General features: G+C 43.1%; 1 protein-coding gene across 1 annotated transcript; it reads right to left on the bottom strand.

The window, feature by feature from the left end:
- Positions 1-30,744: 30,744 nt before the first annotated feature.
- LOC139585960 (homer protein homolog 1-like) lies at positions 30,745-56,157 on the bottom strand. The gene is made up of 3 exons (XM_071419055.1): positions 56,030-56,157; positions 41,774-41,866; positions 30,745-30,955 (listed from the first exon to the last, which is right to left on the bottom strand). The coding sequence occupies exons 1-3, from the start codon at positions 56,129-56,131 to the stop codon at positions 30,779-30,781; spliced, it is 372 nt and encodes a 123-aa protein (XP_071275156.1). The 5' UTR covers positions 56,132-56,157; the 3' UTR covers positions 30,745-30,778.
- Between the last annotated feature and the right edge of the window lie 15,932 nt (positions 56,158-72,089).

Genomic DNA, 72,089 nt, shown 5'->3' with positions numbered 1-72,089 from the left:
TCAGACTAAATAGCATTCAAAACCAAGAATTAAAAAACCCCCAAGTAATTTACCGCCATTTGGTTTGAAAGACAGGTGTCTGCCAAAGAAGGCGGGAACCTCCCTTAGAATGGAAAATATGATCCCTTTCCCTCCAAACTATTATAACTTTGAAATTACAGGGCTTTCAGGTAAAGATATGGGAAAAGGAATAACAGTTCTTTATTAGGAGATATACATATATGTATAACAAAGCAAACAAACAACAATTGCAGCAACAACAAACAAAACCAGAAGCCCAATAACAGCTTTCTCTTGGCTATCAATCACTTTCCCCCTTGGTGTTGTTAATTGTCACAGTCGGCAGGGGTGCTGTTGGCTCCCAGCCGGGCAGGGCAGGTGTGATGATTCCCCATGTCTGCAGGGGGCACTGTGGTGCAAGCTCAACCACCTTTTCTATGCGGTAATGGTGGGTGAGCTGGCGGGAGAGGTAGAAAAGGGGCTTCCTTTACAAACCTTCGGGGCATTCAGTCTCTGTGTCCCTCCAGATAGCAAAATGAGCTGTAGCAGGAACCTTGGAGTGGCAGCTGGAATAGCAGAGGCAGGCACACCTGGGGTGACAAGTCAAATGTGGCAAAAACTCCGAAGCCATAGCAGGAGCCACGGGGGGTCCAGGCAGACACGGGGTGTCGAGTTAAAGTGTAGCAAAAAGCCTTAAGCAGCAGCAGAAAACAGTGGGGCTGGGCAGTGGCAGCCGGGCTACTCTGTAGCAGCTGCTGCATGCAGCCAGGGAGATGCACCCTCTGGGAAGGGGAAGGGGTTCAGGATCCCAGGTTTTTCTCCGGAGGTACCCAAGTAGATGGTGAGGGTCCTTTCCAGTCAGATCGGGTGTTAGTTAATAAGGTCCCAGTTCAATGACTGCTCTTAGGAGCAAAGGCTCATTCACAGCAAGGCAGAAAGCAATAATGGGCTGGACTCCACGGTGGCAGCAAATTCTCCTGCTGTAGCAGGAGTTCAACCACTCCCCTCCGATCCCAAGAGCAAGAGACAGAGCCAGGAGTCGAGCCCAGCCCCTTGAACCCCCAGCCATAATCTCATGGTGTCTCTGCACTTTCCAAGAGAAAGCCCCCACCTGCTAGGAGGGTAGTCAGCTGCACCCTTTTGAAGCACAGACAGATGACTCTTTAACTAATTAAGTTGAAAAGATGGTATATTTATTACAGTGCTGGACACATGCAGAATCATTTCCAAAGGCATGTGTAAAAAAGTCACAAATTCCTGCTCTCTATTCAAAATGGTTTTACATATTTAAATAGTTTCCAGGATGGTTTCTACAATGCTTATTACACAAACATTAGCTCTCACCTAGTATTATAATTAGCTGAATATCCATTACGGCTGCGCAATTGGCCTCTTTATTGGGTCGGTGGGCTTCTGAGGAGGAAGTAAGACGTCTTCCTCATGGTAAACTCTTCATCCGTGTCAAGTTGGCAGGGCTCCTTGACTTGCTGGTCACAGTTCAAACCACTTCTCATTCTTAGAAGTCAGTGGTATTTATGGTTCCTGCACTCTTACAATGCTTCATATATCACCTGTCATTCCCAACCTTGTTTCAGTTATTCCCACCTGGTATAAATTAATTTCCTTGTTCTTTGCTAACTACATTTCTAACTTAACCCCTTGACTCACTTTCACCTCCTCCTGCTCCCAGACACTTCTTTTTTCCTCTTAAGTACTGGTCCTCATCATCTCTTAGGCAACAGACGGGAAGAAATTCTCTGAGAGAAAGAAAAAAAAAGGAAAAATGCTAACCTCCAACACCCCCCCAGAACTTCTTGGTAAGGAAACTACACATAACACTACATCCAAATACTAAGATTTGAGTATAAATTTAAATTATAAAATGCTACATAAATTATTAACCCAAAAATGTTTATAGCCAACTTAACAGTTCAGCATGATTCACAAAGTATATTTACTGTAACATAACTAAAATATTTAAGCTTGTAGAATTGAGTAGTTGTAATACACAAAAAGAAAAATCTACTGAAGAGATTTCTGCATATAACTTTTAAGGAAAACTCAGTGTGGTGGGTTCAGTGCTGGCCAATCACCAGTGCACTTACTAGAATGTACTTACTCATTTCCTGCTGTGAGGCAGGATTAGGAGAAAGGCAAAGCAGGCTCAAAACTTTAAAAGGGTATAAAGAAAGTTTATTAACAGTAACTAAAAGAAGGAATAATAGGAATCAGAATAAAACTTTTAGAACACTACTCTTTCTCCCACAACCTTTTCCTTTCTTACTCACAATGCACAGGAACAATTCAGTCAGTTTAGCACTTCTAAAATAGTCTTTCTTCAGTTCACTTAGTAAATTAATGGAGACTTCTCCACAAGAAAACAGTTCTTTCGTGGCTTTTAATTTCCATTAATAGCAGCTGCCTGGCTATCTGCAATCGTGAAGTCCTTCCTATTTTTCCACAGCTTTTCCCACAGCTGTGTTTATGGGCTATGTTAGTTATAGGGCATTTCAGTCTATCCTAATTGATGCCATTTTATTAGATAAGTGAATATAAAGTGTCTGTTCTAGTTTGGGCTTTTGTTTCTTTTTAAATGCTGCAGTACTTAAGATTATTAAATCAGCATTTCTATGAGTATTTGTTTTGCAAAACTCAGTATTGGGTAATTGTTATAAATTAAAACAATAACATTCCTTTGTATAAATTAAGTCATATATTAAAGAAATGAGTAGCCAGGAGTTATGTACAAAAGGATCCAACAAGCATTGTTAAAAATGAAATGCAAATGTTACTGCGAATCTTGCTGTTTGAAATACCTTTGAAATAAATTTAACAAGACCCTTAGAATGTATTTGCAGGTTTACAAGTTAAGTTTTATAAAAAATCAAATCATGTCAAAGGAAATTCTATAAAGCAGTGCAAACAATGAACTTTTTTTTTTAAGTTTTAATATTGAGTTAGAATTAGTCAGTGAAAATAAAAAAATATGTTAATTTACAGTAGTTAATTTACAGTATACATGGGCTAATCAACAATTCTAATTAATTTAAACATGGGTTTTGGGATGATTATGCATCTTCAATTAATATATTTCCTGCAGGACAAATCATTCTTGTTAATTGCAGGTTCCTGTTAATACTTTCTCATGTATAGTTTTTAACCTTTTTGTAATCTCAAATGACTTCAGTTTTGTGATTATTGCATCTGCATACTTAGCTGCAAAAACCCAACCTTAAAAGCCATGGTCATATTTATAGTAGAAGTGGCCTTTGAGTCATGGAAAAATGCATGTATTGTACTTGAATATCTGTATATAGGCTTTGCCCCGGGAGGTCCCGGTTGTCCTTGATGGGCTGCAGCTGCGATGTCCTTAATTGGGCTGCAGCTGTGCCTAATGAAGATAACTGGGATAAAAGGGGGTGGGTTAGCCAGTCAGGGAGAGCATTGAAGGAGCCTTGAGCTGAGAAAGGAGAAGAAGAAGGAGAAGAAGAAGAAGAAGAAGAAGAAGAAGAAGAAGAAGAAGAAGAAGAAGAAGAAGAAGAAGGATCTGTGCAGATCTGCAGCTATAAGAACACACTGAGGAGGTATGGGACTTTAGAAATCTAATAACAACAGTATGGGACTCTAGAAATAGAACAACACCACATATTTTGGTTCAAAAATAAGAAATCATGCAAATTAGTATTTTAGTGAGAGCAGTGATAGGCCTGCTATATTCAGAAACCTGCTATTGACTTCAACAGGAGTTGGCATGAGTGTTTAACTATGAATAAATATGAAAGGTAGTTGTTAGTGATTTTCAACATGAAAATGACTTCATGGACATTGTAAACAGAAATGACAGATGGCAAACCTCTGGTCAGAAAACACTGCAACTGAAATTTGCTGTTGCAGACATATTTTATGAAAAATCTTTTCATTAAGATCTTTTCTCTTGAGAAGCTGAGAAACTTCAGAAACAAAATGTAAACAATGATTATCTGTGGCTGTGGAATGCAACAAGTACATCTTTGATTAGTCTCATGTAGTTGTTTTCAATTAATAGCCAATCACAGTCCGTCTGTCTCGGACTGTCTGGTCAGTCACAAGATTTTATTATCATTCTATTCCTATTCCTTGCTAGCCTTCTGATGAAATCCTTTCTTCTATTCTTTTAGTATAGTTTTAATATATAATTTTCTTTTAATATGATATATATAATGAAATAATAAATCAGCTTTCTGAAACATAAAGTCAAGATTCTCATCTCTTCCCTCGTCCAGAAACCCCTGCGAACATGACCACAATTTGCTAATGAAACACTTCTCTTCTACACCAAATTAGTATCTCTATGTTTGCTTTTATGAACTTAGAATGTTCTTCTCAGGACTTTTAAAACAAGCAGTGTCTTTGAATTCTAAAATGTCACAAATATTAGGAAAGTGTCCTGGTTTAGGGCAGATTTGGGAGAAAACCTCCAAAAGGGGCCCCCCAGAAAGCAAATCCACATCCCCCCCCCCCCCCCAACTGGTTCGGGAAAAATTTCCTCAGAGAGAAGTGGAAAAAACCCTGTTTATTTAAACAGGCAAAGCACTCCCCAGCACACAAAATGAACAATACCAGATGAAAAAACTCATTTGCCACTCTGAAGAGATGACAATTTCAGAAAATCTCTCCTGGGGGTGGTTGCTTTGTTAACAGTCCCTCCAGCACTGGGAAAGGCTGCTGCCCAGAATAGGCCCTGGTAGGCTACAAAGTGTGAGCTCTCTGTGCTCCCCAGGTCCCCAGTCTGGAGCAGGTTTGAACAGTTCCAAGAAAAGGGAAATAAAAAACAGTCCAGGGAAAACTTCTCTGCCTCAGCTAGCTAAACTAACTAAAAAGCAAAGGAAGGCCCTGTTCTGCCCTGTCTGTGCCCAGACACCACAGTTCCACAGAATGTGGAGGAGTGAGTGCAGGCTGATAACAAACTGAGTGCTTCTTCTTCTCCCCACCTTCGCTCTCAGACCCAGTCTTGAAGGTACAGAATATATTATCCAGCATAAACAGAACACCTGACTGGGGATACAAGCATCATAACGTCACCCTAGGATGAAAGTCTATGTCTTAGTGAAGCTGTCTTCTGTCTGATGTAGGAAAGTAACCACATGCACTGTCTTTAGACACTGCAATAAATTTTTTGCTTTGTTCTACCATGCTCTAATATATTTGGGAAAATAATATTTATGCAAGCTTGTGTGTCAGTTATAGTTAATTATAGTGGTATCATGTGGATGGATATATGTACAAAGGTTTGAGATAGAAAATATAAGTTCAGACTTTGTTAATTATTATTAGTGCTTTGGTTGATTTGTTTTTTTTGGGGTTGTGGTATCTCTTATTTTTAAGTCAGTCTATAGGATATAAACTCTCTACCCCACACATAATACCTTAAAACGCAAAACAACTCATACTTGTGAGTGAAATACAGCAGAGCACCTTTGTATATATTTCAGGTTATAATTTTGAGATGATTATTAGAGAAGACTGAATTCTATTTAATTTAAACTTTAAGTATTATATATGCATATAAATTAATATATAGAGCTGTATGTGACTGTTGAGACTTATTTTAAGGACAGCAGGTCTAGTAGAAAAGTTCACACATTTTCAGAATTATCAGGGTGACAGATAAGGAATGTTACTGATGCTATGTTAAACTTCAAATATAATAATAGACAAATATATAAGTGGCACCACCTGTATATACAATGCAGCTGATAATTTTCTTTAAGTAGGAAAAAAGCACTTTAAAAAACCACATCAGTTAATTTCTGCTTGAAAGGATAGCTTACAAATTAGAATTATTACATGAGCATCTGTTCATAAAAAACAATCTTAAATGAAGGTTTGGGATAGTGGTAACACAGACATAACAACAGTACTGACTCCCTAAATCGTGAAGCAATCGCCACTTGAATAGTAAAACCAGAAAAGTTCCACAGACTATCTGTAGAAACTACAGATTTAGCCCGCAGCTGCTTTTGCACAAGGCTGTGCAAATGCTGCAGATCCCGTGAGGACGGAATTTCCCATCCAGCCAGGTTTTATTTCCAGCACAGTATCAGCTCACAAGGGTCTGCAGAAGACGGAACTCTGGCTGTTGCAGGAGTGGCTTGCAGGGCTCTGCCAGCGCACAAGATGCTGGCCGCGCTTCCCCAGGCACATCCTGCCATGTGCAGGGAGTAGGGACACGGTGCAGCCCCTGTCAGCACTGCCTAACTCTCTGGGTTGCTTCCTCAATGCCCACATGTAGAGAGTTGTGGACATCTTGCCAGACCCGCCCAGAAGGTGGCCTGCCGCTTGCTGCCATCTCTCAGTTGTGTCATGTGCTTGGCAGTGGGCGCTCACCATAGAGGCCCCTGTGACTCCCCGTTCCTGCCGCCTGTGCCACCTCCTTGCTCTTGCAGAGGGGAGGCTGAGAGGCAGCACCCTGCTAGGAAGGGTCCACCCAGCCCCAGCCTCTCATCGTGACACGGCTCTAGATGATGTTGCCTTGTGCAGGGAGGTGCAGGTTCTATTGTGATACCGTCAGGGTCCCCTCTAGGATTAAATGGATCAAGGGACCAGGGGCCATCTTCTGGTTCTCCTCCCCCAGTCCTGGCAGACTTACAGCTGTTCGCTGGCAGCACAGAAGGGGTCGACATGGCTGCTTTGGGGAAGCTTTCGGTAGTGGGCAGCCCTGCTCCACTCTGGAGCTCCCCACAGCTGCCCGCGGCCAGCAGGGCTCCCCAGCTCCTCAGGCGGTGGCTGCTGTGGCATCTTTCAGGCTTCTTGAGCCCTGGCTTTGTTATGAAATGGTGTTCCATGGTTCTGGGTTTCAGCAATTTTTCACTGGCACTTTCGGGTTTTGGTGCGCACAGTTCCACACCAGCACTTCCAGCATCACACGCTGCTTCACTTCAGGCTCCCGCCTGCACGCTGAAGCTGTAAGTGGGCATGCCAGGCCTGTCCATGGTGACGAGGGGCGTGTAGCAAAGCAATGGTTTTTGCAGCTGAGGCACGGGTGGTCCCGAGCACTCTGAGGATGCCCCCAGCAGTGGCTCTACACATGGCATGGGCACACGCGGCACCGGGACAGCTCCGGTGGCGGGGCTGCCAGCTTCTCTTCCGGCTTCTGGTGCTGTGTCCTGGGGTGACTTAATGATGCTTGTATCCCCATTCGTCTGTTTAGCCCAGAAATATGTTTTGCACCTTGTCCTGGTTTAGGGCAAATTTGGGAGAGAACCTCCAAAGGGGGCTCCTCCAGAAAGCAAACCCACACAGCCCCTCCCCCCAACCGGTTCGGGAAAGATTCCTCAGAGAGAAGTAGAAAGAATCTGTTTATTTAACAGGCACAGTACCCCCTAGCACACAAAATGAACAATACCGGATGACAACACACTTTCACTGCTCTGAAAAAGATGACAAATTCAGAAAGTCTCTCCTGGGAGTGGTCGCTCTGTTATCAGTCCCTCCAGAGTGGGGGGTAGCTGCTGCAGGCCACAAGGTGCAAACTCTCGGTGTTTCCCAGGTCCCAGTCCAGTGCAGGCTCAAGTGGTTCCAAGAAAAGGAAAGAAAAAACAGTCCAGGAAAATTCAGACTGCCTAGCTAAACTAACTAACGAGCAGAAGCAAAAGCAAGGGCAAAGCAGGAACAAAGCAAGAGCAAAGTGAAAGCAAAGCAAAAAGCAAAAGCCACACTATGTACTGCCCAGTCTCTGTGTCCTGCCAGCTGTGGGGGAGCAGGCTGATAACAGAACAAAACAAACCTTTGCTTTTCAGAGCCAGTCTTGAAGGCACAGACCATAATATCCAGCATAAGCAGAACAGACGACTGGGGATACAAGCATCATAACGTCACCCTAGGACACACCATTAAGACTAGTTCCGAGAGTGAAGGGGAGAAGAAGCACAGAGTTTGTTATCAGAAACTGCACTTGCTCTGCTGCATCCTTCTCCTAGACTGTGTTGTCTACAGATGGACAGGGAGAGACAGCTCTCTTTTGCTTTTTAGTTAGTTTTTAGCTAGTTGAGGCAGAGAAGTTCCCTGGACAGTGGTTTTTCTTTTTCTTGGAACTGTTTAAACCTGCTCTGGACTGAAAACCCAGAAGAGCACCAAAAGCTCACACCTGTGGCCTACTGGGGCCTGGCCTGGGCCACAGCATTTCCCAGCACCGGCGGAACAGATAAGAGACTGAGTGAGACGAGCTACAGCCCACTAAGGGGACTTTCTGAGTTTGTAATCTCTTCAGAGCGGCAAGAGGTTATATTATTTAATATTGTTCTCTTTTTTTGTGCTGGTGAATGCTTTGCCTGTTAAATAAACAGTTTTTTCCCACTTTTTTCCCAGGAAGTATTTGTCCTAAACTGGTTGGGGGAGGGGCCTCTTAAATCTGCTTTCTAGAGGAACCCTTTTGGAAGTTTTCTCCCAAATTTGCCCTAAACTGGGACAAATACTTTTTTTGGTGCCCAACGTGGGCCTCGAGAAAGTGGAAAAACCTTGTACTGATTGCATTTTGGTTGTACTTATTCTGTATTGGGATAAAGCAGTCAGTAGCCATGTTGCTTAAATTCATAATGTCTCTCTGGGTGGAGGCCTTCATGTGTTTCTAGTCCCTAGGCTTTTTTGAGGTTTTCATACCTTTCTGGTGCCTAGGCTTATGTTCTTATCCAGAAATAGCTCCAGCATTGTCCCTAACATGTAGTTTTTACAGTAGAGGGGCACAGATTAGAATTGCTGGGCTCAGTGATAATGATTTATAGGGAGTTTACAAAGGTACTGGAATCTGTTCAAGATATGTATTGTTTATGGCTTCTTCGTCCTACCCTGCGTCCCAGTTCCAGTAGCATATTTTGGGGGTTTATTAGTAATTGCACCCAGTTTGTTAGAGGAGGAACAGGGAATGAGGCTTTTCAGCCTTTCCTTCTTCTCCTTTGAATCTATTAAGTCACTTTTTGAGAATGTTCAGTTTCCCCTGAATGTTAAAGATACAACCTTCCTCGTATTTAATCTGGTAAGCTTCCTCTATATGGTCTGCAACTTGTCTAGAATGAGGGCTGAGATGTCCAGAGGAGCTGATGAGACCCCTGACCCAGAAGTAGACCCAGGCATGGAAAATTTTGAGTAGAGTGGAGAATAGGAGAGAATGGGTCGAACCCTGAAGCAATTTTCTCATCTCCCAGACTGGGAATTTTTGCGTGAACAAATTCAGAACGCAGACAAGGTGGGGAAATATCTGCAAGAGAACTGCCGTTATGACTCTAAGGAGAAAAAGATTATTGCAATAAGGTGGGCCCTGGCCTATGCTTATCGCACACTGCTAGATACTGTAGGGCGGCAGATAGAGGCAGGGGGGCAGGGAGAGAAATCTGCAGCTATCCCAGTCGCTCAGGTTGCAGCCAACACCCCAGCTACTCAGGTTGTAGCTAAACCAGACAGTGAGCCTAAGCCACTGGCAGTCACCACGGGAAAGAAGCACACAAGCAAACCCAGTAATCAACGATGATGATCTGGGGAAAGAACCCTCGATGCCAATTCCTGACACAAAATTCAGAGTTAAAGCAACTGACACAAGATCAGAAGTCACTATTGAGTCCTTTTCCCTGAAGGACCTATTGTTTAATATTGTTCAAATTTTTTTTTGTGCTGTTGAATGCTTTGCCTGTTATATAAACAGGGTTTTTTTCCACTTTTCTCCAAGGAAATCTTTTCCTGAACCGGTTGGGGGAGCGGCCTCTTGAATCTGCTTTCTAGAGGAACCCTGTTGGAGGTTTTCTCCCAAATTTGCCCTAAACCAGGACAGACTGCAATGCTTCCGGGATCTGGTGGGCACCCTGGAGGGAGTCCCAGGTGCCACGGCAGGGGCGATTCCAGCTGCTGCCCCCACATGCCTGGCGTGGCATCTCCTCCCCATGGGCTGCCTCCCCTTCTCTGCCATTTTGGTATGTTTTAGCAGGCTGTGCCTGCCGCATCTCCACTGCTGTCCTTGCGTGCCGCTCGGCTTCCAACTTCCCCAGTAAGTCCAAAACAAGCCTCCATGGCTTTATAACGTCTATAGCATCCCTAGCGTCTTCTAAAGCATGTTCCACAAGCCTCCAGGTTTTGATAACATCCATAGTGGCTTCCAGATCCTGTTGCTCATGCTTTACTCCCCCTTGAAGTAAAAAGAGGGTCCATACCTTCATAACTGGGTGTTCCACTGACATCCATCCTCCCATATTTACAGTGGCTGATTTCTTCTATTTAAAAGGGTATATACAAAGGCAATCCAGACTTTTTGGCAGCTCTCCACACCATAAATGGTTCTTCTCACTGTATTTTTGGCAGCCTTTTCGTTGCAGGCAGGTTCTACTCGCCCTATTTGGCAGCTTTTTTCACCACAGTTAGGCTCTCCACACCTCCATTTTGGCAGCTTTTTTTGCTGCAGGCAGGTTCTACTCATCCACCCTCTGTGTCCCCGCTTTTCCCGCAGATGGCTGTGTCAATCACTTCGGGTTTCATGACTTATTACGTTAGGGTTGTAGTTTTGAAGACAGGCATACAACTGAACACACTGAGATCATGAGACAAACAGCCAAGATTTATTATGGATGCAACCCTCCTAAAGGGGATTTAAAATTCCAGTGCTTGAACAACTGATTGGTCAGGGTCTCAGCACTGCCCAGCTCCCTGGCCAATGACATGTCTGCATTCAGGGTTGAATGGGATTGGCTGGGGTCCCCTGTTGATGTCAAATCCAACCTATCATTGTCTGATCCAAGGACTTGTTTACATCTAGGCTGGTCGAGTTTGGGGGTCTGTTATAGCCAAATTTATTGGTGCAGCTTCAGACTAGCTGCCACTGTGATATGCTGTGGCACCTCGTCCTGCCCACTGTCTTGGTATGAAAAGACAGATGTCTTCTAAGGAAGGCAGGAGCCTCCCTTGAAATGGAAAATGTAAACCACCTCCCTCTGAATTATTATAATTTTGAAATTAAGGGGCTCTCAGGCAAAGATATGGGAATAGGTATAACAGCTCTCTGTAGCAGCCACAGGACCTGCAAGGTCTCCCTGGCGGTCAGTTGCCTAAGATAAGAAATGCCTAGTCATGATGACTGGACCAAAGAAGCCCCTCTTCCACCTTTGGATCCTCGTTATCTCTCTGTAAGACAATAGATCATATTTGCCTTGACCCTTACTATTGGACTGTTTCCCAAAACCCCTATACCCTATATAAACACCCACTTCTGCCCAGTTCTGGAGAAGAGCTGTCACTGTGACCCTTCGCAGAAGCTGCCAATAAAGACACTTCTGGAACCTCATACAGCTCTTCTCTCTCATCTCTGCATCTGCTGAGGCACTTAGCAAGCAAAGAGCTGAAATCATTAAAGAGCTGAATTCACCAAAGAGCTGATGTCACTTAGGAGCTGAGCTGCTTGCTTAGATTGCCTGCGGCTGGGAGCCTGCCTGAGGGACCCAGACAGGTTGTGCTTAGCAGGACTTTGCTATCTGGACACCTACGGCAGCCAGGGTCGGAGAGACCCTGAAAACCCCTGCCATAATAAAAAGTTTTCTACTAGGAAAATTAAAAATACAAATGCAATAGTGCAAAAAAAAGAACCCCCACTGACAGAGTCAGAACATGACCTGACACCCTTTAGGTCAGGGTGTTGGCTGCAGTCCGATTAAATGCTGGCTGCAGTTGTCCTGGAGTGACAGATGTGGTTCTGTTGAAGAAGTGATCCTGTAGAAGGGTGTAGTTTTCCTCTGAAGGTCCAGTGGTGGTGTCGATGGGCCTGGTCTTCCTCTAGGAATCCAATGGAGAAGAAAGCTGCTCCTTGGGGAATCCAGTGGTAAAAGGCTGCCTCTGGTGTTCTAAATCTCACTTTATATCCAGGTAGGAATGCTTGGCTCTTCCTCCTGGGCGGAGCATCTCACAAGGGGATGATGTAATTTTATCAGTCATGCTGTGAGACCCAATGTCCCATTAACAGAAGATATCTCCCTGCAGGGAGGATTGGTTGTGGAAGAGTTAGAGTAAACTGCCCCATTTGGTTTTAATAGGTGGCCCAATTAACAGAAGATAACTGCCCCACCTCTAACTGATGGCAATAGAATACACACCCTTAGCCACATTTTGCAACCTAAGACACCCACTAAGCTCCAACCTTTGCCCAATGGCTGCCTGGGCTCCTCCCAGATGGCCCCACACATGCCTTTCCCTGTGCTCCAGCTTACACTGAGTACCACTCCTTTTGAACCTTTACAGGGTCAGCATGTACTGTCATGCCAGAGCAGAATATAATTTTCCTAATCATGAAAGAAATTAAATTCTTATGCTAGTGTTATTTCAGTGAAGTATAGCCAGCCTCAGAAACCAAGAAACACTTTAGCCTGGTACACCCCTCTTATCTACTACTAGTTTTTCAGGTGGGTAACCATGAAGTCCAAACTAGTAGTCTGAGGACAATCAAAAAGGACCTCAGGATTTGGGGGCAACTGGCTGAGGGATCTGGAGCAAAAAGGATGTTCTCTTCTATCCTGCCTGTTGCAGGGAATGACGGGAGTAGAAACAGGAAAATCATACAGGTCAGTATCTGGCTCCAAGCCTGGTGTAGCCAGCACAATTTTGCATTCTTTGATCACAGGTTGGTTTGCACAACACTGAGCTTGCCGGCAACAGATGGGCTATATCTGTCTCTAAGGGGGGAAAGGATCTTTGCACAGGAGTTAGCAGGGTTTATTGATAGAGCTTTAAACTAAATTTGAAGGGGGATGGGCATAAAACCAGGCCAGCTAGAGATAAGAGATAAGCTTGGAGGCAGTAATGATTGAGGGATGGTATGCTAGTGAGGTCCTCCAGTCTGCCACCTCAACGGAGGTAGAGGATGGAGATCCATGTGGCTGCAAAGATGCAAGGGTTATTGATGTATTAGAAACTACAGAAGCATCTGAGAAGAGTCGCACGGGAATTAGGGCTACTTCCCCAATAAAGGTGGCAGGAACAATGGCCCAACTGAAGTGCATCTACACCAATGCACACAGCATGGGAAACAAACAGGAGGAATGGGAAGCCATGGTGCAGATGGAAAACTATTACATAGTTGCCATCATGGACACATGATGGGATGAATTGCACAACTGGAGAGCTGAAATGGATGGCTATAAACTCTTCAGAAGGGACAGGCAAGGAAGGAGAGGCAGTGGGGTAGCCCTATATGTTTGAGACCATTTCAATTGTCTGGAGCTTAATGACACTGATGATAGGGTTGACTATTTATGGGTAAGAATTGGGGGGAAGGGCAGAAGGGCAGATATCCTGGTGGGAGCCTGTTATAGACCACCCAACCAGGATGAAGAGGCAGATGAAATATTCTGTAAACAGCAGGGGTAGTCTCACAATCATTAGCCCTTGTTCTTATGGGGAACTTCAACTTACCAAATGTCTGCTAAAAATACAACATAGCAGAGAGGAAACTGTCTAGGAGGTACTTGTAGTGTGTGGAAGAGAACTTCCTGACACAGCTGGTGATTGCGCAACTAGGAGAGGCGCCCTGCTGGACCTGCTGTTTGTGAAATGAGAGGGACTGGTAGATGATATGATGGTTAGAGGTTATTGGGAGGAAAGGGTTGAAAACAAAAGATTGGTGAGGAGAAAGTTGTTTTCAGAATTATTTTTGCTCAAGATAACCCTGCAGCTGAGGGATGCTAAGAATATTCACTGCTTGAAATTTCATATTGTTTTCTGTCATGAGAAGTGGAATTTCTGTAGAAGATAACAGAATACTATAAAAGACCTATAAAGCAGTCTTCACTAGGCCTAGGATCCCCGGTAGGGGATGGGGTTGAAGAAGTAGGGAACTCTGAGCTTGTAAAACACAGCCTTGTGAAGATTTTCGTCTCTGCCAGGCGTTTTTGATATGTGACCTGGAAACAGTCCAAATGCTTTTTGCCCCCGCTAAGATGAAATAAGCTTAGCAGTGTATGTATCCCTGTTTTGCCAGTGAAATAATGGAATAAATCTTTCCTTCACACTTGAACTGTGGATCATGGCCATCTTGGTGTTACCTGCATATATTTGGTTCACACATTTGGCATAGTCAGGGACCACCAAGAACAACCATGGAAAAAGCTGGGTACTGGGGAGGCCATGACAATGACTTCCCGCATTTTGGGATGGCCCAGCACTGAGTGCTGGACTCCTGTGGCCACTTTTCTAGTGACAATGGCTCTGCTGGACTCATGGCTTGAAGCTGATGATGCAACAGCAGTTACTCTGCAGAAGATCAGATTGGCTATGCATCAATTATCGTGGAAAGTGAAAAGCAGCATGTAAGTCTGCTCACAAGTTACCAGGGAGATTGGAATGGTTGTTAGTCACTGGATTCATGGCTCTCAACTATGAAGTTACAGCCTTAGTGGTCAAGGGGGACAGCTGAAAGAGGGTTGCTTTAGGGATGCAAAGGAATTTGTGCAAGAAGTGTTTACCGCTCAAAAGGAGTAGTGCTGTGAGCAGCAACACACTATAGAATGGCTGGTGGCGCATATTGCTAATGAACATAGGCAAAAATATGGGAAAAGTAAGGTCTCGGATTCCCAGGTTCGTGCTCTTATTAAGAAACCTTCATGGGATCCAAAGGAATGGTATGGATATATTTGGATGGGGTCCTTGGACTTCGAGATTGAGTTTGAGCCAAACTTGGCAGATAAAGAGGTGGTAAAAGCAGGACCCCTCATGCAAATGGAGACTCAGCAGGATCTGCTGGATGGAGGGGTACAGGTCACACAAACCTACATGCCACAGGAGTTAGAGGAGTTTTTAGAATCTTATTGGCAGAAGAGTAGGGAGAGCATACTGGCATAGATTTTACGAGCTTGGAATGGTGGTACTGTGTTTATTCACTTATTAGTGGGTGAAAAGGATCTATTAACTTCTTTAGCCACTGATAATAAGGTCCAACAGGGGTATGCTTGGCTACGGATTACCAGAGGTCCTGATGGATGGGATATTGTTGCACTTAAGCTATATCAATGGCTGTGTACAGCAGTTTTAACAGCACACAAAAATGCTGCTGAGTCAGTGTCATCCCTTGGGAACTGGTGTACAATGGAAGAAGGTATTGGCTTACTGTGGCAGATGGAGGCAACTCATGCCCTGATCACAGGAACTAATCCTGATGAAGTAGCAGTAACAAGAAGTATTAAAATGCAGTTTGTGAAGGGGGCACCTAATAAATTGAAACCCCTGGTTATATTAGCAGTCACATATGCTACTGGTAATATAGGTGCCTTAACAGATGCCCTGAGGGACATTGGAACTATGGCCTCAGAGCCAGCTGTCAGGGTATTGAGAGAGAATAAGTCAGCAAAGCCAAAAGAGCAGGAGCAGCTGCGTGGCGGGTGCCCCGAAATTTCTGCCACTGTAGCCTCTCATCAGGAGGGGCCATGATGCCTCTGTGTTCCTCTAACTATAAAGTGACAATCTGGAGGGACTTTGCATGTGTCAGCTCGGGTGGATACAGGCACAGAAGTGACCATATCATATGAAGCTCCTAATGAAGCTACTTTGCAGACCTGCAGCTTGGGGGAGGTGGTTCCACCCCTATCCTCCAAGCTAAGGTTACTTTAACAATAGGAGATGCCACCCCAATTGTCATGCAGATGTTAATTGCCCCAGTTGAAGAATATATCTTGGGCATTGATGTGCTGGCAGGGTGAAAAGTTGAAACACTGAATGACCGTTTTGGGACTCTATAAGTGGGATTTGTCATTCGATCTGTAACTGTTCTGCATGGGTTCCCAAAGTGGGATCCTGCTGCGTTGCCAGCACCTGGCAAGTTGGTAAATGTAAAGCAGTATCATATTCCAGGGGGGAAAAGGAAATTACTGAAATGATTCAGGTACTCCAAGGAGTGGGAATAGCTAGAAATACCACTACAGCTTTTAACAACCCTATTTGACCTCTCTGAAAATAGGATGGTACTTGCAGAGTGACTGTTGATTACAGACAACTGAATAAAGTCTTCCCCCCCCACTTACAGTTGCAGTACCAGACATAGTTGCCCTCATGGGAAAAATTAGCCAAACTTTACATCCCTGGAAGGTGGCAATGGATCTTGCTAATGCTTTTTTTTTCCAATAGCTATTGTTTCAGAGAGTCAGGACCAGTTTGCCTTTACCTGGCAAGAAAAGCAGTATACCTTTCAGGTATTGCCTTGGGGATGTAACCACAGTTGCTCCATTTGGCACCAAATGGTGGCAACTGATGTAGTGCTGTGATTGGGTGCTATCACTGTTCACCATTATATTCATGATCTAATGCACGCCTTGGCTGGGTTTCGGGGTATCCCCGGCTGGCTGTCGCAGGTCCGGATAGCGCAGTCCTGTTCAGCACAGCCTGCCCAGGCTCCCAGGCAGCTCCCAGCCGCAGGCAACCTTAGCAAGCTCAGCTCTTAAGTGAGATCAGCTCTTTAGTGATTATCAGCTCATTTGTGATTTCAGCTCTTTGCTTGCTAAGTGCCTTTGGCAGCCGCAGGGAGAGAGAGGAGAAGGCTGTGTGAGGTTTCACAGAGATGTCTTTATTGAAGTCTTCTGTGAAGGTTCTCAGGGACAGCGTCTTCTGCCAAACTGGGCAAAAGTAGGGGGTTTTATAGGATACAGGAGTTTTAGAAATTGTCCAATAGTAAGGGTCGAGGCGAATGTGACCTATAGTCTTACAGAGAGATAAGCAAGAGTCTGAAGGCAGAAGAGGGGCTTCTTAGGTCCAGTCATCATGACTAGGCATTTCTTAGGCTGCTGAACGCCATGGAGGCATTGCAGGCCCTGTGCCTGCTACAATGATCTATTGATTATGGCAGAGTCGCAACAAGAAATTGAGGCAGCTGCTGAATCACTGAAAGCCCACTTAGGGGAGCAAGGCTGGGCAATTAATCCAAAGAAAATAAAGAGCCCTGGTGCTACTGTGCATTTTTGGGGGGTAGCTGGGCATGGGCAGTTTAGAGAAATACCAAACAAGGTACAGCAAACAGTTCAACAATTCCCTGTACTGAATACGGTGACTGTGGCAGGACTTCCCCCTTACCACAGAAGAGCTTATCTGTTCTGTCCATCAGCTGGTGCAATAGTTCTGTGCATTCTCCCCCTCACATGAATGGATTAAATAACCCAGGCCAGATAGGTGTACAGTAAAGGAGTTATCTCTGACACCAGAGAGATGAGATACAATAAACATCCCTGCTGACAAGGAACAGCTTGCCTTGAGAACAAGATGTGAGGAGATAAGCTGGAATTTCTGACTGACAGATACTTCACTTTTCAAACTATAAAAGCTACACAAAACTTTCATGGAGGCAGAAGTCTCCTACACACATCCTAGAAACGTAGGGCTTTTCCCTGAAGTTTGGATGCAATTCCTCAGATACTTACCCGGGAATTGAGTGAAAGGACTTTATGTGTACTCCATCATCAATTTGGTGGTAAATTACATTGACTCCTAATCTATACTATTTCTTTGCTAGCTGTAATATAGGTACCTTTTATAGTGCACTGTATTTTTTTATCTACTAGTAGTTCATTTTGTTTTATCCTGTGTAGCAAGTAGTCTGTTTAAAATCTTATCTTTGTTAATCTTATGTCTATTCAATAAATAATTCATTATCTAATAGACCTAATCAGTCATTCTTAAGAACTCGGGAGCAAGAACCATTTGGGGTGCAGGCTGCCTCAAACAGAGCTACTGCCAGAAATCTGAGTCAAGGGCAGGACTTGTCTAAGCTCTCATCTCCATTCGTAACAGTGACACAGATGCAAACTTTCCTGGGGCTTTCAGGGTACTGGAGAACTTCCATTCCACACTTGGCAGTACTGATGTGCTCTCTGCAGAAATTGACTGGGAAGGAAGTTGTTTAATGCCTGCAAGAATGCTTTGATTGAGTGTGCCTAATTGTACATAGCTGCATTTAAGGGCATTACATAGGCCCTGGGGGAAAGTAAAGTGGGGTCAGTGGGCTTTGACCACTTGGCAGGTTGTTTACATTGGCCCCCTGTTCTCATCAAGGGGGTGGTGATATGTATTCACTACTGTGGATACAGTGTCAGGATTGCTCTTTTCTAAAACCACCAAATATGCTACATGCTCTGTTAATATCAAATTCTCAAGTTCTTGTATTTCTAGTATCTTCGGCAAATGCTCAGGCCTTGTCTAAAGGGGACAGATTTGGAACTCTCTTATTGGTGCCACGAACCCCTCACCAAGGTGAAGCTCAGTCTGAAAGGGTGCAAACCAAACATCTTCAATCTGTGTGGGCAATCATCTTGTCTCCAGCTAGCAGGCCTGGAGTAATTCTAGCTGAAGAAGCTGGAGTCACAGCATAGGTATTACTGGAAAAAGATGACACACCTATTTTTCTTCGTTGTCACAAGTTGGCTTGTTGTGCTTTATAGACTTGCACAACATGCAAACATTTCTGGATGTATCTTTGCAGTATTACTATGTACATCCTTGTGTGTGATAACCTTTTTCCTTTTTCCTCTCCACATAAAAAATATAAGGCACTTGAGGTACGCCTTCACCTGAGGTGAATAGGACATTGAAAGCAATTGTTACCCAGAATGCAGGAGTAACTGCACTTCACCTGGAACCTTTACCATTCCAGCTAATGATGAACTATCTCCTGTCTCAACATCACATATGCTGTGCTGAGTTTGATGACATGTACTGCTTCAATGTGACTGCTGGATCAGCTGCCTTGACAAGAGGACTAGGACATTTAGAGCATTGATTGTTTGTTCCTTTGTTCATGTATACTCCATTAAGTGCCTCTGCAAATTACCCTGTCCTACTCTTCCATGCCAAGCAGGAGTGGTCTTTTGAGTGAGGAGGTGGAATATTGGGAGAAAAGGGTTAAAATCAGAGGACTGATGAGGAAAAAGAGTTGGTTTTAGAATTATTTTCACTCACAATGACCTTGGAGCTGGGGCATGATAAGAATATTCACTGTTTGAAATTGCATTGTTTTCTGTCTGTCTTGAGAAGTAGAATTTCTGTGGAAGATAACAGAATGCTATAAAAGACCTATAAAGCATTTTTACTAGGCCTAGGCTGCCCAGTGGGGGTGGGAAGGAGAGATAAGAAGCTCTGAGATTTTAAAACACAGCCTTGTGAAGAATTTTGTCTGTGCCAGGTGTTTTTGATATGTGAGCCAGGAATGGCATGAGGACTTTTTGCCCCTGCTAAGATGAAATAAGCTTAGCAGTGTATATATCCCTGTTTTGCCAGTGAAATAATGTAATAAATATTTCCTTCACACTTGAACTGTGGATCATGGCCATCTTGGCATTACCTGTATATATTCAGTTCACACAGAGGCCATCTTGGACAAAGCAATCATGAAATTATAGTTTTTTGGTTCTTGGAGAAGTAAGGAGGGATGCCAGCAGAGCTGCTGCCTTGGACTTCCAGAGGGCAGACTTTGGTCTGTTTAGGACACTGGTTGACAGAGTCCTTTGGAAGGCAGTGCTGAAGGGCAAAGGAGTCCAGGAAGACTGGACATTCTTCAAGAAGGAAATCTTAAAGGTACAGAAATAGGCTGTCCCAATGTGTATAAAGACAAGCTGACAGGAAAGATGACTGGCCTGGCTGAACAGAGATCTTTGGCTCAAACTCAGGGAAAAAAAGAAAGTATATCACCATTTGAAAAATGGGCAGGAAACTCAGGAGGACTACAAGGATGTTGTGAAGTCATGCAGGCAGAAAATTAGAAGAGTCAAAACTCAAGTAAAACATAATTTGGCTACTACCTTAAAGGATGTAGTGGGTTGACCTTGGCTGAGTGCCAGGTGCCCACCAAGCAGCTCTATCACTCCCCTTTCCAGTAGGATAGGGGAGAGAAAATAAGATGGAAAACAACTCATAGGTTGATATAAGGCAGTTTACTAAAGCAAATAAAAAAGACAAGTGAAAGTTTGCAAGCGCATAAATTAAGGGAAAAGTTAATCTCTACTTCCCATCAGCAAGCAATGTTCAGACACTTCCTGGTAAGCAGGGCTTCAGCACATGTAGCTGTTCCTCTGGAATGCAAACATTGTAGAATAACGAATGTCCCCCGTTTCTCCTCTCTCTGTTAGCTTTTACACCTGAGCTGACATCATATGGTATGGAATAACCCTTTGGTTAATCTGGGTCAGCTGGTCTGGTTGTGTCCCCTCTCAGGATCTTGCCCACTCCCAGCCCCTTGATGGGGGAGGGAGGAGGATGTTAGAGACAGCACTGCTCAGCAGTAGCCAAAATGCTGGTGTGTTCTCAACACCCTTCCAGCTACGAATGCAAAGCAAAGCACTGTGAGGGCTACTAAGGAAAAAGGAACTCTATCTCAGTCAGACCCAATACAAAGGACAATAAAAAATGTTTTTACACATACATCAGCAGCAAAAGAGGGACTCGGGACAATCTTCATCTTTTATTGGATGCACAGGGAAACATAATGACAAAGGCTGAGAAAAAGGCGGAGGAACTTAAAGCCTTCTTTGCCTCAGTCTTTAACAGAAAGATCAGTTGTCCTCAGGGTACCCAGCATCATGAGCCAGTAGACAGGGATGGGAAGCACAATGAAACCACTATATTCCAGGAATAAAATGGTCAGTGACCTGCTATGCCACTTAGACACCCATAAGTCCAGGGGAACAGATGGGATCAACCCAAGGATACTGAGGGAGCTGGGAGAAGAGCTCACTAAGCATCTTTCAATAATTTTCCAGCAGTCCTGGTAAAGTGGAGAGAGCCCAGTTGACTGGAAGTGAGCAAATGGAATGCCCATCTATAAGAGGAGTCAGAAGGAGGATCTGAGGAACTACAGGCCTTTCAGCCTGACCTAGGTTCCAGGGAAGGTCAGGGAGCAGATTATCTTGAGTGCAATCATATGACACGTGCAAGAAAAGGGGATCAAGCCCAGCTAGCATGTGCTTAGGAAACGCTGGTCCTGCTTGACCAACCCGATTGTCTTCTATGACAAAGTGACCCACTGAGCGGATGAGAGAAAGGCTGTGGATGTTGTTTACCTAGACTTAATTAAAGCCTTTGACATTGTCTCCCACACCATTCTCCTGGAGAAAATGGCTGCTAATTGCTTGTATGGGTACACTGTTCACTGGGTAAAAAACTGCCTGGATGGCTGGGCCCAGAGAACGGTGGTGAATGAAATTAAATCCAGTTGGTGGCCAGTCACAAGTCCTGGTCCTCAGGGTTCAGTATTGGAGCCAGTCCTGTTTAGTATCTTGATCAATGATCTGGATGAGGGGCTCTATTGCAACCCTCAGTAAGTTTGAAGATGATACCAAGTTGGGTAGGAGTGTGGATCTGCTGGAGGGTAGGAAGGCTCTGCAGAGGGATCTGGACAATATGGATCAATGAGCAGAGGCCAACTGTTTGATGTTCAATAAGGCGAAGTGCCAGGTCCTGCACTTGGATCACAACAACCCCATGCAATGCTACAGGAATGATGAAGAATGTCTAGAAAGCTTCCTGGTGGAACAGAATGTGGGGGCACTGGTCAACAGCCAGCTGAACATGAGCCAACGTGTGCCTAGGTGGCCAAGAAGGCCAATGGCATCCTGGCTTGTATCAGAAACAGTGTGACCAGCAGAACCAGGGAAGTGATTGTCCCCTTGTACTTGGCACTGGTGAGGCCACACCTTGAATCCTGTGTTCAGTTTTAGGCTCCTCACTACAAGAAAGACATTGAGGTGCTGGAGCATGTCCAAAGAAGGGCAGCAAATCTGGTGAAGGGTTTGCAGCACAAGACATATGAAGAGTGGCTGAAGGAGTTGGGGTGTTTAGCCTGGAGAAGAGGAGGCTCAGGGGAGACCTCATTGCTCTCTACAACTACCTGAAAGGAGGTTGTAGCCAAGTGGGGATCAGCCTTTTCTCCCAGGCACCGTGTCAGAACAAGAGGACAAGACCTCAAGCTGCACAAGGGGAGGGTCAGGTTGGACATGAGAAAGAATTTCTTCACGGAAAGGGTTGTTAAACATTAGAATGGGCTGCCTAGGGGGGTGGTGGAGTCACCATCCCTGGAGGTATTCAAGAAATTACTGGATGTAGCACTTAGTGCTATGGTCTAGTTGACAAGGTGGTTATCGATCAAAGGTCTCTTCCAACCTAAATGATTCTGTGATTTTCTTCTGTAATTCTTGCTCTCTACAACTATCTGAAAGCAGGTTATAGCAAGTTAGGGGTTGGACTGTTTTCCCAAGTAACAAGTGACAGGCCCCAGGTTGTACTAGGGGAGCTTTAGATTGAATATTAAGAAAAATTTCTTCATTGAAACAATGATCAGTTATTGGAACAGGCTGCCCAGGGAAGTGGTAGAATCACCATCCCTGGAAGTGTTCAAAAGGCATGTGGATGTGGCACTTGGTGACATGGTTTTGTGCAAAACACAGTGGTGCTAGTTTAAGAATTGGACTTGATGATCTTAGAGGACTTTTCCAGCCTTACTGATTTATGATTCCATGATCTTACCTTTTGAAAAGCACCTAGCAATTGATAAACAGCTCCAAAAAAAAAGCAAATATGTGTAAAAAGCATTACCATCCACAAGAAAACACTCACATGCCTTCCAGCATTTTCCTTCACACACAGAAGCACTGGTTAAACTTTATTTTTGCTGAAACACAGGGCACAGAAGAGGCTCAGCAATTGGCAGAAGTTACCAAGGCACACAAGGAAGGTTTCAGTGTGGCAACTTACAGGCGGAGTGTGGACTAGTTTGAAAGCAAACCAGTGGGAGATCTCAAGTCAGAATTACAATTTATTAGAAAAATTATGATAAAGGCAATAATACAGAAAAACTGGCTTAAACTGACAGAGTCAGAATACAACCTGACACCCTGTTGGTCAGGGTGGTAGCGGCAGTCTGATAAAATGGTGGCTGCAGTCCTATTGGAGTGATGAATGTGATTCTGTCGAAGCAGTGATCCTGTAGTGAAGCTTGTTCCTTTTCTGGAGGTCCAGTGGTGATTATAGAGCTCTTCTCCTCTGTGAATGCAGTGGGTAGTGCTGTTCATGGTGTTCCAAATATCAGATTATATCCAGGTGGGAATGCTTTGTTCCTCCCCTTGGGTGGAGCATTTCACAATGGGATGAGTCATGCAGTGAGACTTGATGGCCTGTTAGCAGAAGATAATCCCTGGAGGGAGTTATCAGGGATGTCATGGAAGAGATAAAGAACACTACCCCACCTATTCTTAACAGCTTATGAAGATGGCAATAGAATACATACTTTTGGTTACATCTTACATTGTAACCTAAGATATTATTGACCCTTTATTCTATTACCATCTACATCATACTCAAATCAATACCCTCTTTAAACTCTACTTATACACATATTCACAATGAAGCCTTACACACAGCTCTCACTTAAAACTAGGTCTTCTTGTTGTACACAAGGAGTTTCCCCATTTTCTGCATTACCCACCAAGTGTAACCAGGTCCTTGAGCAAAAACAATCCCACGGATGGGTTTGTCTTTGTCTGAGGTGGGACTAATCCAGTCTTTCCTAAAATACCTCTCATGTGTACCACAGGGACTTTATCACCACCTACTATGTGCAATAGTTCAGATTCGGCAAGACTAGCTCAATTGATGGAGTCTCTGGTGTTGACCACCCAGGTGGTCTTTGCTAAATGTAGCTCCCAGTCTTTGAATGCAGCTCCTAGTCTTTGAAGGTCCCCCCACCAAGAGCCTTCAAGGTGATTTTATGCAGTCCATTACACCGTTCAACTTTCCTTGAAGCTGGCGCATGATAGGGAATATAATATACCCACTTGATACCGTGTTCTCTGGCCCAGGTGTTTCTAAGGCTGTTCTTGAAATGGGTCCTGTTGTCCAGCTCAATTCTCTCAGTGGTGCCGTGTCTCCACAGGACTTGCTTTTCCAGGCCCAAGATTGTTGCGGTGCGATGTCATAGTTTGCCTCAGATACCTTGGATTTCTCCCGGTAGATTCCTTCCCCAGGTGTCAATCACCTCTCCTTTCCCCCACCCTGACCTCTGCTGAGTGCTGTCTGTCAATCCTGGCATTCCAGAAGGGTGTCGAGTGATTGGCAGAGTTCAAAAGATGCCTTTCAGCTCTGGAGGGACATTGGGCCATCCAGGTGTCATTTGTCCCCTGAGACTTTCCCCCCCCTTACCTGGTTGGTGAGATCCCTACCCCTTTCCTCCCCCTCTCCCTGGGGTTAAAAGACACAGCAACCACGTGGTTCATCAAGCTCTGTTAGAGCTGTTGCTGGATTCAGAGGCTTGTGGACCAGGAATAAAGCTCTGGATCAAAACCCTCTAGCAGAACCCGACTCCTTTTCCTTCACTTTGCCTGAAGCGGTCCAGCTGGAGAAGAATTGTCCTTCTCAGATGTCCCAGCTAGCTATCCAGCACCGCTAGCAGTAAGGGGGCACTATCCCGATTTCCGTGGTTCGGGACAGCGCCTAAGGCAAACGCTCTGTGCTATGACAGCAGCGCTACCTTGTGGTAGGACGTGGCTTGGCTTATGGCTACAGTCAGCAGAAATAAGAGAGCGCTCTCCAGCTATGGTGAATCCAGGTTTATTGGGTCCCAGGGGAACCGACAGCCAAAGAGAAAGAGGGAGGGGTTGCAACAGCTTATAAGGAGGGAGGGAAACAGGGGAGGAGTCAGTCCTTGGATGAATAGAGTTTCAGAGGGGAGTGGGATACAAAAGATTGATTTAGGGAAAGCCCCAATGGGAATAACTTGAGGGTGGGGCCCTGGCCCCGGCCCCTGAGCCAACCACTCAATGCTCTAGCTGGAAGTTTCTAGAGAGTTCTAGATAGAAGGGTGGGAGCGCCAAGTGATGGACAGGGCACCGGGGAGGGATTTGAGAAAGGGTACCTTAATCTCCAAGGCAACTGGGGAGGAGTTGGGATAACTGGCAGCACAAGCGAGGGAGGGGGGAACCAGGGCAGAACCATTACATGATAGGGGGGAACAGAACAGTCGAACTTATACAGACACAACACAACACTTGCCTTAAAGCTTCTCCACCAGAGGTAAACCTGAGCTCCTGCATGACTGGACTTGTCCCAAGTGCCCAGCTGCAACATCCAGCTAGCCAAAGGTATCTCTGAGGTGAAACCACCACAGTTGCCACTTTTGGTCAAGCAGCAAGGGCCAGACGAGCCCAGGCACATTCCATCCAGCTATATTGGCTTTTAATTCCAATACAAAACTGTGTTCCATGCAGTAGTATGAGGCACAGGGTAGGTCTCCAACTGTCCAGTGGTTGCTTCCACCATGGTCAGCATGTAGCACTTGCCTTGGCAGGTTTGGGGAAGGGTGATATAGTCAACTTGCCATGCTTCTCCAAACCTATACTTTCACCATTGCCCACTGTGCCATAGAGGCTTCACCTGCTTAGCCTGCTTGATTGCAGTGCATGTCTCACATCTGTGGATGACCTGTGAGATACTGTCAATAGTTAGATCCACCCCTCAGTCATGAGCCCATCAGTATGTTGCATCTATCCCCTGATGACCAGAGCCATCATGGGCGATGTCCTGCCAAATCTCAGCAGCCCACATGGTTTTCCCTCTGTGCTGCCACTTGGCCTTTCTCCAACAATCCAGCCATCCCCACAGAGCATTAGCTACCATTCATGAGTCAGTGTAGAAATAGAGCCTTGGCTACTTCTCTCATTTGGCAATATACAAAGCCAGCTGGATGGCTTTAAGCTCTGCAAGCTGACTCAATCCACCTTGTAACTTGGTAGCTTGTGCAACTCACTATGTGGGGCTGCATACAGTAGCTTTCCATTTCCAGTTAGCACCTACTATTCGGCAGGAACCATCAGTGAAGAGGGCATATAATCTTTCACTCTCTGGTAGCTCATTAAATGGTGGGGCTTCCTTGGCACATGTCACTTGCTCCTCTTGTTCTCCAGAAGATAATCCAAAAGTCTCCCCTTCAGGCCAGTTTGTTATGATTTCCAGAATCCCAGGGCGATTAGGATGCCTTACCCGGGCTTGCTGTGTGATCAGAGCTATCCACTTGCTCCATGTGGCGTTGGTGGCATGATGCATGGATGGAACTTTTCCCTTGAACATCCAACCCAGCACAGGTAGTTGGGGTGCCAGAAGCAGCTGTGCTTTGGTTCCAATTACTTCTGAGGCAGCTCGAACCCCTTCATAAGTCACAAGTCTCCTTCTCAGTTGGAGTATGGCTGGCCTCAGATCCTTTGTATCCCCAACTACAGGACCTGAGCAGTCGTCCTCATGTCTCTCTAGATCCCTTCTGCCACTGGCTACAGGAAGGACGATTCTCCCTGGCTGCAGTATAAAGCATATTTTTCAAATCCTGCCCCATTTTGTTCAAGGGTCCACTGGATATCACTTTTCTTTCTTGTGTCATGAGATAAAGAGTGCTTACAGTTGTGCTGTACTTTGGGATATGCATCCTCCCAAAGCCCACACCTCCTAGAAAAGTCTGGGTTTCTTTCTTGTTGGTAGGTGGGGACATAGCCGTGATTTTGGTAATTACCTCCATCGGGATCTGGCAATGACCATCTTACTACTTGACTCCTAGAAACTGAATTTCATAAGTAGGTCCCTAAACCTTACTTCACTTAATGGCAAAACCAGGTTCCAGGAGAATCTGGATAATCTTCTCTCCTTTCTCAAAGACTTCCCCTGCTGTGTTCCCCCATACAATGATGTCATCAATGTCCTGCAGATGTTCTGGAGCCTCACCCTTTTCCACTGCAGCCTGGATCATTTCATGGCAGATGGTGGGACTGTGCTTCCCTGCCTGGGGCAGCCAGTTCCAGGTGTATTGCACACCCCTCCAGGTGAAGGCAAACTGGGGCCTGCACTCTGCTGCCAAAGGAATGGGGGAAAATGCATTGGCAATATCAATGGTTGCATACCACTTGTCTGCCTTGGACTCCAACTCATACTGAAGCTCCAGCATGTCAGGCACAGCATCACTTGGTGGCGTGACTTCATTCAGATCACGGTAATCTACCATCAGTCTCCATTCTCCACTGGACTTACGCACTGGCCACATAAGGCTGTTAAAGGGTGAACAAGCCTTGCTGACCACCACTTGAATCTCCAGTTCATGAATCATCTTATGGATGGGAATCACAGTCTCGGTTGATGCGGTATTGCCGACGGTGCACTGTTGCTATTGGTACCTGTTGTTCTTCAGCCCTCAGCAGTCCCACAGCCAAGGGGTCAACTGAGAGACCAGGCAGGGTATTCAGTTGTCTGATGTCTTCTGTTTCTAGAGCAGCTATCCGAAAAGCTCAGCTATGTCCTTTTGTGTCTTTGAAATACCCATTTCTGAGATAGTCTATGCTGAGGATGCATGGGGCCTCTGGGCCAGTCACAATGGGTTGTTTCTGTCACTCCTTCCCAGTCAAACTCAATTCAGCTTCCAGTACTGTCAGCTCCTGGGATCTCCCTGTCATCCCAGAAATAGAAATGTATTCCGGTCCCACATACTTTGATGGCATCAGGGTACACTGAGCACCAGTGTCAAAAAAAGCCATATATTTTTGTGGGTCAGAAGTGCCAGGCCATCGAAAAAAGCCCAGGGAGTTTCCAAGGATCAGGGTGTATGGTTTTGGGGCTTGTTTTATTTTTTTGTAAATCAGGGGTAGACTTTCTGAAGACAATACACTTCCAGACAGCACAAGCAACTAGCTATGTCTACCTAGTTGCCAATTTAATATGGTGAAATGCCTCAAAAAACCATAACAATTTAACCAGCAGGAGCACAGTCCTGGAGGCTTCACTTGCCATCTCTTTGATGAATGTGTTGCACAGTGCCATTTTAGAGAGCCTTCATTACAGCTAACAATTAAATCAAATCAAAGCAGCTGATTCTCAAACTAAATTTTGTCATAATTTTGAAAAACAATGGTGCCTGGGAAATAACTGGAATGTTTTGCAATATACATTTATTTAAATGGTAGTTTCCCTCTGATTGAGACAGTGTTCCTTGACACTAAGACATACAAAAGGATTCTTTTCTTCTATTAAAAAAAAATCAGAAAGCACCTGAAAGCATTTTCTGTCTGGCTTAAATAATAATATATAATGTCCTCACTTGAGCTTTTCATTATTAAAAAAACCCCAAACTAACCCATATGAGTTTTTTATTTCTAATAAAACCTTATCAAGTCCAAATTCAATTAATTTCAAAGGGTTTGAACAAATTTGCATTTTTTTTGTATTAGCTCACTTATAAAGTTGATGCTGCCATTGGCATGACAAATGATTCTTGTGAGAATCATCATGAGAAGTAACCTTTGAAATGTGAATATTAATTCCAGCTAGTGGTACTTAACAGGACAGTAAACTAAAACAGGGCACCCATATTGCATACATGAAGTAAATATAAAAATGCAAAGCATGTAAAAATTTTTGTAAGCTCTATTCTACACCATCAAAAATTACACCTGGGTAGTTTCAAAATATATCTTCAGTCACTGTTAATGCATAGCAAACATAGTTACTATACTGGCATACCAGAAAACATATTTACATGTCCAAACTGAGAGGGAAGACCTCATTAAAATAAAAAAAAAAAAACAACCAAAACCAACAGCAAACACCAGTACTCCTGTCTGGACTTTGTCACAACTCTTTTTCCCAAAAATATTGATAGATAATTCCAAGGCACAAACAGTAAGTTTAACTTGTTACAGGACACTAATGTGTAGCATTTTTGATACTTCTTCAACATGCACAGAGTTTTCTTACAAAGCACCAAATCTTGTAAAACATGCAATAGATGCACTGGTCACAACTGAAGTATAAAAATAAATACAATCACTCAGCTTAAAAAGTATTCATTTTTTCTCATTTGTAAATGTAAATTATTTTTTCCAGATATGCTTAATAGTATTATTCTTTTACAAAAAACATGAGAAGTTTTGAACAATTACATCTCTGTTCATTCTTTATCATTTGCATGACATAGCCGACATCTTAGTGTTCCCCAATCTTTGATCAAGAGCCCTTAAACTCTATTTAAACTGATTTAGACCATACTTAAAAAAAGTAAATCTAGTATTTCTAACTTAGAGAAGTTTATTAAATATTTAAGTTACTTTCCATAATCTCAGTACATAATGAGTTTTATTGAGTGTCCCATGTACAGTCATTTCTGATAGGTGAGTGTTGGTGATGAAATCAAATGCAAAGAAAAAATCTTAATGTGAAAAATCAAGATGTCAGAGATGAAAGCACGATAGTGTTGTAGTTTTTGAGTTCCACAGGGGGTGTTTTTTTCTCTTCCCCTTCCTTTTCCCTCATGTGAGCTCCCTTTATTATTGTCCACTACAGATAAACAACCATGCTCTAATTAGACCCTAGAATCTCTGCTAATTTTGTAACACAAAACATGTCTCAAGCATGCCATTCATGTGACTGTCTTCGGCCAAAGTAAGTCACACACACATACAGCTGTTTTCCATTGAAATGATTTCTCACAGCACACTCAGCAAACACACAGATTAGCAGAGCCTTTAGGGTCAACATTCTTTTGTTCTAATCTTGATTTAAGATGCCAGGTGTTTGGTACTGTTCCCACAGGTGAGATATGCCCATCCTTTCTTGTTGCAGTGTGAGGCCATCTCAGGTGTGCCAACCTTTCCCCTCCCCCTTTTGCCCTCCTGCTAAGAGCTGTCCATCAATCTTAACATTCCAGCAAGGGCATCGTGTGGTTGGCAGAATTTCAAAAGATGCCCCTCAGGTCCGGGCTCAATGGCCTGTCCAAGCGTGTATATCCCTTGAGCCTTCCCCTCCTCCCACCTGGTTGGCCCTTACCTGTCCCTTCCCCTCCCCCTGTTCCCGGGGCTTAAAAGCAGACGAGACCATGCGGCCGGGATTTCTATTGTGAGCTGTTACAACATTCAGAGGTCTACCATTCTGAAATAAAACTCTGGATTAAGACTCTACAATAGAATCCGCTCCTTTCTCTCTTCACCGTCGCCTGAACCTGTTCCACCGGAGGTAAACTGAGTTCCTACTATGCCTGGATTTGTTCCAAGTGCCTAGCTGCAGCATCCAGCCAGCCAAAGGTATCTCTGAGGTAAAACACCACAGCTGCTGCCTTTGGTCCAGCAGCGAGGGCTAGATGAAGCCAGGCACGTCCTACCCGGAAATATATGGGATTAATATTCCATACTTTCTCATTATTTGTATCATTATAAGATCTAGTTTTCTTAAATAACAGAGTACAATATTCCTAATGCAATGATTTAAAATTCAGTCTGAAGCAGAACTACACTTCTCTCATTTTTCAAAAAGAAGTTGAAAATGTTTTAAACTCTCAAAGAACTGTTTAATTTGAGGCTGCTTTAAATTTTATAATTCATAAGTGTTCTAAGAGTCCCTTTTCTTCCAACAACTAATCCATGAAAGGCTGGCATCCAGTCCTATAATTAATTTAAAGAAAATGCGTGCAAAAATAATTAAATTTGAATATTCTAAGAAGCAATCAAGTTTACTAAGCTCTCAAACATTGAAATAATGCTTCCTGTTAAAGGGACACCTGCACTAGCCAGTGTTTAAGGGCTTGCATTCAGCTGATTAAACTACAAATCAATGCCCACCAAAATGTTACTTAAAGACATTTCCTCTTTTTTTTTTTCAAAAACAAAGATTATAATGTAAATCTGAAAGCAAAACTTTATTTGTTTTTAAATTATGTAATTTAATCTTTAACTTTGCTAGTTGGAAGCCATGACACAGGAGAAGGTCCCTTTAACAAGGAAGGAGATAAGTATCACTTAATCAGGATGTGGGAATGGAATCTGTACCTATGAGTAAATGGCAATGCGCTCTGGATTGGCTCAGCCCTTGATTCTGAGTTCTGCGTCACTTCCGCCATCACTCTCTCGTCATCTGTCCCATTAATACTTTCTGGCGTTAAAGGAAACTGAATATCCCCTCCAGCTGATTCCTTAAGTAAAACAAACAAATGACATATTAGAATTACTGAGTGACCTGCTCAGGAAGGCTGTGTGTATATAAGCACTATCATTAATTTAATTCTTATATGAGATATGAACTTTAGACAGTATTAATGTGAGGCTCACAGATTTCCTGCATCACTCATGGCCATATTTCATCATGTGAATTTAATTTAGAAGTGTATTACTATAGGATTCAAATTATCTTGCACAAAACACAACTGACCTATGATTTATTTGCAAGTGTCCAGCCTCACGCTTATCACAGACCTCACTCTCTTACCTGATATTTTATGCAGCCCTCAGCCAGCTACATAACAGGCAACTATTGACGCCAAGGATTCTTATCTCTTGTTTTACATTCTAACATGGTGAAAAAACCAATTCTGATATTTGTTTCAAAATCTAGCTTTCATTCTATGTATTAACGAAAGTGAACAGGTGCATTCACAGTTTTGCCTATAAGCCATCTGTAAAGAAAACTTCTTCAGCACAATCCACGCAAAACTTTCATAGATGTTAGCCTGGCCTAGCTCTTGCTGGTCATGCTATCATCTGGGAAGGAGAATACTCCAGTTATATCCAGGCAGCTATACCTGAAAAACTTAGTGGCTTTCTTCCTAGCAGAAGGCACTGGTAAAGTTTTAACCAGCCCTCGTTATGTCAACACATACATTTATGTTTTGGCCAACAAACACTATTTTTCAATTTCTAGTCACTGAAAAGTGCTTCTTTTAAAAAAAAAAAACCAAAAAAACAAAGTACATTGTGTAGCCCAAATCCTAAGTTGGAACATTTTAGGTTTTTCAGTCCCTGTATGTGGTTTAATTTTACTATTTTCTTTCCTATTGTAATAAGTAGCAATACGTTTGTTCATTAATTAAATCAATAGCTAAATAATTATACAATATAAAAGCAATAACTAAATAGCTAAAACCGCTTGATTCTTAAATGTGCAGCCACATATGGTTGCTTGGCTTGCAGGAATCGTATAGTGCTTTGGGAATTCCATGGTAAAGATATACCTTATAAGGAAAAGTTCACCCAGAGGTCACAGAGGAAGGCTGTAACAACAATCCCTAAACTCGCAAGAATTGCTTGGGCTTGCAGGAATCGTATAGTGTTCTGAAAATTCCACTGTATAGGTATGCCTTATAAGGGAAAGTTCACTCAGCAGTTAAAAGAGGAAGACTTGCAGCCTTCATCCCACGACCACTAGAAGGCAGAAAAAGACCCCCTAGCAACTGAACGAGCAAGCGCAAAAGACAGACCACGTCATCCCTGGACCCGGGAGAAGAAGGCAATAAAAGGTGAACTTTGGGGATACGAACGGTGCGAGCCTAGAGGAGCGGAGATTCCCGGCCGCCCAGCGCTGAACTTTGCTTATTCTTGCTTGCATAATAATAATAATAATAAAAAAATAATTGTATGATCCTTAAATCCAGTGAATTCGTTTATCACACTATTATATTACGTCATATAAGCTAAGTAGCTCATTTCAATTTCAAAATGTCTTAGTAGGCTTTTAGTAACCAAGTGTTAACATTTAACTCTAAGATAGAGTTTCATGAATAGAGTTCAGTGGATGTCATGGAGGGGTGACTATCCAGCAGAGGACTGGTTGAATTACAGTATTTCCAAAAGGTAAGCACCTTCTATGGCCACAGAGATTTTACCATCTGCATGGAGAAGAGATAAAACTACTATTAACTGTGTTAAACTGGTGTCATAGTTTGACACGGGAAGAATTTCGGAAAGTGAGGCAAAAGCTTTTTGTGTAACAGACAGTCTGTTAAAACACTAAATACTGGACATGCCTCTGTGAAAAACACATGTTAAAGACAAAAAAACACCCTCAAAAACTTCCTCTTTCTTTTCTAGTCGGCAAAAAGGTAACAAACCCCGGCCCCCGTCTCGGCCAGGCCAGCCCGGGCAGCCCTGCCACGGGCTGGGCCCCTTCTCCCGGGCTGCCCGCTGGCCCCCCATCAACTCCGTTCTGGCCGGGCCGGGCCGGACCCCCAGCAGTAGCCAGGCAGGAAGGGGGGGGAGGCTGCGGAGCCCTGGCCGGAGCAGGGCTGGCCGAGGCTGTTAAGATCTTACCGTCAGGTCCCCTTCCCCCAGCGCGGTTGAGACCAGAAACAGCCCTGAAGCTGTGCAAAGTGGCCCTGCGGCTAGAAGTAAATGCAGAAAAAAACAAAGACCAACCATGAAACCAATCCTAACACAACTCAGCCGCAGCTCCCACTTCAAGTTACCTGCAGGTCAAGGGCCCAAGCGACATGTTAACCCTTTCAGTACTTCAATCCTCCCTTGAGTGAGAGAAAGGAACAAGATACAAGCATGTAAAAGAACAACATAAAAACATCAAGATCAGTAATGAAGAAGTCAAGTCCCAGATGGGAGGGATGAGGAGATGCCTTAGTCTTGAGACTAAAATTCTCTTGTAAACTATGGAAAAAAGACTCTTTTTTCCTACAACACATAAAACTACAGGGAGATGAAGAGTTCAAATTAATATCAAGCAAAGCCCTCCATGTTAAAGTAAGCAAATGTTAAAGTAACTGTGATCCCATGAGAAGTTTAAACAGAGAAAATGAGAAGAATACCGTCTCCTGTGCCCCCAGGAGAAGAAGAAAATCTCTATTCCCAGCAATGAAGATGATTTTAAAGATAGATAATGAGAACTTTTACCTTTGAACAGCTCATCTTTAAAACAATACCCCATAAGTTAACATGGCCTATTGACAAGCTCTAAGAAAGCTTATAGAAAATTGGAGGGGTTTCATGATAACAATTTCCCCCTGGCAATTGCTAGTTGTGAAAAAACTACGAGAAAACTTTTTTTCCTCTTGTAGAGAAGTCTCCATAACCTTAACAAGAGGGACTTCTCTCCCTAAGTAAACTGAAGAAAAACTATTTCAGAGGTGACAAACTGACTGGAAATTTTAGGTTTTGTTTCTTTATATTGTCAGTGGAAAAAAAAAGGTTGTGGGGGGAGAATAAGTGTTCTCAAGAGTTTGTTTTAATTCTTACTACTTTTTTCCCTCTTAATTGAGATGAGGGACTACATTTTGTTCGTCACGAAAAAGAGACCAGTGTGTTACAAGAGTTGTCTGCTGACTATTTCTGTACTACTTCATGAGATATGAGCCACAAGGATACCAGGGAAGGGGTTGCAGGAGCCCACACATAGTCCCACCCAGCAAATGGTACAAACAGATAACTCACAGAAATAACGACCAGGGAAAGGCTGGGGAAAGGGCAGGGGCAGATAAACACCCAGCAGGGAAACCTTTCCCGCTGACAAATGGTACAAGCAGATAACTCACAGAAATAACGACCAGGGAAAAGCTGGGGAAGGGGCAGGGGCAGATAAACAGTCTGCAAGGCAGGATATTTGCTTGCTTAAGCTTGATAGGGCACAGTTTGCAAGGCAGGACATTTGCTTGCTTAAGCTTGATAGGGCACATATTGCGTTAATCATAAGATTTTGGTAATTTTCCACAGAGAAGTCACCAAATAAGGACATAGGGTGAAGAAGACGCAGCTGAGGAAGACTCCGCAGCCTTTATCACCGACCACCAGGAGACAGAAGGATGACCCCCTAGCAACAACCAGCGCAGGCGCAGAGTACTCCGAGATAACATGGACTCCTGAAGGATAGAGAGGATGAAAGGACTGAATCAGAAACTAGTTGGCGCGGCAGTAGGTGGAGCGGAGACTCCCCTGTCGCCCAGCGCTGAGCCTTTGCTTATGTAGTATAACTGCTTCAATAATTAATAAATTCTTTGATTGGAAATTACTCATTTTGAGTCAATTTTATAACATTAATTACTGTTAATAAAATTTTCTTTATACCCTTTTAAAGTTTTAAGCCTTCTTTACCTTTCTCCTAATCCTATCTCACAGCAGGAAGTGAGTGTATGAGTGATTAACCAGCAGTAAAAACCCACCACACTCATCTGTACATTAGTTAGGAAATCTCAAAATTGAAGAAACCTTAAATCAGAGAACCAAAACCACTACAACTGGAGCACAAGCACAGTCTCTGGAAGGCCAGCAGCTCCTCTTCCCAGTTCTTTGAGACTGTGTAGAAAACTGAAGAACAGCAATCTCAGAAGAAATTGCAAGTATCTGAAGATGGTCATGATCTTACAAAATATGGGTCTGATTTTAAGCCTCCACTTGTAGCCTTCAACTAGTTTACAAGGATAAGGCTTTTTGAAAGCCAGTACTGAATCTGATCCTATAAGAAATGTTGCCCTTGACTTTGAGAATTGACCAGATGGAAAAACTAAATTCTTTTAAAGAAAATAAGATCTGGCTGCCATTATTTCCTTCCATAAAGCACTGGTGTCGCTTAACCAACAATATTGTTCAACATTGTCATTACACTTTAAATTATATTAATAATTTGCAACACAACAATTGTCAAATTTTGCTTTTATTTTACTATATTTCTCACATAGTGAGAGACATATCTCACTCTACAACTTGAATTACTGAGTAATACAGAGTTATACAAAAAAATTTTAATAATGACTTCAAGTTCTATTATTCTACCTGGTTACATCGAACCAAAACCGCCACAATTATATTTAGCATTCCTCAAGTTATACAATGCACATGCACAAGTGTCTTCATTCTGCATCTTATTAAATTCCTACTGATTAAAAAGCAGAAAATAATTAGCTTACACTGATTTATTCCCCAAATATAAAGTTTTATTTATAATATAAATGTAAATTATTTATTTTATGAATGTAAACTCTTACCTACTTTCAGGAAGAAAGTATTTATTTTATAAACAAAACTATTACTTTAAGTGTTACTACTTTAGATGTCAAAATTAAATATTTTTACAGAACAATTTTACTGAACTAAAACTGATTTGAATTGAAATTAAAGTGTCAAAGGAGTGCAGATCTGGCAAGATAATCAAGCACATTAATTATTTTACACAAATTATGTGTGTTTGTCTATTATTAATCCTCTGATTTGCTAAAGGTTTTTTCACTGCCATTAAATGAAAGGCATTATGAACCCAAGAGTTTCTTTATTTCCTCCTCTTCCCAAACTACGCTAGATGTTCTAAAAAACATATACCACATCTGCACTGTATAAAGGAGCCCTGGCCCTACTAAGTATCCAGGACTGGTGATGCCAAGCAGTATAAGAATGACAGTTGTCTACAACATACAAACTAAGCACAATAAAGGGGAATCAATCAAAAGATGCCTTAAATTTCAAAATCTTATTAAGAAAATGCATGCACTCATAAAACAGTCTCTAAAGTAAAACAAGCAGACTTCACAGCACAGATCAAACCACCTTTTAATGGTGACTGTAAAAGAAGAGTTCAGACCCTAGGTTCTGAGGCAGTTTATTTCAGCTCAAGTTGGGTGCCTCCAGAGGGACCCCAAACAAAAAATCCCTGGACCTTCACACCCTTACAGTCTGTGCACCTGATCTTCACATGCTCTGCACGCGCCTCTTTGTCCTATGGTGATTTGTGGTCTGGGGTGTTCTCATTGGATTCTTCCTCCATGTCCATGTGGGCAGGACATTAATTGCTCTAATCTTCCAATTTGGGGAAGCCTTGGGGCCCTTCAGCATCTCAACCCTTTCTTTTTCCTCCCCTGGTCAGCCATTCATGCTGACAGTTCATTTAGAGTTCACCTACGGTAACTTTTAAGCAGGGCCCACTCATGCTAAGCTGTAAGTTACAATTAAACCTACACAACTGATTTCTTATATTCTATAAGTAAACTTATTTTAATCTCCAACAGTGACTAAATATGGAATAAAAGAAAAGAAGGATTAGGTAATTCAAATCCATGAACAAAACAAACCAAAAGAATTACAGCTTCTTTTTTTATTAAGTATTGTATTGGTTTCTAATTAAGTATTCCATACATTTCCCTGGCATCATTCTTCTTCATAGACTGGCAATGGCATAAGACTGCCTGCTAGTGATTCAGATACCATAATGTCTGAAACATTTGTTCCAGTATAGCAATTCACACAATATCGCATTTTTTCCGCAAGGTTCAGAAGTAAATTGAGTACTTCAAAGAAAAAGCTGAAAGATGATAAAACCATGACCATTTTGCCAAAACCAACCCCTTCATTGCACTATAAAAATGTTGTGATACTAAAATTTTTCAGGCAATAGCTATTCTTAATATTATAGGAGTGTGTCAGAAGCACAGAAGAAAGAACTGGATTATTTTTATTTATTTGACTACTTTTATTTACTTACCACACGATTTCAGGAATTAACAAAGTTCCTAATCTGATATGACCAAGGTCAAAAGTAATAGCTGAAGAAAGATTCTGGCTTAGGAAAAAAAAAAAGAACTGAGGTTCAGACTCCAGTTCTTCAGCTGGTTGTAAGACTGATGGGGTGAGGGTGCAAACCCCACAACTTGCACTATTTAGTTCTGTACTTGAACCTAATTAACATTAGTTTAAAAAATAAAGGAGGAAAAAGGTGGAACACAGTTTTCAGCCTATTGATTCATGCATTTTTTTACAGCAGTACCATTAGAAATGTAACACATTTTATGTAAGTTTTAAAAGTATATTTTACAGTTTTTATATGGAGTATCTTCCTACCTATTATTAATTTAATGCAGAATGATATCTACAAGTTCAAGACAGCAGAGGGATTGACACTTGCAGCTAACTGAGCTACTGCTCACTACTCACACACTACCTCCCAATGCCTTTCCTGTCAAAACTTCCTTTAAAAACCAGGTTCTTACAAAGTCTTGACTGGCCACTGAAAATATATCTTCTTCCTCTTTTTCCTTCCCCTCTCTGCAAAGGATCACTACGTAAAAGGGAAAAAAGTAAAATGATTGAGAAAGGCAACACTGGAATTACGTGCCCTGCAGCCACTTCTTGGCACATAATCAAAATAAGAGCAAGTACTCCTTCAAACATCTCTGGAGTCCCACCTTCCCTTCCCAGTACCAAGCACCCGTCTTTCCCCTAGACATAAATTTCTTCAAATAAGCTCCAGCTCTATGGAAGTGCTGGAGTCTGTAGTAAAGCCATCACTTCTCATCTTCTCAAAACTCTCCTTTCTGGAGAACTAATGAGGAGCATTAATTATGTGAAGACTACTATGCTGATGTGTCAGCACTTGCACTAACTGTATCTTTTGGAATAACACACTAACTTATTAACACAGCTAAAAGCCAAGAGATGAAAATTAATGTGGTAATCACATATTCTCTGAACAGAGAGAGACTTAATTCTCTCCCAGGATTTTCCTGAGAAGCTGTGAGGAAGCTCAGAAAAAACAGTTCTTATCTTAATCTCTGCACCTGTTGTTGTGCACATGTGGAATGTGTTATGGAGATTGTTTACCAAAGAGGGATTTCTTAATTGGACTCTGGTGATGGTGTTTTGATTAATTGACCAATTGGATCCACGTGTGTATTGGGCTGTCTGGCAAGGGCGAAGGGTTTTTAGTATAGTATAGTATAGTATAGTATAGTATAGTATAGTATAGTATAGTATAGTATAGTATAGTATAGCTTATTAAAGCAATTGATCAGCCTTCTGCAATCATGGAGTCAATGCTTATTATTTCCTGTTCGGGGGCCTGTTGCCACAATAAAGTAAGGCCTGAATATGAAATTATTCCTAAGCATGCAGTAAATAAATTGCAGTTCTCAATGTGTAATATACAATTGCTTGAGATAACATTTCTATAGCTGACAACAGTATAGAATGCTAGGCTTCAAGTACAAAGGAGCATCTGGAAAATAAACAATATTAATAGCTCATATAGATTAAGAAAAAGCTTTAATCCTGGGAAACTGTTAGACAAAAGCATCTTGTCTCTGAATAAGTAGCTCAAATTTACGTCCAAACCAAATAAGTCACTCCATTCAACAGTTTCAGATTTAACTTCTGAGTGCAGACTATTAATCATCATATTAAAAGAGAAACAGAGTAGTTGTTCTACCCATAATATTGAGTAACTAGAGGCCTGGCTGAAGCATTTCACTGTTTCTAAAGTCCAAGTGTATACTAGGTTATAATACTTCCATTATTTATGTATTTATTAGTGGAAATTATGAGAAGTTTAGAGACAGTCAAGAAAACTAATAAAAAATTATGCCTTATTTTCTCCTGTTATAGTAAAGCAAGCAGTTTCCCTTTAAGAGCAAAAGCCAACCTAGCTCTTGGGCAAAATGTGTATTAGGAAAACATGAGGTTGGTTCATTTTGTATTCTTGTGGTTTCTACTGACTTCTCTTGGAAATACACCTGATGCAGCTTTCTGGTGGCAATAAACCTATTAATATAGCATCTTGCAAACCGCCTGCCATCCTTGTTCTGTCAAAGACCATGAGCATACTGCAGTGTAAAGTACTCAAGACATGCACTGATTCAATGAATGAAGATGCACTCCTGTTGGAGGTTAGGATTTTTCCCTTTTTTTATTTATATCATGGAATTTTTCTCCCATTTTTTGCCCAAGAGATGAAAAAAAGCAAATACTTAAGAGTGACAAAAGATGTAGCCAGGGAATGGAGAAGGGGTGCAGTTTGTTGCTGTCTCTTAGCTGGGGGGTTTTCTCTCAGGAAAGGCAGAGATACCACAAGATTTCGCCTGATGGGTGAGGAACTGGGCTCAGCTCCTTGCTCTCTCTTAGGTTTGGAGTGGAGACAGGTGCAGTTTTGGTGATGGACTGTTGCTGCCCGGAGGATTTGCTGCCACTGCAGACTTTTTGTCCACCCATTGCATCTCCTTATCGTGGGTGAGCCTTTGCTCGTAAGAGCAGCTGTTGAACTGGGACCTTTTCAACACACAACCTCACTGAGAAGGGGACCTTGGCCCCCAACCTCCTCTGGAGGAAGCATCTTCCAACTGCTTGCAGAAGCCCATCTGCCACTGCCCAGCCCCGCTGTTTTCTGCTGCTGCTTTGGGCTTTTTTGCTACACTTTAACCTGACACCCCATGTCCACCTGGCCTCCCCATGGCTCCTGCTATGGCTTTGGAATTTCTTCTACACTTTGCTTGCTACCCCAGGTGTGCTCGCCTCTGCTGTTCCAGCCTGCTGCTCCAAGGTCCCTGCTACAGCCCATTTCACCATCCAGACAGGCACTGAGACCAGCTGCCCCTGTGGGTTTGCAAACGAAGCCCCTTTCCTATCTCTTCTGCTGGCTGAGCTGCCATTAAGTGTGTGGAGAAGGCAGCTGAGCTCACCCCACAGCGCCCCCTGCAGCCACGGGGTAATCATTGCACCTGCCCCGCCTGGCCAGGAGCCAACAGCACCCCTGCTGGCTGTGACAATAACTACACCAAAGGGGAAAGTGCTTGACAGCCCAGAGAGGCTGTTATTGGATCTGTTTTTTCCTGTTTCTTGTTGGTGCTGTTGTTGGTGGTGGTTTTTAGCCTTGTTTTTTTTAATATATATATCTCCTAGTAAATTCCTTTCCCTATATCTTTGCCTGAAAGCCCCATATTTTCAAAGTTATAATAATTTGGAGGGAAGGGGGTCATATTTTCCATTCCAAGGGAGGTTCCCGCATTCCTTGGCAGGCATCTTTCTTTCAAACCAAGACAACTTCCCAGAAAAAAAAAAAAGACTCAGTTGTATGAATCCTACTTAGCTCAGGAACCCCTGCTGTAGTTTTAAAGCTGCTTCATCCTCCAAGAGGAGAAACTATTTTTATCTTTTCTATTGCTTAAAATAAAGCAAATAGCTACACATGCAGACAGAAACACCAGAGGGGGGGACATAAAAGCCTCATGAAATTTATTTTTTCAAAGTAATTTCAAAGCATCCATTTTCAAGTAAATTAATTTTAGTCATAACTAATGTACATTTGACTATATTAATTTATTTTCCAGTTAGGTCTATATTAACTCAATTAATATTTTGAGATATCTTTTATAAACTCTTCTGTTACAACATGGCTAACAATAAAACCCCAGAATCCACATGTGAGTCTGCCATCTTCCTTCAACACATTTCACAAATGAATACTACAACAGGAGGAAATAAGTAACTATAATTTGCTGGTTTAACTTCATTTTTGTTGTAATGAGTGCATTGCCTGAGATTTCATAGCTACAATAAGAAAAAACATAAAAGGTCTTTACTATATGTCACAGACATTCTTTATGGAAAATCCTTTCCTTAGGATTTTTCCTCCTGAGAAGCTGAGAGGCCTCAGGAACAAAATGTAAACAATGGTTATCTGCTGCTGTGGAATGCAACAGGTGAATCTGTGATTGGTCTCATAGAGTTGTTTCTAATTAATGGCCAATCACAGTCAGCTGGCTTGGACTCTGGGACAGAAGCTTTTGTTATCATTCTTTCTTTTCTTTCTTTTTCTATTCTTAGCTAGCCTTCTGATGAAACCTTTTCTTCTATTCTTTTAGTATAGTTTTAATGTAATATATATCATAAAATAATAAATCAAGCCTCTGAAACATGGAGTCAGATGCTCATCTCTTCCCTCATCCAAGAACCCCTGTGAACACTGTCACAACTATAGACTTACATAACTGCACACCATCTTTACTCATATTTTCTGAGGAAAGCTCAAAGAAAGGGATGGGAATAAACAAAAGGACAATTTAATATTAAAGCAAGCCCCTTTGACAGTTTTGCAAAGTATATTAAATGCATTCTTAGACTTCTTGCCACTTCTAGCTGACTGATGAGGGGATTCAAGGAAACTGTGAAGTACTCTGTTCTTTTTTAAAACAATGTGTGAAAGATGCAGTAATTAGCACAGACTATGAAGTACTAGACTTGAATCAGGGAATAACACTCACTTGAGAGGGTGTACTTGTTAGCTCCATCTTTTCCTGGGATTTTTCTTTTGCTAGTCGTGCAGCGTCTTTGAATTCCTGAAATTTTTCTGCAAACTGAAGGTATAAGTTAAAAAAAAAAGGAAAAAGAGAAAGAGTAGGTGGTAAGTAATTATACTACATGCAGAACAGAATGCTGTACTTAATATTTCACAAAGTCAGATTCTGTCAGTAGAATTTTTAAATTTTTTATCCTTGTTAGATTTTTATTTAGGATAGCTACTCAGTGACATACCTTTCAGACATAATGTACTCTGTTTATATGACAGGAAATTTATGATGCAACAAAGTTTAATTTGTTGCTGATAGTGTTTAAAAAACCACCTCATATATGGCATACAATCATGATAAGCTGCCTTGAACAGCTACTTTCAGATTCGGGTTTTACCGTTTTCTTGACAACAAATGATCTGGTTCTGAAAGCCACCATGGTCACTATTAGCCTAGAGCCTTCAATGGGCTTCATTTTTTCATCACTGAAACAATACCAATTTCTTCCCAAAGTTTTACAGCATTTATCATTTTGGTAGCTAATTTAGAAAGCAACATTAGGAATATTGAGTCAAGTTCATTTCTTGATTGTTCATAGACATGAATCAAGTTAACAAATTCATTGAAGTAAGCCCTCAAATATACTAAACACTAAATTCAAGAATTTCACATTGAACTGCCATATGAAGCTTGATTTCTCTGCTACATGTACATCTTAGACAAAATAGCTAAAGCGGCAATTTAGAAATACATGTTGTCATGGTTTTGCATGGAAGACGTTTAGGGAAGTGATGCAAAGCTTCCAGCCACTGAAAAGCTGGACGTGCCTCTGTGAAAAACACTTGTTAAAGATGAAAGAAACCCGGGAACTTCTTCTTTTCCCTCCGGTCTGGGAACAGGTAACAAGGCCGGCCCAGCCCGTCTCGGCTGGGCTGGGCCAGGCCGGGCCGGCTCTGCCGCAGGGCCGGGACCCTCTTTGGGGAGCCTGCTGAGCCCTGGCCGGGCCAGGCCCAGCCCCAGCAGTGACCAGGCAGGGAGTGGGGAGGCTGTGAGGGGCCCTGGCTTTTAACATCTTGCCACTAGGATCCCCTCCCCCCAGCGCAGCCACCGCACGAGATCATGCGCCTCAGGCCAGAGGCAGCCCTGCAGCCCACACAGAGTGGCCCTGCGGCTGGAATTGAATGCAACAAAAAACAAAGACCAGCTATGCAGCTGATCCTGACACTGCCTCAGCTGCAGTTCCCTCCGAAAGCACCAAAAGCACTGCACCGAGAGACCATCTGCAGGCCCTGGGTGAGATGTTAACACTTTCAGCGCTTCAATCCTCCCTCAAGTGAAAGGAACAAGATGCAAGCATGTAAAGGAGCAACATGAAGACATCAAGGTCAGTGAAGAAGTCAAGTCCCTGATGGAAGGGAGGAGGAGATGCCTTAATCTTGGGACTGAAAATCCTCTTGTAATAGCTATGGAGAGAGACTCTTTTTCCCTGTAACACATGAAAGCCATAGGGAGATGAAGGGTTCAATTTGATATCGAGCAAAGGCCTCTATGCCAAAGTAAGCAGATGTTAAAGTAGCTGTGATCCTATGAGAAGCTTGAACAGAGAAGGAGAGAAGAGTGGTCCTGTGCCCCTAGGAAGAGAAGGGCCTCTGTTCCCAGGGATGAAGATGATTTTAGAGATAGATAATGAGAACCTTAGCCTTTGAACAGCTCATCTTTAAAACAGTACCCCATAAGTTGACATGGCCCATGAACACAGCTGTGGGAAAAGCTTGTGGAAAATGGGAGGAACTTCACGATTGCAGATTTCCACAGGTGGCTGCTATTCATGAGAGAGCCACGAGAGAACTGTTTTTTTCCTCGTGGACAAGGCTCCATAACCTTAACGAGAGGGACTTCTCTCCCTAAGTAAACTGAAGAAAAACTATTTTAGAGGTGGTAAACTGACTGAAATTTTAGGTTTTGCTTCTTTACATTGTCAGTGGGAAAGAAAAGGTTGTGGGGGGAGGAAGAGTATTCTGAAGGTTTTGTTCTGATTCTTATTACTCTTTCTTTAGTTACTGTTAATAATTTTTTATACCCTTTCAAAGTTTTGAGCATGCTTTGCCTTTCTCCCAATCCTATCTCTCAGCAGGAAGCAAGTGCATTGGCCAGGAAATCTCAAAATTGGCGAAATCTCAAATTGGCGAACCAAAACCACTATAAATGTACTCTTAAAATTGATAAATTAAATCAATTTATTAAGGATAGGGCCTGGGTTCTCTGGCTAGAGAAAAATTTGGCTTCATAGATCTCAGTTTCATACTACACTAACTGCTATAGTAACTAAACATTCATTTTGGCTTCTACTGCTTTTATATATACCTTGATCTTATTATGATCAGATCAAGACTGAAATTATCCTGTAAAAACATTGGAAACTTCACCAACACCTTCTAAATCTCTCCAGCAGCAGCATACAAAGAAATTAGTTTGCACTGCATGTATTCAAAACGGATGAAGGCTACCTTTGTGTGACTCAATCTCCTCAACTATTTTCAATCAGAAATTCACTTGCTATTCAAGATCTAAAAAACATTATTGTCTTTAAACTACTTCTCCTGGTAGGCTACTAGTTTTTGAGGAAGTATCATTTCTAACCACTGGTATCCTATATTTCATCTGTAAGGTTATTTAAAAGCATGTTTCCTAAATATAGGAGACAAAATATACCATCCAGAAACTCTAATTAAGTTATCAAGAAAAGTCTCAAAACAGATAATAAAATTGGCCACAGATGACCAGAACTGGATGATACTGAGGCAGAGTGGAAATTTTCCAGGGTAGAAATCCATTTTGATTTAGGTGAAACGTACATCTTTGAGTTAAGTCTGTAGCTTGCTGTTTAGTCTGACTGCCTGTTCTCGCGAAAAGCCTGTGCTTGGAAGGACTGCTTCAGCCAAAGGACAAGAGATAAGGGGGGAGGAGGGGGGCAGACAGAGCAGGGCAACCTGACCCAGGAGTTCTTTCTGAAGAATTAGTGGCAAGTGTCACACAAAATCAGTGGAATGAATGTGTTTGAACCTATTGTAAAATTGCATGCATATGTATTTGAGAGGGAGATAAAAGAAGATCTGGAGTTCCCAGAGGTACACATGTCATTTTAGGGGAACGATTCCCACATGCGTCCAGCGCTGTAATAAACATACCAGCTTTACAACTTTCACACAAGTTGTGGAATTTTGTTTATCTCTGCAAAACATTATGACGAGCTAGGCAGATCATCTCTGTCCCCGCAGGGGCAAAAGGGATAGACGGGCCTTCGAGGTGTGCCCCGGGATTTTCCCGTAGGAGCTTCGCTCGTCTCGGCTTGCCTTCTGTAGAGACAGACAAGGACCTGCTGGTGTGCGGAGGATACGGTATGTATTGAGGGGCCCCCGGGGGAAAAGAGAGATAGGACGGCTGAATAAGTCACTCAGAGACGTCTGAGTGCTCGGCCTCGTTCCCGTGCCTGCAGGCAGACCGGTTGATAGAGCGACTGGGAGACGGGGGTTCACTGTTCATTAGAGCGACCGCTAGCGACCCTGGAGGTGGGTCGACTGAACCTGTGTGTGTTTTTGGTGTCCAGACATTGTAGGGTTAATGCATAGTGTGGTTAATGTTAATGTGTTTGTAATCGTGCGGGGGGGGGGGGGGGGAAGTTCTACCCGCATCTGAAGCAGCCAGGTGAAGCTTGAGGCACCGGCTGGGGCAGGCTGTGGGGGCAGGGAGTGCCCCGCGGAGAAGTGGAACAAGTGGAGAAACGTCGGGTGAGGCTACTTATTGTGTTTAAAGGTGGTGATTTGTGTAGATTTGGCACATTTTGACCGTGAGGATGAGCTCAGGGAGTTCCTCTGCCCTGGTAGTTTGGACTTGCTCTCTGGAATTTTACTGTGTGCTGTTATTTTGATTGTGTCCAGAGTGTGTGAGGACCAGAGAAAGCTGATGTGGGTAAATGCTGAAGTATTGTATGCTGTGTTGTGTTGAGAAAAGTGGTCACTTCGAGAGATACGCCTTTTCCTGGTGAGTTTGTGTGGTTCTTCCCCCGCATTGTGGTAATTGTATTCTTGGGATTGTATAGTGGTGTTTGTGGAGATTTTAGGATTTTGTTTGCAACAAGTGTAGCATTTTACACAGAAGAACTACGGTATGGTGATTTATGTTTAACTGTGGTAAAGCGAATTAAATGAATTCCAGTAATTCCCCCTCCCCCACCCCCAGCAATTCAAGCCCTGACTCTCGTGAATTTGAGATAAGACGGGTGTGTGTGTGTGTCTGTGTTTGTGGGCATATCAGTTTTTGCTGTAACAGGCACAGCCTTTTGCAAGGCAGTAAAGTGAGTGTCAGTAGAAACAATGCTTTAATTAGATTGTGCAGGAAGAAAACTGGAAAAAACTGAGATTTTGTTAAACAGAGTTTAGATAGAAGAGACGAATGAGTTTATGGGACTTCAGCTGGTAATATAGTAAGTCTGGACTGAAAACAACTTGCCATAGAGGTTAAGTGATAAACACCAAAGTGATAAACGAAATAGCCTGCAGGCAATTCCCGGGAGTTTTTGGTGTATTGAGAGGCTGGCACCTTATGTGCAATGCAGAGTTTGTGAGAGGCACTGGTATTGCTGTTCTGTGCCTTAAAGTGTAAATTGAAAGTTCCTGATCAAGCCAATTCAGAACCTGCTATCTTGAAGCTTATGTGTGGAGGATCACATCTGATACCTGCCATCTGGAGGTCTATGTGTGAGGAAAAACTGAGAAAAGACACTGTGAGGCTTGGGTGGAAACAAGATAGTATAAGGAGAAAGAGATAATGAGAACTAACCAGACTAAAGAGGTTCCTGAACTAGCCCCTTTGGGAGGGGCTCACTGGGAGAAAGCTGCCAGTAGGGGTGGCTCAGAAAATAAAAAGATTTATAATACCTTATTGCAGTTAATGCTGTTTTAAAATGGGAAGGTAAATGGGATAAGGTCCCGTATGCTGATGTGTTTTTTTGCTTTGAGAAATCACCCAGAATGGCAGAGTAACTGTGGGTTCAGAGCTCCATCTGACCTACTGGTGTTAACTCTTGAAAAAGAAAACAAAGCAAAGAGAAGGCAAATCAAACGTGTTGTTCAGCATGCAGCATAAGATAGCAATGTATGAAGTCAGACAAAGTTTATCATGCTGAAACGCAAACCGATTACAACTTGCAAAATGAGTACATATGATTTGTTAAAGGCTCCTCCTAAGGTAAGGAAGGATAAGGAGGACCTCCCCAAAAGGGAAGAGGACTCAGGCTCCAAAGGTATACCCATTCACACCCATCCCCCTCCTGGCAGTCCAATTTCATCCAGAACTAGGAGGTAACAGACCCCTCTTCGAGAGGCAGTGAGACCAGAAGAAAAGGGTGGAATTTTAGTTGATACAGGGGCCTAAAATTCAGTTTTAAATAAAGCTTTAGTACCTGTGGAGGATGATTATGTTGAAGTGTGGGGAACAACTGGCCAGTCTGAGAAGGCATACTTTTGCAAACCTTTAAAGTAACATGTGTAATTAGAAGCTTTTGTATATGCCAAATGCGCTAAACATTCTCAAATGGGGAGGTTAATCTGGAGGCAAATGATATAAAGATGTTAGGCTTAACATTAACAACCATTGAAATTAAGAAGGAAATTAGTAAAGAGATATTAGGACAAGTCTTTTCAGGGGTATGGGCCTCTGCTGTACCAGGGAGGGTGAAGAATGCCCCCCCATAGCAATCAAGATTAAGGAAGGAACACAACCAGTGAGAATTAAGCAGTACCCCCTGAAAAAGAAGATAGGGAAGAAATCAGCCCCAAAATTGATAGTACTGGATTGAGGGCTGTCAATAAGATAACAAAGAATTTATACCCTGTGGTAGCAAATCCATATACTTTACTAACTTGTTTAACACCTGAGCTAACCTGGTTTACTGTTTTAGACCTGAAAGATGCTTTCTTTTGCCTCCCTATCCATGAAGCCAGCCAGAAAATTTTTACATTCGAATGGGAAAGCCCTAAAAGTGGTGCAAAACACAGCTCACATGGTCCATGTGTCTCAGGGCTTCAAAAAATTTCCCCGCTCTGTTTGGGGAACAACTTGAAAAGACCCAGAGTCCTGGATGCTCCACAGGAAGAAGGAAGGCTATTGCAGTACATGGATGATCTTCTAGTAGCCACTTGGATGAGGGAAGCATGTGTGGCCTGGACGGTAAGCCTTTCAAATTTCCTAGGACTTCAAGGATACAGAGTATCAAAGAAAAAGGCACAGGTAGTGAAACAGAAAGTAATCTACCTGGGGTATGAGGTGAGTGCTGGGCAATGGACTTTAAGGCAGGCTCGCAAGAAAGCCATATGCCAAACCCCGAAACCCCAAACAACAAAGGAATTCCGAACTTTCTTAGGCATGGCTAAGTAGTGCCAGCTGTGGGTTTATAATTATGGACTGCTTGTCAGACCCCTCTATGCTCTTATTGCCAATGGAAACAGAGATCTCCAGTGGACAAAAGAAGCCACACAGGCCTTTCACCAGCTAAAGAGTGCCCTCATGTCAGCTCCAGCTTTGGGACTTCCAGATGTAAGTAAACCGTTCTTTCTATCTTCCCATGAAAGACAGGGAATTGCCCTGGGAATACTGCTCAGGACTTGGGTCCATAACAAGAGGGCAGTTGCTTACTTCTCCAAGCAACTAGATGGAACAGCCAAAGGATGGCCAGGTTGCCTCAGAGCTGTAGCAGCAGTCGTGATGAATATTCAAGGGGCATGAAAGTTTACCCTGGGACAGAAAGTAACTGTGCTAGTGTTCCACACAATGTCCGCAGTACTGGCAGTAAAGGGCAGCCACTGGCTTTCACCACAGAGGTTTCTGAAATACCAGGCCATCATGGTAGATCAAGATGATGTAGAGATAGTGGTGACTAATATTGTCAACCCCGCTTCTTTTCTCAGAGAAATCAAGGAGAAGCAGTACACCACGATTGCCTGGAGACCATTGAAGCTACTTACTCCAGCCGCCCAGACTTAAAGGACACTCCTTTGGACGATGCAGACACCTGGTTCACTGACAGGAGTAGCCACGTTGCCAGTGGAAAGCGACATGCTGGGTACGGAGTAACGACATGCAGAGAGACTCGAGGTATGCATTTGGAGTCATGCATGCACATGGAGCCATCTGGAAGGAGAGGGGATTGCTGACCTCACAAGGAAAGAAGAGATAATCTGGCTGCTGGAAGCAGTTCAGCTGCCTGAAAAGGCATATTAAGGCACACCAGAGGGTGAGCTCAAAATTGGAGGAAGGAAATGAGCTGGCGGATGGAGAGGCAAAGAAAGCAGCAAAAGGTGAGGTAATTATGGAGAGATTTCCCTTGAAGGTAAGCCAGAATATAATAATAATACTAATCAAAGGGGCATACAACCACAAGGGGTGGGCTACCATTGAAAGGGAGCTGGTAATCCCTTCCCATTTGTGTGGTCACTAGTGAAGGAGGAGCACCAGAAAACACACTGGGGCCTAACTAGTTAAAAGCTTTTATAAAGTGTGGCTCCTTTCCCAGAAAGACCAAGGCTGCCAGTGATACAGAGTGCATCAAAATGAAGTGTTCGCTTTTAAGTAGTAGTTTCCACAGGCTTTCTAGAACACATACCTGATTGAAAGAATCGTTGCCAGCAATTTATATGCCACTATTACTCAGGTAAACCGACAGTGAGATCCTTGCCTCCAGACTAACCCCAAAAATACCCCCAGACCAAAACTAGGTCAGATTGGGAAGGGTCATGGATCCGGACAGCAGTGGCAAATTGACTTTTCAGAATTCCCATGGAAAGGGGGTGTCAGTATTTATGAGTATTGACAAATACATTTTCAGGGTGGCCAGAAGCGTTCCCCACCAGAACTGTCAAGGCTTGAGAGGTGACCAGAGTAAACAATACTGCTTTCAGAGTTCCAGCCACAATACCTATATGGTGGTTTTAAGTAGACAGCTTGGAGAAAATGGAAAACATGTGACTGGAACTCAGAGCAGGGAGCTAGATAGACCAGTACATAACATACAGCCTGGGGATTATGTATATGTTAAGCCTCTTGCAGAAAAGACTTTAGAACCACAGTGGGAGGGACCACTCCAGGTGCTTCTCACCACCTTCACCGCAATCAAGATCAAGAAGCAGAATGCCTGGACCCATCACTCTCAAGTGAAGAAAGTCCCAGAAGCCCCTTGGAGAGTGACACCAGGAGACAATGAACTGAGATTAAAACTTACTCAGGCAAAATGAATATATTGCAGCTGGGGGTAGTTTGTAATTTCATTTACAGAACTGTTTTGTATATAATTATAACTGGAGTCTTAGAATTAGAGAGTACCTCTATTCAAAGTGATGCTGAATGGCCTTGGTCCCAGGCTTTTATCAGTATACTGGATCCATGGGAGAACTTTCTGAGATAAAAGATTTAAACCTATCCACTGTAGTGATCCACGGGGATCAGGTACGTGAGGAGCAGGAGTGGCAGGAACAGGAACTGTGGACACTTCAAGGGATCAGAGGAGAAGAAATCAAGGTAGGGTGCCGGGTGGTCAATGGGACGGCTTATGAGAGATCAGATGAAATTACTGTCTCACCCTCTCCCATATACAAACCCCAGGAAGTTTGTGATAGCCCAAGTGAATCAGACTGTTGGTGTAATTTCACCTTGATACAGCCTGTAGAAGTGACTTGCCTTTGGGCTCGTGATGCCATCGGGCTCTCATTTAAATTTAAAATAGACACGGCACTTTTTACAACAGCAGGACCTTATACAATTCACACTAGTACTCAAATAGTTCAGACCCAACCCAAACTTGAACCTGAAGTTTATTAAATAGGCCCATACGTAGTGAGGAATGTGGGTGAACAACAACTGTTGTTCAATCCAGAATGGTCTCTCAAACGTGTTAAATTGCTAATGCAAATTAACATCTCAAAAATCCAACCAGCCTGCTCCTCTTTCCTAAGAACATCCTTTGAGGGCTGGACAACATGGTTACAAAGACAGGTATACCTCAGGAGCGGAATAAAAAAGGATCTAACTGGGATATTAGGGACAGGATTGGGAGTTTTAAATAGAATTGATTCAGAAATACTGATGAATAAGCTGGCCACTGCAGCAGGTGGCCTAGCAAAATTGAAGCAGCCTTTACAGTCATCTCTATTGGCATTAGGAACTAGCCAGTGGTAGATTTCAAAAGTACTGCCAAAGTGAAAAAAGGCCAGGGACCAAGACCACAAGCTAATAGTAGAAGCGCTTAGTACAGTTCAAGATAATGTGTCTTTAGCTTTCAGTTGTATACAAGCACAGTTATGGATGCAGGCAACAGCAGCTCTGATCATATGGGAAGGGGATGAAGGTAATTTTCCAGCTGAAATTCAGAAAGTTGTCTGGGATAATGCGATTGATTTTGAAAAGAAGTTTCAATCCTGGTGGACTATGGTAAATTTCACCTATGATCCTGCTTCTAATATAGCCACTGCCTTTGTGCTTACCATACATAATGCCACTGTTTGAAAACATCAAGTGTGAGCATGAAAGGTGAATGAAAAGTAGCAAACAGTAAACTTAGAATCCTGCATTACTAGAGAACAACTAGGATTCATTTGTGAAAGCAATACTATTAATGCCCAAAATGTGTGTCTAGACACTGAACAGAGTATTTGCCAGTTCGAAATTCATCCAGTCACTGATCAGAAAACTGTGCTCGTTTATACTAGTAAAAGTTGTGTGTGCCTGAGAACTGCTTGTGCTGCTGTAAAAATTGATAACAATGTTATTTTGTCTAGTAGAAATCATTCTAATTTTTGTATTTGTAATTTTGTTAAGATTATCGAGTGTGATTTTTTTGTACGTGGCCCCAGTGACATCCCACCAGTTGATTAAAACCAATTACACAATGTATCACAGACTGTCACCTACCCCTATTGGAATGGACCTCACATTGGTAAAGCAATTAATTAAACACCAAAGACCTACTGCAGATCTTGAAGAAAACCCAAGAAAGCGAAGAGAAAACCCTAATTACTGTCCAACATGATACAAAAGAAATAACCAGAATTCTGCAAAGAATAAAACAAAATGCAGATCATCACTGGTGGGATGTAATCTTTGGGTGGTCACCAACTGCAAATGGAATCTTTAATAAGCTTGTGTCACCCTATTGTAGTTTTGTTAATATTAGTTGGAGTAAGTTTAGGGTTATCCTTTTTATTGTTAATTTGGAGTTGGAGAATACTACAGCGAGTAGCTGTGTTAACCTCCTTATCAAACATACATGGTAAAGCACTAAAGCATGCTTATTGTCATAGGAATTTGCATGAAGTAAAAGAATTTACTTCTTCCTTTTGGGAAAGGGGGGAATGAGGCAGAGTGGAAATTTTCCAGGGTAGAAATCCATTTTGATTTAGGTGAAACGTACATCTTTGAGTTAAGTCTGTAGCTTGCTGTTTAGTCTGACTGCCTGTTCTCGCGAAAAGCCTGTGCTTGGAAGGACTGCTTCAGCCAAAGGACAAGAGATAAGGGGGGAGGAGGGGGGCAGACAGAGCAGGGCAACCTGACCCAGGAGTTCTTTCTGAAGAATTAGTGGCAAGTGTCACACAAAATCAATGGAATGAATGTGTTTGAACCTATTGTAAAATTGCATGCATATGTATTTGAGAGGGAGATAAAAGGAGATCTGGAGTTCCCAGAGGTACACATGTCATTTTAGGGGAACGATTCCCACATGCGTCCAGCGCTGTAATAAACATACTAGCTTTACAACTTTCACACAAGTTGTGGAGTTTTGTTTATCTCCACAAAACAATACTTATTTAAGAGTTGTAGATAGACCACAAAATCTAATGTATAACCTATTATTTAAATCAGCTTTAGGACCTGATGATTGGTAAGTGAGCAAACATGATGCTAAGATTTAGAACGGCTGAAGACATAGAAGGCAGTAAATAGGATCTTCTGTATCACAGTAGTAGAAACTGTTAAAAAAAAATTATCAGTGTATTGGGTTTTCATGGCCAGGTTTTCAAAGCCAATGTCAGATGGCTCCAGGACAGACCCAGACCTGGCCAGAGCCAAGCCAATCAGAAATTATGGTAACGCTTCTGTGATAACATATTTAAGAATGTAAAAATGTTATTGCATGGAGGTAATTGCACTCAAAGAAGAGAGGACTGAGAATATGTGAGATGAACTCTGAAGACACCAAGGTCAGTGGAGGAGCGGGAGGAGATGCTCTAGGTACTAGAGCTGAGATTCCCTTGCAGCCTGTGGTGAAGACCATGGTGAAGCAGCTGTGCTGCTGCAGCCCATGGAGGACCATGGGGATGCAGAGATCCACCTGCAGCTTGTGGAGGAGATCCATGCTGGAGCAGATGGATGCCTGAGAGAGGGCTGTGAACCTGTGGGAAGCCTACACTGGAGCAGACTCCTGGACAGGGACCTGTGGACCCATAGAGAGAGGAGTCCACACTGGAGCAGTTTTCCTGGTAGGACTTGTGACCCAGTTGGGAGACCCATGCTGGAGCAGGCTGTGCCTGAAGGACTGCACCTCATGGAAGAGGAACTCACATTAGAGCAGTATGTGAAGAACTGTAGCCCATGGGAAAGACTCATGCTAGAGCAGTGGGATGGACTCACGTTGGAGAAGTTCATGGAGAACTGTCTCCTGTGGGAGGGACCCCATGATGCAATAGGGGAAGGACTCCTCTCCCTGAGCAATGGGAGAAACCACAGGTGATGAAGTGACCATAATGCTCATTCCTTGTCTCCCTGCGCTGCTGGCGTAGGAGGTAGAGCTGGGAAGGAGGGAGGGGTGGGTGGAAAGTGTTTTCAAGGCTCTTATTTTACTTTTCATTATCCTGCTCTGATTTTGTTAGTAATAAATTCAAGTAATATCTCTAAGCTGAGCCTGTTTTGCCTGTGGTGGTATTTGATAAGTGATCTCTCCTGGTCCTTATTTCACTCAACTCATGAACCCTTGGTTATATTTTCTCTCCTCTGTCCCATTGCGGAGGGGAGTGAGTGAGTGGCTTTGGTGGTTGTCTGGCAGCTAGCCAGGGTCAAATCACCACAAATAGAGAAATAGATAACATTCAAAGAAAGAGCTAACAAGTCTAATGTAGTGGAAATATTTAAAAAATTACTATAATTCCTTGAGGCAATCTCTTGATAAAATTACTAAACACCAATGATATCTCATTATATGAAAGGAAGGGTTCTCTGGAGGATTAAAAATTTAAGGAAAAGGTGGAAAAATTGTGGAGGGAGACTACAGGAGGATCTCACTAGCACCTGTGCTATTCCTTTTGGCACAGAGGTGTTACCAACTGTTGTATTGCACTAAATAGTTTATTTAGTTGTTGTTTTTGCACTGGGTATTTGGTAATTTGCACTGATCACATGGTTTGTTCCATTCTCCTCTTCGCCCCCCCCCCCCCCCCCCCCCCCCCCAAAGCCCCATGGTGGTGGTCTCTTCCTGATTTACTCCTCCCCTCACTTGTATCCCATCGGCTGTGGTCCCTATCCTCCGCCCCCCATTCCCCTGGATTTAAAATCTCCTGGGACAAGACCCTTGCCCTCTTCTTCTCCTTTGCTCTTTCCCATCTTGGACCCTCTGGAGTAATTCCACAATAAAGCTGTGGGATTTTTGGTCCCGAAGAGAAGAGCGCCTCTAGTCTTTTACTTTTGTCCTTGTAAAGGCTGCAAGGGGCCAGGGGTCCAGAGCCAGCCAGATTGGACCCTCAAAGGCCCCAGAGAGATTAGAGAGATTAGCCTTTACAACCAACCTCTCATGGGCCCAGTTTTGGCCAGCAGCATGTCCATCTTCAGGGCCATCAGCCATTGGCTCTGCCGGACATGGTGGAAGCTTCCAGTAGCTTCTCACAGGACCCATCTTTGTACCCCTCTCCCAACCCCCCCCCCCCCCCCCCCCGCTACCAAAAACCAGGCTGTGCCAAACCAATAGACATACACATCAATTTAAATAAATGACAAAATTTCTGGGTTCACTAAAGCAATGACGTGCACAAATGCACATGCATATACTCAATATCACTCAGAATTTCTTCTGTGTGTGATGCTTCTTAGAAATCAAAGCAATTGGATTATAAAAGGAAGAAGTCTTACAAGTATATCATGCTGTCCAAATAAAGCAGATTTACTGATTCTTTTTTTAATGGTTTTCTGACAGGCCCATTCTCATGCTTAGACAATAACAATTACTTTCTCAAAAGGGCCAGTATGATTTTTTTTTATTTAAGGCTTTTTAATAAAAAGCCAATCATTATTCTTTACTCAAACATTTATTATACATTCATTTTTATTGCATTTGTGTTGCCAGATCTTTTGTGTATTTCAAAGATGAAAATTCTCTGCTTAATGTAGAAACATGTTTTCAAACTGAAAATGGAATTCCTCATCTGGAGAAAAACAACACTGATTTTTGCAGATTCTTGGACTCATCTACCAAAGTGCTATCAATAACAATAGGAATTGTAGAAAGGGTGCTCACAGTGAACCCTGCCATGACTTTCAGTAAAAGGAGTTACTGCTTTCCTTGGATTAAGGTGGACTTCCCTCCTGCACAAGCAGACCAGAAAAAAACTCATAGGGAACTGAGTTTCCTTAGAAAAACTGTCAACATTTGTACTCCAACAAGAAAATGTAGTTTTCTTTTACATTGAATATTTTTCCCACTATTTTTACTTTAAGCTTGCACATGTTGTAATATCTGTAATTTGATGAACTACACAGCAAAAAAGTCTAAGTGAATGCAGCTTAAAAGACAAAAATGCATTGGAAAACTATCAGTAATTGTTTTCTAGATCTAAACATGGAAGAAACACTACATAGTCTACTCCTTTAAATTCTATAGTGAAAAACTGTAATGAAAGAACAACTTGAAGGAAGAGAAACTTAAAAAACCTAACAAATGAATACCGGGAAATAATTAACAGCATACACTCTGATAACGTGAATATCCCTACTCTCCTATATCAGTTAAAAGAAAATTCATAGGCAACAAAGTGTTATAACAATTTTGTCTTGTCTTTTTACATTGTAAGAATGGATACAGAACATTTATTGTAAACTATTTTCAAACAATAGTAGTGAGCAGCGTCTAGTTACAACCAGCAAAGGTATTTGATTCTTAAGTTGTTTGGCCAAATAGTTGTTATTGGTCATACTTACTTTTGAAAGGTGATGTTCAGATGAAAATCCCAAACCATAGACTGTATTTGCTCTGCTGTCTGCCCATTGGCCAAACGTCTGGGATGTTTTTGTAAATGTCATGTTGGGGGTGATAGTGCTATTTATTATTGCCTGAAAAAAAGGAATAGTGGTAAAAAAGGGGCTCTGTGGTTTTGATTTTTTAAAAAGTTTTCTCAATAATTAAAAATGCCAGTATTATAGACAAGTATCTGTGTACACTGAGACAAACTTGCAAATAGAGAACAATTTCTAATTCAATTACAGCTAAAATTATAAAGCATATATTGGCATACATTCTTTAAAGGGAGTAAAAGGGGAGGGGCATCTGTTTGCAATTGCAAGTAGTCATTGAATAGACAGCAAATCTAAAAAAAGACCTTTAAAGCATCCATATAGGCTAATAAGATCAGAATAGAAGAACTAGTGAGGTTATCTTGTCTCACAAATGTATTTCTTCATTCCCTAAAGCAATACCTCTCAAGATCTATTGTAAGTTCCACAGTTGCATTTCCCCTGTTGCATATGCAATACTCACTGGAAAACATGCAATAAAACAAGAAGCACAATTTATTTTTAAGTTTTTGTATTGCACAAACCTGTTTTATAAGGACACATATGGGTTACATTTAACAAAAAATTTATTGCTATTACAGTTATAACCAGCCAACATGAACAAGAAAGACTAGCCATAAAACCCAATATATGTACTGGAAGTGAAATGTGGGCATGCTTTCTCATCTGTCTGGTGCTACTAAGAGTTTCAGTCACATTTGTTAAATAATTCACAGCCCTTTTAATAAAAGACTGATTAATAGGTGCTTTGTAAAACCCATGTGAAAGAGAATGTCCTTAAAACTTCCCAGAAAATAGCATACACTGTGAACACAACAGTTCAGGAAGAACATTTCTTACATGCTGTTGTGGATTAACCCCAGCCATCATACTAAGTACCACAGTTCCTTCTTCTTCATCTCCCCCCCCCCCCACCACCACCCTGGTGAGATGGAGAAGAGAATTAGAAAAAGGTAAAACCCATGGGTCAAAATAGAAACAGTGTAAAAATTGAAACAAAATATTTTAATTTTACTACGACTAATGATAATAGTTATAGATGAGTAATGAGATGGTTGGCTCTCACAGTTAAGGGGTGAATATTATGTATACATCAAGAGAAGTTTTGTAGATGTATAGTTGTGGCAGCAGTTCTCTGGCCACAGAGAGCAACACCTAACATTCCCAGGCATTGTCCTGGGGAAGGCTGTGAGAACATCAGAGAAAAGAATGATAAACAATTCTTATCTTACCTTGTTGCACCTGTTGTTGCGAACATGTGGAATGTGTTATGGAGATTTGTTTACCAAAGGGTGGTTTTTTAATTGGCCAATGGTGATGATGTTTAGATTGAAGGGCCAATTGGGTCCACCTGTGTCGTGACTGTCTGTAAGGGTGATGGGTTTCTTAATAAGTATAGTATAATAAAGTGATTGAGAGGAAAGGTGCATTTGTCTTTACAAACAAGCTGTGGGTCTGCTGGTTCATAAAACTAGCACTGGGAGATAAAAGAAACAATGGGAAGGATTCCACTGATTGATGAATGGAAAAAGATATTTACCTTTACAAACAAACTTTAGGTTTGCTGATAAACGAAATTAGACATTGAAAGATGAAAGAAACAATGGGGAAAACTCCTAAATTCCATAAGAATTAAAAATTAAAAGGGAGAGTTATACATTAGAGGGAAATCTTCGGTATCAAGCGTTCCGGGAAGTCTGTACCTTTCAAGTACCTCAGCCAATGGGGAAAGAGAGAAGGGAAATGCGGCTGGGAAATTAGGATAAAACGGAGGCTGCGTCCTCGAAAAGTTTGAGATCCCAGGGGAATGCCCCATGGCCTCTCCCTTTATTTGAATAAAGTCAAAGGACTCCTCTGTCTCATTTTTGGACATAAACCTCTGGTGTTTGTGGATTAATTTTCCTAACACTATGGAGATCATGGTAAAATATTGTTATTTTGTGTGGCCAGAGTATGAGTTGCCAAAGGGGCTGATATGGCCACCTTATGGAACAGATAGAATTCATTTGTGTCAAATTTTGTGGAGGTATTTAGAGGAGAATTGGAAAGGATGGATTAAAAGGGAATGTGGATTTATGTGGATTTATATGGATTAGACAAACAACAGGAGAAATCTGTGTTAAGAAAAATGGGAGAAGAGGAAAAAGGGGAGGAAGAGGAAAACAGTGAGGATTGGGATATTTTTCAGCACCTTCCCCTGTCTTGTCCCGCAGTGTTGCCAGCTGACCCAGAGCCAGCTGTAGGTCCCCTGTATCCTCAACTCCCAGAGCAAGGGGATCAGGGAAATGCTGTTCCTACAGCCCCACCTGAGAATAATGATGGTGTGGGGGGGAGGGGAGCAGCATATAGTTTCTCCTCCTAGAATTAGAAGAGGAACTCAATTTAAGACATCAGAAGCCCCCCGGCCCCAAGAGACAGTACACCAGATGCCACTCTGCCAAGTTCCTTTGGGGGGTCAAGGGGGAGGGTTTGGGTTTGTAATTGTACCACTTACTACCCAGGATATAAGAGGGTTGAAAAAAGAATTACCCCCATATTTGAATGATCCCATAAGGGTGGGGGAAAAGATAGAGGAATATTTGGGAAATGCAGATTATACATGGAAGACTTGGGATTTTCTTTTGGGGATTTTGTTTGGGCCATCAGAGAAACAAATGATTTTGCAGAAAGCTTGGCAGCTGTGGGAGGATGAACATTGTCATGGTTTGACAATGGCGCAATGCCAGTGCCCCCATGAAAATACATTCTCCCTGGTGTCTGCTGTGAGATGTGACCAGGAATAAGCAAAGCAGGCCCCCACTTAGAAATAAAGAAAAGAAAACTTTATTAACTAAGCTACAACTATATGTAACAAGAAACACACAGGAAAAACGAAAACCTTCCAAAAACATTTCCTCTTCCCCCTACCAAATTTCCAATACATCCATCCCTCAGATCACCAACTCTCGGTCCATCACCACCCTTTAGATAATCAATTCTCAGTTCATCAAGAGGAGAGGAGTCCTTCTTGTGCCATAGGCTTGCCCAGGAAACACAGTTGAAACCTCTTGTGTTTCCATGTCACACGTGGCACCGCCCGGAGAACATTGGCCATTGTGACCTTTTCCTTCCATGTCCAGTGCTCTCACCACTGCACATGGAACAGAGCTGCCTCTAGGGTTTTCCTTTTCAGGATGCTTTGTCCCGTTCCAAAAAGAGCACAGTCTCTCACCTTTGGGACACCTGTCCCCCCCAAATTTCACCCCCTGAGGCCGAGGGGTCTCAACACTGAACCCTCTTGGCTCTGAGCCATTGCCTCCCCCTGGATGCAGTCTCTGTGTCACAGGAAACATGGTTCTGTCCATGGCTATACAAGAAAAGTCCAGCTAAGGCCACTCCATCATCTCTTCCCACCTAAGATTCTTCTCCACTCTTCTGACATCTTTCACTTGCACGGATTTTCATCACACTTGCCCATTTCCTCCTCCATTTCATCTCTAGCTCTCTTCTAGGAAGGCTAATGTTCTGCAAAGTTTTCATTGTCCAAAAAAGGGTTAAAATCTTGGGTTCCGCCCGCCCAGAACTCCCACAGTGGCCGGACACCTTCTCGATGCACAACCCCCCGCCCCACCCCCATCCCCATCCTTCTCAGCCGTGCTGCCGGCACATGTTATCAAGTTTCAAGGTAGCACAGTCACAGGCACAGGCGCTCTCTCTCTCTCTCTCTCTCCTGGGGGGGGGGGGGGCGGGGGGGGCTGCCCGATGCCTCTTGGCGCTTCTCCACTCTTCCGTCCTCAAGGGCCTCTTCACCTCCCATCTCTGTCCAAGGCCCCGGCCTACCTCACCCGGCCACATGGCTTCCCCTCCCCCGCCCAGCAGCAGCAGCTGGGCTGGGAGAGGTCCGAACTCTTTCCCCACTGGAACCCAAGAGAGCTTCCCCCTGGGAGTGCTCTGCTTTTAACCCCCTGAAGGTTGTGGACAAACATTCACAAGCAGCAGGGGGTGCTGGACCTAATATACCTACAGTGGATGATGCCATCCCACAGGCTGACCCCCAGTGGGACCCAAATAACCAGGCTAGTCTTGCTCGCCTCCACGTTTACTGTGCCTATTTGATTAGGGCAATTAAATCAGCTGCTCCCAGAACTAACAACATAGCTAAGGCTATGTCATTAAAACAGGAGAAACATGAAAGCCCTTCTCATTGGTTGGAAAGGATTAGGGATGCCCTGCGAAAGCATGGGGGGATGGATCCTGAGGGACCAGCCTTTAATACATTGCTGAACGTACAATTTGTTACTAAGGCTTCGCCTGATATAAGGAAAGGAGTACAGAAAGATGAAGAGTGGCAAAATAAGCCTCTAGAGGAATTGGTTAGAAAAACATAGCAGATATATGTAAGAAGAGATGAGGAAAAGGTTAAAGCTAAGGCAAAGATGATGGCAGAATATTTGCAGCCCTGGAGAAATAAACCACAGGGTCTAATGGGTCCCCCGGGACAGAGGGGACGGGGTCGGCAACAACTAAGTGGCAGAGGCATTCCCTCCTTGGCCAGGGAAAGCCAACCCAAACAGCAGTTAGGGAGAAACCAGTGCGCCGTCTGCCGGGTAGAAGGGCATTGGAAAAGGGAGTGTCCTCAGAGACAGCTGGACCTTCAGGAGGAGGAAGTCCAAAAGATAATGGAAATGGATTATTAGGGGTGTCATGGGCTCCTGTTATATCAAGGACCCACCACTCTGGAGCCCTTGATAATGTAATATATGTTATGAAATAATTAATGCTTTAAGAGAGAATGTATTTTATACGATTGTAAAATCCAAACGAGTCTCTGACCACAAGCAGCCCAGAGGCAGATGTCTACTTCAGAATGTCAAAATTCCTGAAGGCGGCAGGAGAACAATACCCCCAGTTTACCTATGAATAGACATGGCCAGCGTGATGATCGTGATGATCGCTGCTCTCTAGAGTAATCAAAAGATGCCCAAGAACGATCAACGATCTTCGATCTTCGCCCATCTGATACCATCGATGGAGATAGCAGAAGTCACCAGAAAGATACATCTGAATACACGACTTCTGACACGATCAACACCGGCCACTGCTCAGGAAACAGCAATTGTCCAGCTCTGCACAGTGAAAGAAACTTTCATGCATATGCAGAGTAACAAAAGAAATCGGGACTCCTCTGCCTCAGGCATAAAAAACTGTATAAAATAGCCTTGCTGGAAGCTACCCTCGTGAACAGAGGGAGATCTGATGTGATAGAGGTCAGATCTAGGTTCACCCAGTGCCGATCCCGGGCTCGACGATCCCGGGCTCGACGCTGTCTCTTGGGCTGTGGGTTTTTGAGGACCGTATTTTGGTCGCAGAAAAATAAAATCTTTTCGCATTTTGATAATTTGGCTCTTCGATTGATCATTTATAACAATAACTTTTAAGGTGGGTCTGGATCGGAAGGAGGTGTGTTTTCTGGTAGACACAGGGGCCTCTCGATCCACCTTGAATTTTATACCTAAGGGAGGGAAATTGTCAAAAAGATCATTGGTTACTCAAGGAGTGAGTGGGAAGGATGAACGAGTGCATTTTATTCAACCCCTATAAATAGATGTGGGAGACATGTTTGAAATGCATCAATTCCTGTTTGTTCCTAATTGTGATTGTAATTTACTGGGAAGGGATTTGATGGCTAAAGTGGGAATGCAAATTAGTATTGTAAAAAATGACACAGAGTCCAACACTGTGATATCTTTGTGTAAAATGTCTGAGAAAGCTTATGCTGAAATAAATCTGGAAGTGTGGGCAGCCCCAGGGAAATATGGAAAACTAGACATAGACCCTCTCCAAATTACTTTGAAACAACCAGGATAAGTGGCGTCTGTTATAAATAAACAATCGAGAAGCCAAATTATCAAAAATGCAAAAAGATTTTATCTTTTTCCGCGACCAAAATACGGTCCTCAAAACCACCACAGCCAAAGACACAGCGTCGAGCCCGGGTTCGGCACTGGGTGAACCCTGGATCTGACCTCTATCGCATCGGACCCTTCCCTGTTCACGAGAGCCACTTCTTGCAGGGTTGTTTTATACAGTTTATTATGCCCGAGGCAGAGGAGTCCCAGTTTCTTTTCTAACTCTGCCTATTCATAGCTGATTCTTTCCCTGTGCAGAGCTGGACAATCGCTGTTTCCTGGTCGAGCCGGTGTTAATCGAGTCTGGAGAAGTCGCGTATTCAGATGTATCTTTATGGCGACTTGGCTATCTTGATTGATGTTATCAACAGGGCGATGGTTGCTCTTAGGCGTCTTCTGATGACTCGGGATAGCGGTGATCATCGCACTGGGCACGTCTTTTCATAAGCTAACTGCGGATTGTTCTCCTGCCGGCTCCAGGAATCTCGGAATTCAAGTAGACGTCTGCCTTTTGGGCTGCTTGTGGTCAGAGACTCGTTTGGATTTCACAATCTTTATAAAATACATTCTCTCTATAGCATGAATTATTTCACAACATATATTACAGCGTCTAAAAAGCAATACCCTCTTTCAAGGGAGGGAAAGAAGAGGTTACAGCCTGTCATTGAGTCCCTGCTAAAGGCAGGTCTCTTGGAGCCATGTATGTCTCCCTATAAGACCCCTATCCTGCCGGTTAAGAAACCAGATGGAACCTACAGAATGGTGCAGGACTTAAGAATAATAAATGAAATTGTTAATCCAAGGCATCCCACAGTTCTGGATCCCTATACAATCCTGAATCAGATCTCTTCTTTACATCAGTATTATTCAGTACTGGATTTGAAGGATGCTTTCTGGGGGTGTCCGATTACAGAACATAGTAAACAGTGTTTTGCCTTTGAGTGGGAAGAGGAGGAAGGAGGAAAAATGGTAAAGGAACAATTGACATGGACAGTTCCTCCACAGGGATATACAGAATCACCTGTTTTGTTTGGGCAAGCTTTACAGAAAATATTAAGACAGTTTACTCCACTCTCAGGAGTTAAGTTGTTGCAGTATGTGGATGATTTGCTTTTATCAGGGGAACATGAAAAGGTAGTTGAGAAGGCTACTGTAAAGCTGCTTAATTTTCTTGCTAAAAAAAGGGCTTAGAGTATCTTAAAAGAAGGCACAGTTGGTAGAAAAAAAGGTCAAATATTTGGGACACATTCTGACTGGAGGGTTACGGTGTATTGATCCAGACAGAATACAAGGGATTTTACAAGTACCATGACCCCAGACAAAAAAGGAGTTACGGCAGTTTCTTTGGGTTGGTGGGATACTGCCGAGCATGGATTGAGGATTTTTCTGTTGTGGCCAGACCTTTATATGACCTTTTTAACCCAAGATAGTCCTGGTGTCATGGTATGGACACCAGAAGGAGAGCAAAGCTTTAAAAATTAAAAGACAGATTGGTTAAGGCCCCAGTCTTAGCTCTTCCAGACTCAGAAAAGGAATTTGAACTACATGTGGATGTTAAACAAGGTCATGCTAAAGGAATTTTGGTGTTAGAGCATGGGGGAACATAAAGGCCTGTTGCTTATTACTATGCTGTTAGAGCTGGTGGCTGGAGGCTGGCCCCATTGTCTGCAGAACTGTGCAGCCACAGCTCTGGTGGTGGCTGAGGCCCGAAAGCTGATAAGGGAAGGGTATGTGATTGTTAAAGTTTCACATCAGATGAAAGCTTTGATAAATGAAAGAGCCTCTCAGTGGATGACCAGTGCTCGGTTATTACAGTATGAATTTTGCTTAATGGAACAGGAGGATTTAGAATTTAAAAGTGGGGAGCGGTTTAACCCAGCCTCCTGTTTGAAGGGCCTGGGAGAGAGGGGGCAGGAAAAAACCCATGACTGTATTCAGGTAACATCTCCAGACAAAATCTAGGGAGGATTTGCAGGATGCTCCCTGGCCTGAGGGAGAAAATGTGTTTATTGAAGGGTCTTCAAGGATGATAGAAGGAAAACTATTTACAGGATACTCTATTGTGAATGCAAAGCAATTAAAGGAAGGGGGGAGGTTACCGCCCACCTGGTCAGCTCAGACAGTGGAACTATGTGCACTTGTGAGAGCCTGTGAATTATACCGGGATGAGACAGTGAATGTTTTTACTGATTCTAAGTATGTATATGGGGTGATACATGCATTTGGGAAATTATGGGAAGAAAGAGGTTTATTAACCTGCAGGGGAAAGATGTTAGCTGTGAAAAACCACAATAACTTGTTTTTAAAATTTTAAAAGTTTAATAGTAATAAAATGGTTATAAAAATAGTAATATAATTAGAGTTATAAAATTTTGGACAATTAGGATTTAGGACAATACGAGACAATAAGAACAAAGAGTTATGGATGGTCCGGGTACCTTTTTCTGGGCAAAATAAGCCTGAAAAAGGACACACGTTAACAGAGGATTAACCCTTAAAAGCAATAGCCTGTTGCATATTCATACACCTCATACATGATGCATAAATTCCGTTCAAACAAAGGATTCTGTCTGGTCAGTGTCAACTTCTTTATTAATCCTGACAGCACCTTCAGGACTGAGCGAGGCGGGAAGAAGTTAGTTTCTTCTGATAAGAGAGCAATACATTCTTTTTCTCTGAAAGATTTAGGTGTCCTGTGGCTGCTATTTCGGTGCAAGTTCTCTCTTTTAAAAAAGTATCTTACATAGCATAGTTTCTATTTTAACATTATGTTATAACCTAAAACTATATTTAACACACTACTTAAGAAAATTCATACAGCATAATTTTCTAATATTACACTGTGGTGGTTTGACAGGAAATGTGTTTTTTGGGATGCTGTGTTTTGGGCCAATGGATATTCAGGCTTTAATATTGGCATTTAACCTGGCCATTGGGACATTAGACACGCCTCTGAGAACACGGGGTTAAAAGCAGAGCTCTCCCCTGGGAGGGTCCTTTTGGGTTTCCAGCGGGAAAGAGTTCGGGTCTCTCCCCCGGCCCAGCTGCTGGCTGGGCAGGGGGAGGGGAAAAGCCATGTGGCCGGGAGAGGTAGGCCTGAGCCCGGGGGTGGAAGGGTGGAGGAGAGAGAGAGACACCGGGAGCCATCGGGCAGCCCCCCCTGAGAGACACAGAGAGAGAGAGAGAAAGAAAGAGAGAGAGAGAGAGAGAGAGAGCGAGCCACTGCCTGGGACTGTAACCTTGAGACTTGATAAACATGGGCCTGTGCCGGCAGCACGGCTGGGACGGAGAAGAAGGGGGGGTGCAGCCGGCCGCTTGTAGGAGCTTTTAACCCCTTTTCGGAGAATGAGAACTTTACAGATCATTGACCTCTCCTAGAAGATAGAATGGAAGATGAGGAAGGAATGTGCAAGTGTGAGAGAGGTCTGGGCGAGTGAGAAGTAGTGGAAGAATAGAGAAGAATCCTAGTGGGAAGAGATGATGGAGTGGCTTTTGCTGGACTCTTTTTGTATAGCCATGGACAGAACCATGTTCCTTGTGACACAGAGACTGCATTCTAGGGGGAGGCAATGGCCACAGAACCAAGAGGGTTCAGTGTTGGTGCCCCTCGGACCCAGGGGGGTAAAAAATATGGGGGGGACAGGTGTCCCAAAGGAGAGACTGTGCCTTTTTTGGATTGGGACAGTGCATCCTTAAAAAAGACAACCCTAGAAGCAGCTCTGGTCCGTGTTCAGTGGTGAGAGCACTGGACATGAAAAGGAAGAGGTCACAACGGCAGATGTACTCCGGGCGGTGCCACGAGTGACACGGAAACACACGAGGCTTCAGCTGTGTTTCCAGGGGAAGCCCATGGTACAAGAAGGACTCCTCTCCTCTTGATGAACTGAGGATTGATTGTCTAAAAGGTGGTGCTGGACCGAGAGTTGGTGATTTAAGGAATAGATGTATTGTATTGGGAATTTGGTGGGGGGAGGAGAAAATGTATTTGTAAGGTTTTCATTTTTCCTATGTGTGTTCCTTTTATCTGTAGTTGTAGAGTAGTTAATAAAGTTCTGGTTCTTTTCTTTCCTAAGTAGGAGCCTGCTTTGCTTATTCCTGGTCACATCTCACAGCAGAAACCAGGGAGAAGGTATTTTCATGGGGGCACTGGCATTGTGCCAGTGTCAAACCATGACATACACATATAATATTAATTTTAATATTTGCAAAAAGCCAATTATAAAATACGCATTTTACACATTAGGTCATGAGAGCTTAATCTCTCGTCTATTGGAGGTGGTGAACTTACCGAAAAAGTTAGCAATAATGCACATCAAGGGGCACCAGGTAGGGTGCTCAGAGGAGGTAATAGGAAACCGACTGGCCGATGAAGAAGCTCGGAAAGCTGCATTGTTGCCAAAAATTTCTAAGATCCCCCCTTTGCTCCCAGTAACTGCACTGCTGCCAGAGAAACTGTCTTTTCCACCAGAGAAACTTGAGGTAAATAAAGAGTGGGGCAGAGGAAAGAGGGGGTAATTGGTTTACAAGGGATGGTAAGCAGTGGATACCAAAAGCTCTGGCCTTACAATTGTTAAAACAACTTCATGAAGGGAGTCATTGGGGCTCCCGAGGACTGGCAGAAGCCTTCCTCAAAATGTATGCTGCTGTGGGTCTTTTTATTCTGGCTAAGGGAGCTATTGAGGGTTGTTTGATTTGTGCTAAAACCAATAACAGAATTACAAAGAAACTTGCCAGGGGAGGGAGACCTTGGGCTGTACATCACTTCCAGAGATGCCAGGTGGATTTTACTGAAATGCCCCGAGTGGCAAGATTCAAATATCTTCTGGTAATAGTATGTCAGTTAACAGGGTGGCCAGAACCATTTCCAGCCGTTTCAACAACTACAGGATCAGTTATTAAAGTATTTTTGGAACAAATAATTCCAAGATATGGGATTGTGGAAGCAATAGACTCAGATAGGTGAACTCATTTTACAGGAAAGATTCTTCAAGGAGTTATCCTGTTCCATTATGGACCTCACTCAGGGTGCTGACCCACCATTTTGGCTCGAGTGGGCTGGCCACCCATGGCCAGCTTTCAGATCCCCTTGGCCCTCCGCAGACCCAACAATTGCTAAGGTTAAAGGTTTTTGCTTCTTCTCCCAAAGTTCAAAAAATTATTTTCCCACTTTTGGCCCCAACCTAACAGACAATATAAGGGCAAGTTTCTTAAGAGAAACATTCTAATGGTGTAATCTAATCTAATCTCCTAACCTAATTTTCACTTTTACGTTGTTTTCCACACCACCTGTGGCGAGAGAAGGCACAGAAACAGCTTAACCTAAAGAAAACAAGGACAGCGAGGATTGGCCCCCAATGACTGGAGATCTGAGAGGAGGGATGCCCACACAGACTATTTCAGCAGGCAGTCTGTGGGTAGGCACACAGGTCTTCCCCCGATGTCGACGCACGGGGTACTGCTTCAGTCCACCCCTGAGGAGTGTCAGTCACGGCTTCCCATCCTTCTCCTCCAGCTGAGATGCCCAAACTTCCGGGGCCTCAGAGACCTTGACACGAGTGTGATGGGTCCACCTGTGTTCAGCTGTCTTGACAGCTGTTTCTGTGGTCAGTAACACTTGGAAAGGTTCACGCCACTTCGCCACCAGAGGTGCTTATTTCCACTCCTTAACTAGGACCCAGTCTCTTGGCTGGATGTTGTGAACAGCAAAGTCCAAAGGCAGGGTCTGTGTCAGCTGAGCCTCCTGTCAAAAAGATTTCACAAGAGACAGTATCCTGACTAGATATGGTTTCAAATATACATCACTTATCTCTACCCCCCACACTAGGCTGAGAATTAGAAGGGTAAGGAATTCCAAACATCAATTCAAAGGGAGATAATTGAATATCTCCCCTGGATCTGGCCCTTATTCTTGCCAAAGCCAGTGGCAAGAAGCCGTTCCACGGCATCTTAGTTTCTATCACCAGCTTCAGGAGGTGTTTCTTAATTTCCTCCATTCATCCTCTCAACCCAGCCTGAACTCTGGGGGTGCCGGGGGTATGGAGATTCCATTGTATCCCTAAAGCAGTCATAACTCCTTGAAGAATCTTTCCTGTAAAATGAGTTCACCTATCTGAGTCTATTGCTTCCACAATCCCATATCTTGGAATTATTTGTTCCAAAAATACTTTAATAACTGATCCTGTAGTTGTTGAAACGGCTGGAAATGGTTCTGGCCACCCTGTTAACTGACATACTATTACCAGAAGATATTTGAATCTTGCCACTCGGGGCATTTCAGTAAAATCCACCTGGCATCTCTGGAAGTGATGTACAGCCCAAGGTCTCCCTCCCTGGCAAGTTTCTTTGTAATTCTGTTATTGGTTTTAGCACAAATCAAACAACCCTCAATAGCTCCCTTAGCCAGAATAAAAAGACCCACAGCAGCATACATTTTGAGGAAGGCTTCTGCCAGTCCTCGGAGCCCCAATGACTCCCTTCATGAAGTTGTTTTAACAATTGTAAGGCCAGAGCTTTTGGTATCCACTGCTTACCATCCCTTGTAAACCAATTACCCCCTCTTTCCTCTGCCCCACTCTTTATTTACCTCAAGTTTCTCTGGTGGAAAAGACAGTTTCTCTGGCAGCAGTGCAGTTACTGGAGCAAAGGGGGGATCTTAGAAATTTTTGGCAACAATGCAGCTTTCCGAGCTTCTTCATCGGCCAGTCGGTTTCCTATTACCTCCTCTGAGCACCCTACCTGGTGCCCCCTTGATGGCATTATTGCTAACTTTTCGGTAAGTTCACCACCTCCAATAGACGAGAGATTAAGCTCTCATGACCTAATGTGTAAAATGCGTATTTTATAATTGGCTTTTTGCAAATATTAAAATTAATATTATATGTGTATGTCATGGTTTGACACTGGCACAATGCCAGTGCCCCCATGAAAATACCTTCTCCCTGGTTTCTGCTGTGAGATGTGACCAGGAATAAGCAAAGCAGGCTCCTACTTAGGAAAGAAAAGAACCAGAACTTTATTAACTACTCTACAACTACAGATAAAAGGAACACACATAGGAAAAATGAAAACCTTACAAATACATTTTCTCCTCCCCCCACCAAATTCCCAATACAATACATCTATTCCTTAAATCACCAACTCTCGGTCCAGCACCACCTTTTAGACAATCAATCCTCAGTTCATCAAGAGGAGAGGAGTCCTTCTTGTACCATGGGCTTCCCCTGGAAACACAGCTGAAGCCTCGTGTGTTTCCGTGTCACTCGTGGCACCGCCCGGAGTACATCTGCCGTTGTGACCTCTTCCTTTTCATGTCCAGTGCTCTCACCACTGAACACGGACCAGAGCTGCTTCTAGGTTGTCTTTTTTAAGGATGCACTGTCCCAATCCAAAAAAGGCACAGTCTCTCCTTTGGGACACCTGTCCCCCCCATATTTTTTCACCCCCTGGGTCCGAGGGGCACCAACACTGAACCCTCTTGGTTCTGTGGCCATTGCCTCCCCCTAGAATGCAGTCTCTGTGTCACAAGGAACATGGTTCTGTCCATGGCTATACAAAAAGAGTCCAGCAAAAGCCACTCCATCATCTCTTCCCACTAGGATTCTTCTCTATTCTTCCACTACTTCTCACTCGCCCAGACCTCTCTCACACTTGCACATTCCTTCCTCATCTTCCATTCTATCTTCTAGGAGAGGTCAATGATCTGTAAAGTTCTCATTCTCCGAAAAGGGGTTAAAAGCTCCTACAAGCGGGCCGGCTGCACCCCCCCTTCTTCTCCGTCCCAGCCGTGCTGCCGGCACAGGCCCATGTTTATCAAGTCTCAAGGTTACAGTCCCAGGCAGTGGCTCGCTCTCTCTCTCTCTCTCTCTCTCTTTCTTTCTCTCTCTCTCTCTGTGTCTCTCAGGGGGGGCTGCCCGATGGCTCCCGGTGTCTCTCTCTCTCCTCCACCCTTCCACCCCCGGGCTCAGGCCTACCTCTCCCGGCCACATGGCTTTTCCCCTCCCCCTGCCCAGCCAGCAGCTGGGCCGGGGGAGAGACCCGAACTCTTTCCCGCTGGAAACCCAAAAGGACCCTCCCAGGGGAGAGCTCTGCTTTTAACCCCGTGTTCTCAGAGGCGTGTCTAATGTCCCAATGGCCAGGTTAAATGCCAATATTAAAGCCTGAATATCCATTGGCCAAACACAGCATCCCAAAAAACACATTTCCTGTCAAACCACCACAGTGTAATATTAGAAAATTATGCTGTATGAATTTTCTTAAGTAGTGTGTTAAATATAGTTTTAGGTTATAACATAATGTTAAAATAGAAACTATGCTATGTAAGATACTTTTTTAAAAGAGAGAACTTGCACCGAAATAGCAGCCACAGGACACCTAAATCTTTCAGAGAAAAAGAATGTATTGCTCTCTTATCAGAAGAAACTAACTTCTTCCCGCCTCGCTCAGTCCTGAAGGTGCTGTCAGGATTAATAAAGAAGTTGACACTGACCAGACAGAATCCTTTGTTTGAACGGAATTTATGCATCATGTATGAGGTGTATGAATATGCAACAGGCTATTGCTTTTAAGGGTTAATCCTCTGTTAACGTGTGTCCTTTTTCAGGCTTATTTTGCCCAGAAAAAGGTACCCGGACCATCCATAACTCTTTGTTCTTATTGTCTCGTATTGTCCTAAATCCTAATTGTCCAAAATTTTATAACTCTAATTATATTACTATTTTTATAACCATTTTATTACTATTAAACTTTTAAAATTTTAAAAACAAGTTATTGTGGTTTTTCACAGCTAACATCTTTCCCCTGCAGGTTAATAAACCTCTTTCTTCCCATAATTTCCCAAATGCATGTATCACCCCATATACATACTTAGAATCAGTAAAAACATTCACTGTCTCATCCCGGTATAATTCACAGGCTCTCACAAGTGCACATAGTTCCACTGTCTGAGCTGACCAGGTGGGCGGTAACCTCCCCCCTTCCTTTAATTGCTTTGCATTCACAATAGAGTATCCTGTAAATAGTTTTCCTTCTATCATCCTTGAAGACCCTTCAATAAACACATTTTCTCCCTCAGGCCAGGGAGCATCCTGCAAATCCTCCCTAGATTTTGTCTGGAGATGTTACCTGAATACAGTCATGGGTTTTTCCTGCCCCCTCTCTCCCAGGCCCTTCAAACAGGAGGCTGGGTTAAACCGCTCCCACTTTTAAATTCTAAATCCTCCTGTTCCATTAAGCAAAATTCATACTGTAATAACCGAGCACTGGTCATCCACTGAGAGGCTCTTTCATTTATCAAAGCTTTCATCTGATGTGAAACTTTAACAATCACATACCCTTCCCTTATCAGCTTTCGGGCCTCAGCCACCACCAGAGCTGTGGCTGCACAGTTCTGCAGACAATGGGGCCAGCCTCCAGCCCACCAGCTCTAACAGCATAGTAATAAGCAACAGGCCTTTATGTTCCCCCATGCTCTAACACCAAAATTCCTTTAGCATGACCTTGTTTAACATCCACATGTAGTTCAAATTCCTTTTCTGAGTCTGGAAGAGCTAAGACTGGGGCCTTAACCAATCTGTCTTTTAATTTTTAAAGCTTTGCTCTCCTTCTGGTGTCCATACCATGACACCAGGACTATCTTGGGTTAAAAAGGTCATATAAAGGTCTGGCCACAACAGAAAAATCCTCAATCCATGCTCGGCAGTATCCCACCAACCCAAAGAAACTGCCGTAACTCCTTTTTTGTCTGGGGTCATGGTACTTGTAAAATCCCTTGTATTCTGTCTGGATCAATACACCGTAACCTCCAGTCAGAATGTGTCCCAAATATTTGACCTTTTTTTCTACCAACTGTGCCTTCTTTTAAGATACTCTAAGCCCTTTTTTTAGCAAGAAAATTAAGCAGCTTTACAGTAGCCTTCTCAACTACCTTTTCATGTTCCCCTGATAAAAGCAAATCATCCACATACTGCAACAACTTAACTCCTGAGAGTGGAGTAAACTGTCTTAATATTTTCTGTAAAGCTTGCCCAAACAAAACAGGTGATTCTGTATATCCCTGTGGAGGAACTGTCCATGTCAATTGT

Source organism: Agelaius tricolor, unplaced genomic scaffold (assembly GCF_023055355.1).
Source record: "Agelaius tricolor isolate 1412-34295 unplaced genomic scaffold, bAgeTri1.0.p SCAF_98, whole genome shotgun sequence".
NCBI classification, from domain to species: domain Eukaryota; kingdom Metazoa; phylum Chordata; class Aves; order Passeriformes; family Icteridae; genus Agelaius; species Agelaius tricolor.
The sequence above is the reverse complement of the archived record's forward strand: the minus strand, read 5'-3'. Positions and strand labels throughout refer to the sequence as shown.

What these genes read in the sequence shown, in the direction of transcription:
- LOC139585960 (XM_071419055.1), bottom strand. Translation starts at nt 56,131, where the DNA reads ATGACATTTACAAAAACATCCCAGACGTTTGGCCAATGGGCAGACAGC. An exon ending in CTGAACATCACCTTTCAAAA is followed by an intron (nt 41,867 to 56,029) that starts GTAAGTATGACC and finishes TTATACCTTCAG; the next exon opens with TTTGCAGAAAAATTTCAGGA. An exon ending in TAACAAGTACACCCTCTCAA is followed by an intron (nt 30,956 to 41,773) that starts GTGAGTGTTATT and finishes GTTTTACTTAAG; the next exon opens with GAATCAGCTGGAGGGGATAT.